General features: G+C 40.3%; 1 protein-coding gene across 6 annotated transcripts; it reads left to right on the top strand.

Annotated features, from left to right (window-relative positions):
* The first annotated feature begins 4,043 nt into the window (after window positions 1–4,043).
* Window positions 4,044–48,348, top strand: hmg20b (high mobility group 20B). Of its 6 annotated transcripts, none has more exons than XR_015751838.1 (11): window positions 4,273–4,293; window positions 8,060–8,111; window positions 15,479–15,623; window positions 17,896–18,105; window positions 26,215–26,335; window positions 28,800–28,837; window positions 30,015–30,093; window positions 31,651–31,866; window positions 39,334–39,466; window positions 41,931–42,052; window positions 47,739–48,348. XR_015751838.1 is itself a non-coding variant. In XM_087976058.1 (10 exons), exons 2-10 carry the CDS (start codon window positions 8,071–8,073, stop codon window positions 41,941–41,943), a joined length of 996 nt encoding a protein of 331 aa, XP_087832184.1. In that variant the 5' UTR covers window positions 4,044–4,181; window positions 8,060–8,070; the 3' UTR covers window positions 41,944–48,348. The 6 variants fall into 6 exon arrangements, 3 of the variants coding, with proteins under 3 accessions (XP_087832184.1, XP_087832182.1, XP_087832183.1); XR_015751836.1 differs by having other exon boundaries at window positions 46,972–48,348; XR_015751837.1 differs by having other exon boundaries at window positions 41,931–47,169.
* The last annotated feature ends 13,504 nt before the right edge of the window (window positions 48,349–61,852 follow it).

Below are 61,852 nucleotides of genomic sequence, written 5' to 3'. Positions count from 1 at the left end.
CATGATTTGGAAGTGCTGGTGTTGGACTGAGGTGGACAAAGTTTAAAAATCACACAACACCAGGTCATATTCCAACAAGTTTATTTGGAAGCACTGGTTTTTGAATTGTTGCTTCTTCATCGGGTGGTTGGACTATAACCTGGTGTTGTGATTTTTAGCTCCATATAAAGGAGGTGACACCTCCAGTCAGATAATGTACTTCAGGCGTGAGGAGTCTGTCTGTGTCTTTTATTTCCAAAGTAGGAGTTTATAAGATGCCACATTGACTGATTGTGCTTTTTGAAGAAAATATAATGTATCTGCAAATGCAAAGTCACCCCACAGATTTGTGTGTGTGTATATGTGGCAGAAAGTTAATACAGGATTTGAGGTAATAAACCTCACCAGATGGTATCTAAACTAAAAGGGGGTAGAACCATTAAGACATCAAGTTCACTTCTGCCATCCTGACAGCAGTCTGTATACCACTCCATGCAGGTATGAAGAATGCCCTAGATGTGATTTATACTGCCACAAATACTCTACTCTAGATGAAATTCCTTGAGGCCCTATTCATCATGGCCGGTGACCTCAACTAAGCCAAGCTCAAGAGGGTGCTGCCAAAGTATGACCAACACATCTCTTACCCAACATGAGGACCGAACATTCTGGTCCATTGCTACACATCCGTCAAGCCTACCGCTCCACCCCCAGTCCACACTTCGGAAAAGTAGGTCACAGCACTGTGTTCCTCCTCCCAGCTTACAAGCAGAAGCTGAAATGGGGGGAGTCTTCACAAAAGGAACTACAATACCACTCTGAGGCTGCGGAAGACTGTCTCCAGGACAGCTTGGAATTGGTGGACTGGACAGTGTACAAGTACCCAGCAGAAAACCTAGCTGAGTACGCAACCACCGTCACAGACATCATTAGCAAATGTGTGGAGGATTGTGTACCAAGGAAGTCAACTGAGTGTTCTCTAAGTGTAAACCTTGGATGATCCACTCCCTACTAAAGACCAGATGTGCAGCATTCAAATCGGATGACCCAGTCCAACAAAGGAAATCCAGATATGAACTCCGCAAAGCCATCAGCGATGTCAATAGGCAGTACCGGACCAAGTTAGAGGCCCAAACCTACCAAACAGATACCTGCTGCCTGTGGCAAGGCCTAAACAACATAACAGGATACAAAATGAAGTAGAGCAAGATAGTGGACAAAGACACCCCCCCCACCCTGATGTGCTCAATGCTTTCTCTACTCAGTTTGAGCAGAGTGCTAGTGGTGCGGTGACACTTGCTCCAGACACACCTGTGCCCACTGTCACCACTGCAGACATCAGATCGGTCTTCCTGGGAGTCAGCCCAAGGAAAGCAATGAGCCTGGATGGTGTCTCTGGTTAAGCCCTCAAGATTTAGTGCATCAAGAAGACCACCGTTATCCCAGTACCTGAGAAAACACATGCAATGTGCCTTAATAACTACTGCCCAGTGGCTCTGTCCTCAATATTCATGAAATGCTTTGAGAGACTGGTCATGGCCCACATCAAATCCTGTTTCCCAGCCTACCTCAATCCCTTACAATTTGCCAACTGACATAACGACAGGTCTGCAGTGGACGTCAACTCCCTCTGTCATCCCGCATCCCCCCCCCCCCCCCCCCCCAGTTAAAGCAAAACGCTCGGAGGACAGTATGGCTTTACCTTATGCATCTTTAGTCCGGGCCCTGGAGGGAGAGAGAATGATCAGGGACATGGGTTCCCAGTGTGCGCAGGGACATGGGTTCCCAGTCTTGTCTCTCAAACAGCAGTTTCTTAATGAATTATACAGCCATTTTACAGGGAGGAGCATCCAGATAAGGTAACACACATATTGATTGGGTGACCATTACGATCAGTGAGTGTTAATAGTAAAGATTAAGCCATCTGCTGTAACACAATGAATAACTGGCTTCACATAATGAAGGCTTTTCACCTTTTTAAACTGACCTTACATATTGAATGCTTCCAAAATTGTTAAATGGCTCTACATAATGAATGCTTTTCCACCTTGTTAACCCATTACCCTTGCCTCCAGCACCCCATTGTTAGCTGCACATTCTTATCTGATCTAAGTCATGCTCAGCTGAACCTCTTGTTTCACAAAACTCAATTTAATTCTTTCCCTACCTGCTTATATCCTATACACATTCTCACCTAGCCCTGCACACAACCCTGGAACATCTGGACAACAAAGACACCTATGTCAGACTCATCTTTATCCACTATAGTTCCATCTTCAATATCATTATCCCCTCCAGACTGATCTCAAAACTCCTGAAATGTTCGTCTCAGCTCCACTCTCTGCAACTGGATCCTCTGCTTTCTGACACACAGACTGCAATCAGTGAAGATAGACAATACTCAACACTGGAGTCCCCAAAGGATGTGTCCTTAGCCCCTACTGTTACTCCCTGTACACCCAAGACTGTGTTGTCAAATTTCAGAACAAATGCCACCTACACGTTTGTTGACACCGCCACCATAGTAGGACGGATATCTAACAATGACGAGTCAAAATACAGAAGGTAGAGAGGGGGCTTGGTGATGTGGTTCAATGAGAACAGCTTCTCTCTCAATGTTAGCAAAACTAAAGAACTGATAATTGCCCCAAGAAAGGAGGAGAATGCACCATCAACGGAGTGTAGATTGAGATGGTTGACAGCATCAAGTTCCTAAGAGTGACAACCTGTCTTAGACTTCCCATGTAGATGCGACGGTCAAGAAGGCACAACAAACGCCTCTTCTTCAGGTGGCTCAGGAAATTTGGCATGTCCCTTAAGACTCTGACCAACTTGAAAGCATACTATACAGGTGCATTACTGCCTGTATGGCAACTGCTCTGCCCAGGACCATAAAACTACAGAAGGTTGTGTGCATAGCCCAGACCATCACAGAAACCAACCTTCCATCCATGGAGTCCATTTATACAACTTATTGCTGCCAACATCATCAAAGACCCATCGCACCCCTGTAATAATTTCCTACAACCTCTTATCTCAGGCAGAAGATGCAGACATTTGAACATGCATCAGCATGTTCAGAAACAGCTTTACTGGACTGGGCATTACTAGACTGCTGAATGGACTCTCCAGCCTCAGGTTATGCTGATCTCGCTAATGTTGATCTCTCCTCGTGCCTGCTCTGTGCGATGAAACCTGTATGTCGCTGCCAGAGTTGTTTTTATAACCCTTGATCTGTACAGCTTGCTTACGATGATCTGCCTGTACTGCTCTTAAGCAACACTTTTCACTGTACTTCGGTAAATGTGACAATAGATCAATTAATGAGCACTATTTAAATGATAACTTGAAGTGCCATCGCATGGGCTATAGCATACAAAAGCAATGTGCCAAGTTTTGGAAATAGGACTGGAGCATATACATGCTTTATGAACAAGCACCTACACAGTGTGTCAAAAGATCCCTTATTGTGCTTTGAAAAACTCTATACTCAATTGTTATTAACCAGCTGTTTGCATTGTAAGCTTTTTTTGTATTGATTTGCAAAAAAGATAGTATCTCTTGAGAATTTTTTGCAGAAACTCAGCAGATCTGGCAGCAGGGAGAAAACAAGGTTTACATTTCGAGTTCACTGACCCTTCTTCATAACTGTTTCTTTGAATGTTTTGTGACAAGAGAACTCTGGCTTAAGCCCTACTGTGCCAGGGTCTCCTAGATCAGAGATAGGGACGTTATCACTGCACCGCAATAACCCCTTTTGTTTTAATTGTCAGACTCTACAGGGTACAGTTAGTATGATGCAAGTTGCATTTAGCGGCCCACGCCTGTATAGTTACAGCCAGATATGGGCGGGACGGTAGGGCAGGTTAATTTGCATGAAGCTTCTCTACTGGTCAAGAATACAACGTAACCGTCAGCGGGTGTTTGTGACGTTTATAATTGAGACACCAGGTAACCACTCGCAGCGAGCGATATTTGGTATTATCATACATATTTGCATCGGCGGCGGAATCGTATCCAATAAGCGCAGAGATGGGCGTCTACTTCCGGTAGCAGTGTTGTTTGAGAAGTACCTCCTTCCAGCGGGGGAGAAGTCGCCGAGGGTTGAAATTGAAGGGGGTTCTTTACTGGATTATTTAAAAAGAAAAGAAAAATTCATAATTCTCGTCGGACGATGGCAAATTAATAAACTTAAAGAAAAGGTATTTTAACTAAGATCTATTTGCATGGAATCCTTAATTTCTTTTTTACTGACGAGGTGCGGTAATTATAATCCGCCTGGTGAGATCTAAAGTGGAGGGATGAAATCTTCAGGTTGGGAAATCTCCGATTCATTTTGTGTATATATATTTCTGATTTTTTTTTAAAGTTGCGATGCAGAAGGCGAAAAAACTAATTAACGGCCAGGGCAGTGTGAGCCGGGGTCTCTGCGCATGCGCCCATCAGGAACACAGAGTTCAATGGCACAGCATTACAACAACAACTTGCATTTTATGTTTGAGTATAGACTGCATAGAGTCATACAGCACGGAAACAGGCTCTTCTATCCAACTCATCCCTGCTGACCAAATTTCCCAAACTGAACTAGTCCCACTTGCCTATGTATGGCCCATATCCTTCTAAACCTTTCCTCTTTGTGTACCTGTCCAAATGTCTTTTAATTGTTGTAACTGCACCTGCATCTGTCACTTCCTTTGGCAATTCATTCCACTTACCAACCAACTTCTGTGTGACCACATTACCCCTCCGGTCCCTTTTCAAATCTTTCTCCTCTCTCACCTTAAAAAAAAAAATGCCACCTAGTTTTGAATTCTCCCAATCTTAGGAGAAAGACCTTTGCTCTTCAACTTGCCTATGTCCCTCATGATTTTATAAACCTCTATAAGGTCACCCCTCTATTCTTCAATAAAAAAGTTGCAGCCTATCATTGTGCATATATATTTGCATCCTGAGGAAGGGTCAGTGGTCCTGAAACATTAAGAATGATTTCTCTCCATAGATGTTCCCAGAACCGCTGAGCATCTCCAGCAATATCTGTTTTTGTTTGCATTTATGTAGTGTTTTTAATATCTTTTTAAAAAAAAACTCTCAGGGACTTCACAGGAATGATGACCAAATAACATTTGACAGAGAGCTTTGGATGGAGATTTCAGGATAGGGGTCTATAAGCATGTTCAGACAGTGTTTTATAGGGAAAAGACAAAATAGAAATGAAGATCCTTAGAGCAAATTCCAGAGCTTAAGTCCTCAGTGGTATTAAAGTCAGGGTACTGAAGTGTCTATAACTTGAGCAATTCAGAGTATTCTAAGGCTGAGAAGGTAATAAAAACAAATGGTTGAAGCTGTAGAAGAATTTGTAAAATGAAGATGAGAATGGAAAGCAAAAATAAAAATTTCTGGAGAAATGCAGCAGGTCTGGCAACATCTATGAACAGAAAACAGAATTAATGCTTCAGGTCCAATGGCCTTTTTTCAGAACACCACAGATGCTGTCCAATCTATTGAGTTTCTCCACCAATTTTAGTAGTTTTTATCTGGATTTCCAGCATCTGCTTTTTTTTTTTTGGCTCTTTTTGTTGAGAATTTAAAGTTGTGGCCCTGCTGGGCTGGAAGCCATTCAGGGGTTGAATGTGACAGTGATGGTTGATCAGATATTGACATGTTATATGGACAATAGTGATTTAGATGATCTGAAGTGTATGGAGGTTGGAAGATGGTCAGAGAGTGCTGGAATAGTCAGTTATAGAGTTAACAAAGACATAGGTGATCAGGCAGATCCTTTGTCATCAGTTAACTGCCCATGTTTGCCAGAGGCAGTTGTGGAGAATGGAACTGGTTTGGAAGATAGTTATTGCACAAAACCATCAATTTGTGATGTTTCCTGCAGCCTTAAGATCTTTTTCATAATTAAAATTATTTAGGTTTGTTGGTAACTATCGAGTGGGAATTTGATAAATATTTGAAATTAGGAAAATTTTAGTGAATGGGAAAAATGGCGGGATTAACTGGAGAGGTCTTTCAAAAATTGCAGATCTTTTCTGTGCTGTGTTGTTGGTTCAGATTTTTTTATTTTATTTGAAATTGATATTGGGAATTATTTTAAAGCAGTTTTATGTTCGATTTATTTATAGCAAATGATTCTTTTTAAGGCATTCAATGGATTTAGGATTTTTTGTTGAAATTTGATGCATTTGCCTCAGATGGATTTGGTGGGGAGGCTGGCATTTAATCAAGTGGGCGGAAGGCAGGTGGAAACACCACTCCATCTTAAACATGAGAAAGTCTTCTCTTGCTGCTGATGCTCATTTAAGAGCCTCATTCTGCTGTTTCTGTGTTTTAATCCAGCCCGGTGGCTCAGTGGTTAGCACTGTTGCCTCACATCACCAGGGACCCAGGTTTTATTCTAGCCTCGGGTGACTGTCTGTCTGTGTGGAGTTTGCACATTCTTCCTGTGTCTGCATGGGTTTCCGCCAGGTGCTCTGATGTCCTCCCATAATCCAAAGTTGTGAAGGTTGGAGACAACACAGTGGCTCAAGTGGTTCGCGGCACCAGAGACCTGGGTTCAATTCCTGCCTTGGGCGACTGTCTGTGTGGAGTTTTTACATTCTCCCTTTGCCTACATGGGTTTCCTCTGGGTGCTCTGGTTTCCTCCCACATTCCACAGAAGTGCAGGTCTGGTGAGTTGGCCATGCTAAATTGCCCATAGTGTTAGGTGCATTAGTCAGGGTAAATATCGGGTAGGGAATGGGTCTGTGTGGGTTAACTGTTTTGGAGGGTCAGTCTGGACTTGTGGGGCTGAAGGGCCTGTTTCCATTCTGTAGGGAATCTAAACAAATCTTAAAAAAATTAGTCGAGGAAAAGTATAGATGATAGAGTAAGGGAATGTGTCTGGGTGGGTTACTCTTTGGAGGGTTGGTGTGGACTTGTTAGACCGAAGGGCCTATTTCTGCACTGTAGGGATTCTAATTCTAATGGACTGGTTGTACTGAAGGGTCTGTTTCTGTGCTGTATGACTCGAGATGGGCCACCTGATGATCAAACCACTAAAGCACTGCATCTGGGGTCCTTTGTTCAATGGTTCCTTGATGCTGCACCACCTTACCTGTAACCTCCACCCCCACCCTGCAGTACTTCTCCCATGTCTAGCCTGGGATCCAGTGATAATCCACAACCTTATGGCGATATTGTGCTGACAACAGCCACCATTTCTGATTGACAAGCCGATACCTATAAACAACTTGTCCCCATGCATCCTTGATTTAAGGGCAGCCTTATAAGTCCATTTATGTGCCTGAGTGATACTTAATATGGCAAACCTTCCCTAAAGGAGATAAATAAAGTGGGGCTTTTTCTGGCTCAGCTGACAGACAAGACCCCATTTCCTACATTAAGTGCTGTTCTTAGTGTGCAAGGCTGACTAAGTTGGTGGAAACTATTGTTTAGTGTCTGTTTAGTTGTTATGTTTGCAGTTTTAATACCTATTATTATAGACTGTTACTTTTCAGAGTGTAATTTACCTGAGTAAAATGTCAGGTGGTGCTGTATATGTTCTTCAGTCTGCTTGTGATTTTTGATCAACTACTCTAGCCACAAAATATTGATCAAGGCTTTTTAATTTTGGTTAAGGGAGTGTTTTCCTTTCTGCTTGATTACACACTTTTTGTTTGACAGAGTTATTTTTCCTGACTTTCAGGAGTCTGATTTCATTTAGAATGGTGCAAGTTGCCCTTTCAAATCTACTCAGCTAGTACTAGTTCTTTCTTCTCGTTGATATTTGCAGCAAGGTTGCCCTATGATATGGCATTGGTTTAGGTTTTTTATATAGCTGTTAATATCTGCTCTATGCTCCTGGTCACTGAATCTTCAGAGGCAGTATATGTGGTAAGTCCAGTTTTTATATGCAATTAGAAATTAGTTCAATCACTATACTCATACAGTTAAGGAATAAGATGCCATATTGATGACTATCCTTACAGTAATAAAATGAAATTGAATGGAAAAATTATTTGTTTACTTATTTCTAATTGTTTGACGATTGATATGGACGCTTTTTTAATATTTATCTCTTAAATTGTCATAGATTATCCTATAATGACCTCACAAAGTAATAAAGAATCCGTCGTCATGGCTGGGTGAGTAGATTATTTACATTAACCACCCAACTTTCATAGCTTCTATTACCAGCTGATGTCGTATCCTTTCACACCTGCCATCATCACCCTTCTTCAACAAAAGAACTCCGTTTTTATGTCCTTGCAAATTACTGCTCCAGCTTTTGCCTTCTGTATTGTGTTGTTGCTTTCTGAATTTGTGCTGAATTTTTCCAAACTCTTAATCTTTCCTATAAAGTTTCCATCCTGCCACAGCACAAAAATGTTCTCACCAAAGTCAGATATGTTATCTAGTTGAGTATGAAAACGGTAAGTTTTCATTCCCGGCTATCATGACTCTACTGAAGTCTTTGACTTGGTTGATAAATGAAACACATATCCACTATTTTCAGGCCAGGTGGAAACTCAAATGCCTAACCGCATTTTACCTATCTAGTTACATCAAAGAATAACCAAAATGGCTCCTCTTCTTGCTTTTGCCCTTTGGGTTCAGTATCCTCCAAGGAAAAATCTTTAGTCGCCTTCTATTTTTCATCTATGCGCTATCACTTAGTGACCCAATCTGAAAACAATTTAAGTTTCCATGATCATCTCTGCCTCACCCTCAGTTACTTAGACGCCACCTCAGCCTTTAAATTATCAGACCATTTGTCCCATGTCTGGACAAGCAGAAATGTTCTTCAGCTAAATATTAGGAAGACATAGGTACCGATTACCATGGCTTATCACAAACCCTATCACAATATCACTAAGTCCACCTCTCTCCATGACGAATGTTTGATTCTCCTAAACTAAGTAGGCTTTATTTTAAATGGCACATCAGTTATAAAATTTTCATCCTTACAAATCTTTCCATGGCCTCTATATGATGTTCTCCAGCTCTATCACTCACAAATGTCCCTCTACTCGACTTACTCTGATTTCTCTAACATTTGAATTTTAATATCTCCAACACTGGGCCTTCAGCAGTCAAGCCCTATGTTCTAGAATTCCCCACTTTTAAGACACTTATTCAAAACCTATCTCTTTTGGTCATCGGCCCTGATGTCATCTTATGTGCAGTAGTGTTACATTTTGTTTGTCATAGCATACGCAATTTGATTATGTTAAAAGTAGTAGATAAATACAAGTTTTATCTTGAATTTTTTATGAAAAATTATATGAAATAGTTTGCAAATACATTTGTAATAGACAACTTTTCAAAAGCACACACAGTTCTTTTCAATTAAATGAGTTGCATTTCTTCTGTCTTTCTGGACATAAATCCCAAAAGCTTCAAAGGTGCATACTCATAAAATTGTTGCTGAGTCAAAGAAGATGATGGGAGAGGTGACCGAAAGCTTTATCGAAAAGAAGGTTTTAATGAGAGTAATGGGAGGACGTAGAGCACGAGAGGGATTTAGTGAAGCAGTTCCACTTAGTTGGCTGAAGATACCACTACTAAATGCCATAAATGGAATTAAGTTTGTATGAAAAGCTTGAGTGTGAGGAATGGCAAGTTGTAGGGCTGAAGCAGATTGAAGGTTAAAGAAATGCAATACCATAAAGGGATTTGAGCACAAGGATGAGCATTTTGATTTTGAAGTCTTGAGATTGGGGTGCCAGGAGTAGGGGTGTAAGAGAAGCAGAACTTGGTTGTGTATAGCAGAGCTTTGGCTGAATTAAAATTTTCAGAAGTGGGTCTGGGGCATGGCTGCTTGGAGACCACTGGAAAAGTCAAATCTGGAGATATTGGCAGAGTTTTTTTTTGTTGGCCATACATTTGAAATGTCAGTTTATATTAGAAATGCGCATATGGAACTTGCGGAATCCGTGTTGTAACATACTCTAAAGAAATTGTCCAAGGAGGTGTGAAACTTTATGCTTAAGTATCTTTATTCACAGGGTTTAAGGTGATGTTTTATAAGTGTAAAGTGGAATTCCCTGACTTCTATATTTTATTTGTGAGATGTTGAAGTCACTGACCACATCATTTCTAGTTACTGTGGTGAAGATGATTGTGATCTGCCATTTGGAATCACTACATTTGCTGTAGGTGAACCCTTAATTGTCTTGGGGTGGAAGCTCCAGGATTTCAATGCAGTGATATTGAAGGAACAGTAATATATTTACATGTCAGGGTAGTGAGTGTTGGCAGAGGAAGATTCAGGTGGTGGTTTTCTCCAGTGTATGCTGCTCTTGTGCTTACAGAAAGATGATCATGGGTTTGGAAAGTGATGTTAAAGGAGCCATGGTTCATCTTCTAGATGGCACACACTGCAGCTACTGAATATCAGTGGTGGAGGGAGGGAATACTTATGCATGTAGTGATCATCAAATGGCCTGCTTTGTCCTGCATAGTGTCAAGCTTCTTGGAGCTGCACACGTCCAGGCAAATGTGGAGTATACTGTTGCACCGCTGGTTTGTGCTGTTGGAAACTAATTTCCAAAATCACAGGGTGAGTTACTCTAGACGATCTTAAGATATAGGAACAGAACTGGGCTATTCGGCGCATGGAGTCTGCCTCACAATTTGATCATGGCTGATATATTTCACAACTCCATTCCCATGCTTTCTCGCCATAACCATTGGTCACCTAAAAAATCAAGAACTTATCTATTACTGTCTCAAGTGCACTTGGCACTCTCAGCCTTCTGCAACAATGAATTCCACAGATTAACCACTCTGTCTGCTACGAGTAGAAACATTATCTCCACAACCACTCTGCCCAGGTTTCTCAGTGTTCTGTAAGTTTCATCATCTTGTAAACCTCCTCTGGACTCCTCCAAGGCCAGGACATCCTTCCTTAGATACGGAAACCAAAACTGCTCAAAATATTCTACATGTGGTCTGAACAGAGCCTTATTCAGCAGTTATATCTCAGCTGTTGCATTGTAGCCCTCTTGAAATGAATGTCAACATTCTATTTGCCCTTCCTGACTGCTATCCAAACCTGCATGTTAACCTGAAGAGAATCCTGAACCAGGACTCTCCAGTTACTTTGTACTTTAGAGTTCCAAAGCCTTTACCCCTTCATAAAATCATCTCTGCCTTATTCCAACCCAAATGCATAATCTCACTCTTCACACATTGTATTCTATCTGCCATTTCTTTGTCACTCTTGTAACATGTCCATGTCCTTTGTAGTCTTGCTGCTTCAGCATTGCCTACTTATCTTTATATCATCTGCAAGCTGAGCAACAATACCTTAAGTTCTTCCATCCAGATTGTTAACATGGATAGCGTGGTCCCAACATGAAGCCCCATGCTAGTAACTGACTGCTATTCTTAAAATAGACCCTTTTATCCCCACTCTGTTCTGCTACAGCCAATCCTCTGTTGATGCCAGTACCCTGCCCCTAAGAGCTCATGCTGTTCAAAATCTGATGTTATAAGAGGTTCATAAAAACATGAGGGGCATGGGTAGGATAAATAGACAATGTCTTTTGCCTGGGGGGTGTGGGGGAGTCCAGAAATAGAGGGCATAGGTTTAGGGTGAGAGGGGAAAGATACATATAACATTGAATGTTACAGCGCAGTACAGGGCCTTTGGCCCTCTGTTGCGTTGACCTGTGAAATGAATCTGATGCCCATCTAACCTATACTGTTCCGTTATTAACCATATGTATGCCTGTTTAAATGCCTTTAATATGGGCAAGTCTACTACTGTTGCAGGTAAGCCGTTCCACGCCTCTACTACTGAGTAAAGAAACTACCCCTGGTATATGTCCTGAGTGTCTCACTCCTCAATTTAAAGCTATATCACCTTTTGTTAGGCTATATAAAAGGGATCTAAGGGCAACTTTTACACGCAGAATGTGGTACATGTATGCAATGAACTGCCAGAGGAAGTGGTGGAGGCTGGTACGATTTATAGTATCTGGATGGGTATATGAATAGGAAAGGATTAGATGGATATAAGCCAAGTGCTGGCAAATGGGACTAGATTAGGTTAGGATAACTGGTCGGCATGGGCGAGTTGGACTGAAGGGTCTGTTTCTATGCTGTACATCTCTGACTCCATAAATGCTGGGCCATTTCTCTGTGCTGGGACCATCTGAAAACCTTCATTTAAAGCTGAGTCTGTGAGGGTTCCAATGAAATTATGAGAAATGGTTACTTAGAAAATGATATTCTATTAAATACATAATCTAACTCCTGAGTAACTACTCAACAGACCCCATGTTTACCTTGCACATCTCTAATTACCCTAATATTATACATTTACATTATGTACTTACGGTTTGACAGCAACTGTCAAGACCTTTGAACATAGAACATAGAAAAGTACAGCACAGAACAGGCCCTTTGGCCCACGATGTGCCGAGGTTTAATCCTAATATAAATATAGTAACTTAACCTACGCACCCCTCAACTCACTGCTATCCATGTACAAATCTAGCAGTCGCTTAAATGTCCCCAATGACTCTGCTTCCACCACCACAGCTGGCAATGCATTCCATGCATTCACAACTCTCTGCGTAAAGAACCTACCTCTGATATCTCCTTTATACCTTCCTCCTAATATCTTCAAACTATGACTCCTCGTACCAGTCAATCCTGCGCTGGGGAAAAGTCTCTGGCTATCGACTATCTATTCCACTCATTATTTTGTACACCTCAATCAGGTCTCCTCTCTTCCTCCTTCTCTCCAGAGAGAAAAGTCCGAGCTTATTCAACCTTTCTTCATAAGGCAAGCCCTCCAGTCCAGGCAGCATCCTGGTAAACCTTCTTTGCACCCTCTCCAAAGCCTCTGTATCTTTCCTATAATAGGGACACCAGAACTGGACACAATATTCCAAGTGTGGTCTCACCAGGGACTTGTAGAGCTGCAGCAAATTTCGTGGCTCTTAAACTCGATCCCCGTTAATGAAAGCCAAAACACCTTTCTTAACAACCTTACCCACTTGGGTGGCAACTTTGAGGGATCTATGTACTTGCACACCCAGATCCCTCTGTTCCTCCGTACTGCCAAGAATCCTGTCTTTAATCCTACAATCAACATTTGAGTTCGACCTTCCAAAATGCATCACTTCGCATTTATCCAGGTTGAACTCCATCTGCCATTTCTCAGCCCAGCTCTGCATCCTGTCTGTCAGGCTGCAGCCTGCAGTAGCCCTCTATACTATCGACGACACCTCCAACCTTTGTGTCATCTGCAATTTTACTAACCCACCCCTCAACCTCCTCATCCAAGTCATTTATAAAAACTACAAAGAGCAGAGGCCCAAGAACAGAGCCCTGCGGGACCCCACTCAACACTCTAGGCAGAATACTTTCCATCCACAAGCACTCTCTGCCTTCTGTCAGCCAACCAATTCTGAATCCAGATGGCCAAATCTCCCTCTATCCCATACTTCCTGACTTTATGAATGTCAGAATATGGCTGCTGACCACTTTTGAAAGGAAGGTGTGATCTCCCTTCATCTGACAGTTTTGTGTATGAGAAAGCTGTCAGAAAGGAAGAATGACTCCATGTTTCTAGGGGGAGCCCTGATTGGAGTCTCTTCTCAGAAGCGTGGAGGTTCCACATTATCAAAATTAAATGCTGGATTGGAATTTAACATCCATATTTAAAAGTTTAGAAATTGTTTAGGCATACAGTAATCCTGCTACTCCTCTAAGTGTTTGACTGCAAAAAAGAACTTTGAGAGTCTGACTTTAACTGGTTCTTACTCCAATTTGTACATTTCAGGCTAGTTACATTACAGCCTGTTCTGGTTTCCAGTGACAGCCATGGAATTGTCTTTTATGTGGATAGTGCTGTATTGGAAAGTGGCGATCCCTCTAGTAAGCGCAAATAAGATCATAAGGAATAGGAAGAGAAGTAGGCTGTTCAGCCACTCGAGCCAATGGATTATAACGGATCCAACGTTCCTTTATCCACTTTCCTGCCTTTTTGATTCCACTACTGCTCTTTTACTGTCAGTATACCTTGGCAAAGATAGAATACAGTAATGTGTTTTGGATTACTCAGAGTTGGACAACACGAAAATAGCCTTTGGATCAACTAGTCCATGCCAAACATAATCCCAAACTAAACTAGTTCCACTTGCCTGCATCTGGCCCATATCCATCTAAATCTTTCTTATTCATGTACTTATCCAAGTGACTTTTAAACATTGTACTTGTGCCTGCTTCCACCACTTTCTCTGGAAGTTCATTCCACGTGTAACCATCCTCTGTAAATAATTTGTCCCTTGTCATTTTTAGATCTCTCTCTCCTCTCACTTTAAAAATATGCTCCTTAGTCTTGAAATCCCCCATCGTAGGGAAGCTGTACTTCCCTTAAACCTATTCATACCCCTCATGATTTTATAAACTTCTGTAAGATCACCTCTCAACCTCGTAGACTCCAGTGAAAAAACTGACCACTTTCATATTTGATTTGCAGCCTTTTTATTTGCTTGTTCAAATGATCACTTCATCGTCTTTACTTAAGGCCCTGTAAGTTTCTAGCAGATTCGTAGGTTTCTGGTCATGATAATATATTGTTTTCCATATGTTTACTTTATCTCTAAAAGAAGCTATAAGCTAGCTGTTTTTATTTCCTGGGATCCCAACTGGCAGTTTTCATGAACTTGTATTTATTTGCATGCAGATTTCTGTTAAACCCTTCAAAGATTCATACTTAAAAGCTAAGCTTTGAGTTAAAAATGGCGGTATAGTATGAGTCAGGGTACTGAGTTTGGTAGAACAGAGTTCTTTCTGATAGTTGGTAACTAGTGATTTGGAGCAAGGGCCGGGTGGATCTCATTAAATGAGATCCTTGATTGGGGTTGTTAACCAGGGCGAATCAGTGAGCCCTGGCTGATGGCTATAAATAGAAAATCCCCCTCTAACTCTATTTTGATTTAATTCCTGCCCTCCTCTTCACTGTTTTGATCACAGTCTCCCGATTCTAGCGGCAAGCTCTGAACTGGCTGGTCAGAGTGCGTGTACTGTGCCCATGTAAATAAATAAATGGTGACTTTGTGACAAGATATCAGCCTCTCTGCAGTTGTTTCATTAACCAAATAGGAAAGATGAAAATTTGCATGCAGAACTTTAAGACTTTGAGTGGCTTTTATTTGCATAGAGAATAAACTTGTACTGATCAGAATACTTAATTTATATAGTCCTTAATCAAATTCCAGTTTTTAAAGTTATACTTCTACTAACTAATAAATACCAAATTTTATACAGAACAAGCATAGTTAGATATTTGAAAAGTTGCATTCAGATTGCTTGATGTGATAACTTCAGTCCTATATGCATACATCGATTGAACTGTAGTTTAAGATAAAATGTACACCACTTCACTAGTTTAGGATTAGGAATCTAAATTGGATAATTTTTTGAAAATTACATACAAGTGATCTAATTGGAAAGATTAATGCAAAAGAGTATTTTACACATTTTTGTGCAGGAGCCTTGTTTCTAAAGCTTTCAATCACAATGGAGTGTTGCAGACTGTTATTAAACAAGAAGCTATTGAGAATTCCAAAAGTCCAGCATCTCAGAAGCAGTCTGACAAAAATGTATCTGGGGGTACAAATAATGGTGAAGAAGAGGTAAGAAAATTATCTATATTGTGTTTTGAATTTTATAATCTAGTAACTGGGTCTCTCAAAATCTTGTCTGTCTTCAATGCATATGATTTATTGAAATTATGATAGTGTTGTTGCATTTGATCTTTAACCTCGTGCACACAAGACTCCAAGATAATTATACCAATAATCTGCAAATTTAATTGCTGAAGTCCATAATTATATCTAGTGTAACTTCAGTTTAGTGTCTGAGGAAATTCAAATTTATACACAATATAACAACTTAAGACTGGTGTCTGTTTGGCAGCTCATGTGCCACATGTCTGTTCAAAAAATAATTACCTAAGAATTCATCTCGTAGTCACGCTTTTTCTCCCTGTGTCTGCATTTTTCTTCCTTGTGCAAATGCACCCTACACACAATTGCAGAATTTCACCTAACACTGTACCCAGTGATGGCAACAAATGATCTTGAGAAGAAAGAAAAATCTGGAAAGAAGCCATGCTGAATGGGAAGTGACAATGGTCCCATTTATCATATGACTCTTCCTCTGGGTCATAGAGTCATAGAGATGTACAGCATGGAAACAGACCCTTCGGTCCAACCTGTCCATGCCGACCAGATATCCCAACCCAATCTAGTCCCACCTGCCAGCACCTGGCCCATATCCCTCCAAATTCTTCCTATTCATATACCCATCCAAATGTCTCTTAAATGTTGCAATTGTACCAGCCTCCACCACATCCTCTGGCAGCTCATTCCATACACGTACCACCCTCTGTGTGGAAAAAGTTGCCCCTTAGGTCTCCCTTATATCTTTCCCCTCTCACCTTAAACCTATGCCCTCTAGTTCTGGACTCCCCGACCCCAGGGAAAATACTTTGTCTATTTATCCTATCCATGCCCCTCATAATTATTTAAACCTCAAAGGTCACCCCTCAGCCTCCGGCGCTCCAGGGAAAACCGTCCCAGCCTGTTCAGCCTCTCCCTATAGCTCAAATCCCCAACCCTGGCAACATCCTTGTAAATCTTTTCTGAACCCTTTCAAGTTTCACAACGTCTTTCCGTTAGGAAGGAGATCAGCATTGCACGCAATATTCCAGCAGTGTCCTAATGAATGTCCTGTATGGCCGCAACATGACCTCCCAACTCCTGTACTCAATACTCTGACCAATAAAGGAAAGTATACCAAACGCCGCCTTCACTATCCTATCTACCTGCGACTCCACTTTCAAGGAGCTATGAACCTGCACTCCAAGGTCTCTTTGTTCAGCAACACTCCCTAGGACCTTACCATTAAGTGTATAAGTCCTGCTAAGATTTGCTTTCCCAAAATGCAGCACCTTCCATCTATCTGAATTAAACTCCATCTGCCACTTCTCAGCCCATTGGCCTATCTGGTCCAGATCCTGTTGTAATCTGAGGTAACCCTCTTTGCTGTCCACTACACCTCCAATTTTCTACATGCACTTTTTTTTCATTGGGTACATCATTTTTAGAAGCTTTTATTTATAAGGAGTCAATCGGAAATCTGCTTGTTATTAAGAGTGATAATAGTCTTGGCAGCATGATAAAATACATTATACAGTTAGATTAAATGATAATTGCCCTTTTATTATGCATTGTTACTAGGGAAAGTAAAAGATTAACACAGCCTTAAAAGATAAAATTCTGTTTGATGAACTCTTATCTGCTTGGACTTGGAGGATAGTTGAAACAATTATTGGTATCATGATACATTGTTCCATCATTTTTGGAGGTTGTCTATTATGTCGAGGAAATCTCTGTTTTGGTGACAATTCCTATTAGTTTTAAAGTTACAAAAGGCCAGAAAAACAAAGTAGATGTTGACTGTCATCAAAATAGAATTTGGGCAATTGAAGTTGACTTAGTGTTGTCTGTGCAAATGGTCTGCCTTACCCTCAAATTTCTGAATTTAGTCTAAGTGATCTTCGTTGTTCAACATCATCAACAAAATTTCTGTCTAATCTTGATTTAAACTTAAATCCATCAATGTGCCTAATCAATCAGTGCATGCACCTAATCTTGTCATTGGTGTTAATGAATACAGATTTGGACTGTTAAATTTTGAAATTGGATTCACATTTTTTTAAGCTAGGGTAGGTCAATGCAAGTATCTTAATGCCAATATTGTTATACAAACTGGTGAGTATGTACTAGTCTAATCTCTTGCATGCAAACTGAGTGTATAGTGTAGTGTTTCTGATTTGTTCTTTTATTCACTGTTGTCGTCAGTTTGTTGTTTACTGTATACTGGCTTCTGTTTGTTACACAGCAACGTGTAGTGAAAAAACGGGGCTGGCCAAAAGGAAAGAAAAGGAAGAAAGTTTTACCCAATGGTCCGAAAGCACCTGTAACTGGGTACGTCCGATTTCTCAATGAGCGTCGAGAGCAAATTCGTATGCAGCATCCAGACTTGCCATTCCCAGAAATCACACGCATGCTTGGAAATGAATGGAGCAAACTTCCTGCTTTAGAAAAGCAGGTATGTTTTTATTTATATACTTTTCATCGTCCTTTTAGAGATTGAAAATTACTCGCTTATTACTCTGCTCTACAACTGTTGAAAGAGCAAGACAAGAAAGAAATGGCTAAAGTCCCTGAATGACTTTGATTTACATGTGGAGAGGGAGGGACTGATTAAGTATAGTCAGCATGGCTTTGTTTAAGGGAAATTAACTCTCAAACTTGATTGAGTTTTTTGAAGATGTAATCAAAAAGATTGATAAGGGCAGAGTGGTAGACATGGACTTTAGTAAAGCCTTTGACAAGGTTCTACGTGGTAGGCTGATTTGTAATGTTAAATCACATGGGATTTTGGGAGAGCTTGCCAATTGGATACAAAATTGGCTTGACAGTAAGACACAGAGGGTGATGATGGAGGGATTTTTTGGACTTGAGGCCTGTGACCAGCGGTGTTCCACAGGGATCCGTACTAGGTCTACTTTTGTTTGTCATTTATATAAACGATTTGGATGAGAATGTAGGAGAAGTGATTAGTAAATTTGTGAATAACACCAAAATTGGTGGACAATGCAGGTTATTTGAGATTACAAAGGGATCTTGATCAATTGGTCAATGGGCTGAGGTATGGCAGATGGAGTTTAATTTGGATAAATGTGAAGTATTGCATTTTTGGTAAAACAAACCAGGACAACTTTTATGCAATTAAAAGTACAGCTCTGGGTAATGTTGTAGAACAGAGAGACTTAGGGGTTCTGGCACATAATTCTTTGAAATTTGTGTCATGTGTAGACCGGGTGGTTAAGAAGGCATTTAGAACAATTGCCTTCATTGCTCAGATGTTGGGAGTATAGCAGATGAAATGTCATGGTCATAGAGATGTACAGCACGGAAACAGACCCTTCGACCAGATATCCCAACCCAATCTAGTCCCACCTGCCATTACATGGCCCATATCCCTCCAAACCCTTCCTATTCCTATACCTATCCAGGTGCCTTTTAAATGTTGCAATTGTACCAGCCTCCACCACTTCCTCTGGCAGCTCATTCCAAACACGTACCACCCTCTGCGTGAAAAAGTTGCCCTGTAGGTCTCTTTTATGTCTTTCCCCTCTCACCCTAAACCTATGCCCTCTAGTTCTGGACTCCCCACCCAAGGGAAAAGACTTTGTCTATTTATCCTATACATGCCCCTCATGGTTTTATAAACCTCTATAAGGTTTATAAACCTCAGCCTCTGATGCTCCAGGGAAAACAGCCCTCGGCTATTCAACCTATCCCAATAGCTCAAACCCTCTAACCCTGGCAACATCCTTGTAAACCTTTTCTGAGCCCTTTCAAGTTTCGCAGCATCTTTCCGATAGGAAGGAGACCAAAATTGCATGCAGTATTCCAATAGTGGCCTAACCAATGTCCTGTACAGCTGCAACATGACCTTCCAGCTCCTGGTGAGGTTGCACAGACGTGAGGCCTCTTCTGGTGTACTGTGTCCAGTCCTGGTCATTCTGCTATAAGACTGATAATATTAAATTTGAGAGGGTTCTGAAAAGATTTACCAGAATGTTGCTGGGAATCGAAGGTTTGAGTTATAAAGATAGGCTGGATTGTAGGAGATTGAGAAGTTTATAAAATCATGAGGGCATAGGTAAGGTGAGGTGGTGAGGGAGTTCAAAACTCGGGGACACATTTTTGAGGTGAGGAGAAAGATGGAAAAAGGACATGGGGTGGGGGAGGGGGGGGCAACTCTTTTTAAATACAGTGCAGTTCATACATGGGATGAACTGCCAGAAAAAGTAGTAGATTTAAGACATTTTGATAAGTACATGAAAGGTTTGGAGGGATGTGGGTCAAACGCAGGCAAGTGGGATTGGTTTGGTTTGGTTTAGGAACATGGCATGCACTAGTTGGACTGAAAGCTCTGTTTCCATGCTGTAAGACTCTGTGACTTGGTAAAGGATTGAGCAAAAGGCCCTGATAGTATCTTTTGATAATTCAGAAATAGACATTCCCTGATGATTTCCATTTGCAGCTCCTCTGATATTGACTTCGTATGTGCCAAAAGCAGCAAGACTCTTATAAAATTCTTGTTGCACAGCAGTAGTGTTCGTACTTCTGAACCAGAAGGCTTGAGTGAAAGTCTCCACTGCTCCCAGAAATGTGTCATAGCATGTCTGAATTAGTTAATTTTAAAAATATTTCTGACAACATTCAGGCACTGCTAAGTGGCAAGTAATGGTTGTGCCAATTAAGTGCTAGGTAATGACCACCTGTAGTAAAGTCTAATCACTACTGCTTCTCAAGAACATATCACAGAATTTCTCCCAGCCCAAATGACACTTCTCATCCTTGGGGCTCATCATTTGGTCAAAAACGTAAACTAGACCAGCCAGTCAAATACTGTGGCTACAAAAGTGGGTTAGGGGCTGGAAATTCTCTCATCCATATTCCCCATACCTTGTTCATCATCTACAAGCAAGTGTGTGTTGGATTACTCCTCACTTGATGGGATGAGTGCAACTTCAACAACACTTAGAATGCTTGATGCCAGCTAGGACAAAGCAATCATTTAATTGGCCCTTCTTATATCACTTAAGTACTGTGGTTTGTTTATTTACATTCTACCTATGTATGACATGCGGCAGTAATTTTCCCAAGTTTCTTTAATACCAGCTCTGAAACCTGTGAACTGTGCCATCTAGAAAGGCTAGTTAGCAGGTACATAGGAACACTACTATGTACAGGCTCCTGCCTGACTTGGAAATATGTCATCATTTTAGGACTGTGACCCAGCAACAATGAAGGAACTTCCTTTCTCATAGTACTCCACTGACTATAGTTGTTGAAGCGGGTGACTCACCTCCATGTACCCAAGGGAATCATGATAGCCAATAAGTACTACTATTGACAGCAATGCCAGGAACAAATTTGAAATAATTGTGATTGGAAATGACTAAAAATCACAAGAAATTATGCAAAATTTTGTGAAAATCACATTTTTTTAAATTATGTTTTATTTTTGATTGTGGGCTAAAATAGAAAAGGATTATGTTAAAAGGAAGGACTGTGGAAAGAGTTACTGCACTTTGGAGAACAAGTACTGGAACTCATTGAGCTATGTTTGCCAGTTGCTTTGAATACAGTAGGGGAGAGAGATAAAATAATATGAGGGGGGGGGGGTGTGCTTTGTGAGATTTGGTCAGCTATAGATTGCTAATTGTCTAGTTGTGGCTGCTTGTAGATGCCAAAGGTATCAACCTCTCAACCCTGGTTCCTGGGCAACGGAGTGGCTAGCAATTGTCAATGATATAGGAGAGGACATTCTCCAGACTGGGAGAAGTGAAGTCTGCCTCTACACCAAAATAACTCAAACTTGGACGCAGTCTCTTGTTTCTTACCCTTTGCTGTAAACAATTGCCTCTAACCAGTAACGGTGAAACTGAACAATTGATGTATAAGTCCCATGTCTTTGGCAAAGAACTGAAAGAACCTGGGAGAAAGGTGATTGGAGATAGAAGGTCTTGGGAGGAAAAACAAACTCCTCAGCAAAGCCAATAGACTGGTGCGATTAAATTGTGATTCCCAATGTTTTGTCCTTCACACACAATGCTTTTTTTGGGGTGTGAGTGTGTATGTATTTAAAGGTAGTTAGAATTTTGGACTTACTTTGGATGTTGTTAGTTCATAATTTTGTTCCCCTGCAGCTAGATTTGGATGTGAGCATAAGAGGTACAGTTAGTAAGTTTGCAGATGACACCAAACTTGGAGGTGTAGTGGACATCGAAGAGGGTTACCTCAGAATACAACAGGATCTGGACCAGATGGGCCAATGGGCTGAGAAGTGGCAGATGGAGTTTAATTCGGATAGATGCGAGGTGCTGCATTTTGGGAAAGCAAATCTTAGCAGGACTTATACACTTAATGGTAAGGTCCTAGGGAGTGTTGCTGAACAAAGAGACCTTGGAGTGCAGGTTCATAGCTCCTTGAAAGTAGAGTCACAGGTAGAAAGGATAGTGAAGGAGGCGTTTCGTATGCTTTCCTTTATTGGTCAGAGTAATGAGTACAGGAGTTGGGAGGTCATGTTGTGGCTGTACAGGACATTGGTTAGGCCACTGTTGGAATATTGTGTGCAGTGCTGGTCTCCTTCCTATCGAAAAGTTCTTGTGAAACTTGAAAGGGTTCAGAAAAGATTTACAAGGATGTTGCCAGGGTTGGAGGATTTGAGCTACAGGGAGAGGCTGAACAGGGTGGGACTGTTTTGCCTGGAGCATTGGAGGCTGAGAGGTGACCTTATAGAGGTTTACAAAATTGAGGGGCATGGATAGGAAAAATAGACAAAGTCTTTTGCCTGGGGTCGGGGAGTCCAGAACTAGAGGGCGGCACGGTGGCACAGTGGTTAGCACTGCTGCCTCACAGCGCCAGAGACCCGGGTTCAATTCCCGCCTCAGGCGACTGACTGTGTGGAGTTTGCACATTCTCCCCGTGTCTGCGTGGGTTTCCTCCGGGTGCTCCGGTTTCCTCCCACAATCCAAAGATGTGCAGGTTAGGTGAATTGGCCATGCTAAATTGCCCGTAGTGTTAGGTAAGGGGTAAACGTAGGGGTATGGGTGGGTTGCGCTTCGGCGGGTCGGTGTGGACTTGTTGGGCTGAAGGGCCTGTTTCCACACTGTAATCTAATCTAATCTAGAGGGCATAGGTTTAGGGTGAAAGGAGAAAGATATAAGGGAGACCTAAGGGGCAACTTTTGCATGCAGAGGGTGGTCCGTGTATGGAATGAGCTGCCAGAGGTTGTGGTGGAGGCTGGTACAATTGCAACATTTAATAAGCGTTTGGATGGGTATATGAGTAGGAAGATTTGGAGGGATGTGGGCCGGGTGCTGGCAGGTGGGACTAGATTGGTCGGCGTGGACCGAAGGGTCTGTTTCCATGCTGTACATCTCTATGACTCTATTTGGACTAAACAGGAGTTCTTGTTAGATACAGAAACCTGGCCTGTGTTTTCAGTTGATCTGAGTCCATCAAGTAAATCTGGGACTTGGAGTATTTTGATTAAACCTTTACCTTTTGTGATAATTTCTGGAATAGAGGGGCTTTAGAATCAGTGCACTTTTCCATTGGGTTGTGACAACTTCAAAATTTCTATTTAATTTTAAGCACTTTAGAATTACAAGAGTTGAATCTAAAGCCATTTTTAAAATAAAATTTTGGTTTAATACATTTTCAGCAGACCAGCCAGCCCATTACTAATTGCTTTACCCACAATTTATATATTCACAGATATCTTTCTTCAAATTGTATAACATAGAAAGGTACAGCACCGAACAAGCCCTTTGGCCCATGGTGTTGTGCTGAGGATTATTCCTAATCGAAAATAAAATAACCTAACCTACGCACCCCTCCATTCACTGCTGTCCATGTGCATGTAAAACAGTCGCTTAAATGTCCCTAATGACTCTGCTTCCACCACCACCACTGGCAACACATTACATGCATTCACAACTGTGTCAAGAATCTACCTCTGACATCTCCTCTATACCTTCCTCCTAACACCTTAAAACGATGATCCCCGTGTCAGTCAATCCTGCCTGGGAAATAGTCTCTGGCTATTGACTCTATCCATGCCTCTCGTTACCTTGTGCACCTCGATCAGGTCACCTCTCTTCCTCCTTCTCTCCAGAGAGAAAATTCAGAGCCTAGTCAGAAAATTCTTCGTTAGACAAGCCTTCCAGTCCAGGCAGTATCCTGGTAAACCTTCTTTGTATCCTCTCCAAAGCCTCTGTCTCTTTCCTATAATAGGGAGACCAGAACTGGACACAGTATTCCAAGTGTGGTCTCACCAGGATTTTGTGGAGCTGCAGCAAAACCTTGTGGCTCTTAAACTCAATTCCCCTGTTAATGAAAGCCAGAACATCATATGCTTTCTTAACAGCCCTGTCCACTTGGGTGGCAACTTTGAGGGATCTATATACTTGAACACAAAGATCCCTCTGTTCCTCCACATTGCCAAGAATCCTGTCTTTAATCCTATATTCAGCATTCAAGTTCAACCTTCCAAAATACATCACTTCGCATTTATTCAGGTTTAAGTCCATCTGTAATTTCTCATCCTGTCTATGTCACACTGCAGCCTGCAATAGCCCTCTATACTATCAACGGTACCTACAACCTTTTGTGTCATTGGCAAATTTACAAACCCACCCCATAACCACCTCATCCGTCATTTATGAAAACTACAAAGAGCAGAGACCCAGAAACAGAACCCTTCAGGACATCGCTCACCACTGACCTCCAGGCAGAACACTTTCCATCTTCAACCACTTTCTGCCTTCTGTCAGCCAACCAGTTCTGAATCCAGGCAGCCAAATCCTCTGTATCTCATACCTCCTGACCTTATGAATGAGCCTACCGTGGGCAACCTTATCAAATGCCTTGCTGAAGTCCATATTCGCCACATCCACTCCTTGACCTTTGTTGACCTGTCTCGTCGTCTCCTCAAAGAACTCAATAAGATTTGAGGCATGACCTGCCCCTCTCAAAACCATGCTGACTGCCTTTAATCACGCTGTGCTTTTCCAAATAGTCATAAATCCTATCCCTCAGAATTCTTTCCAAAACCTGCCTGACTGACTGACTGATTTTCCTATTACCCTTCTTGAAAAGAGGAACAGCATTCGCCTCATTCCAATCCTTTGGTACCACTCCTGTGGAGATTAAGGAAGCAAAGATCTTCGCCAACAGCTTAGCAACCTCCTTTCTAGCTTCCTGGAGCAACCTGCGATAAATATCGTCCGGCCCTGGGGACTTGTCAATCTTAATGTTTGCCAAAATTTCCAGCACATCAGCTCCATCAATCTTGATCTGTTCAAGCCTATTTCCCAGCCTCTTAAAGTTCTCATTCACAACAAGGTCCCTTTCCTTCGTGAAAACTGAAGCAAAAAATTCATTTAGGGTTTCCCCTATCTGCTCGGACTCCATGCACAAGTTCCCTATGCTATCCCTGACCAGCCCTACCTTTTTTTTTAGATTAGATTAGATTACTTACAGTGTGGAAACAGGCCCTTCGGCCCAACAAGTCCACACCGCCCCGCCGAAGCGCAACCCACCCATACCCCTACGTTTACCCCTTACCTAACATTATGGGCAATTTAGCATGGCTAATTCACCTGACCTGCACATCTTTGGACTGTGGGAGGAAACCGGAGCACCCGGAGGAAACCCACGCAGATACGGGGAGAATGTGCAAACGCCACACAGTCAGTCGCCTGAGGCGGGAATTGAACCCGGGTCTCTGGCGCTGTGAGGCAGCAGTGCTAACCACTGTGCCGCCCATCCACTGTGCCACCGTGCCGCCCATAACCTCCTTCCTGCTCATTCTCTTATTCCTCACGTATATCTAAAATGCTTTTGGGTTCTCCCTAATCCTTCCCACCAGGCCTTTCTCATGTCCCCTCCTGGTTCTCCTCAGTCCACTTCTGACCTCCTTTCTAGTAAGCCTGTAATCCTAAAGCTGTGCCAGATCCTTGCTTCCTCCACCTTGTATAAGCTGCCTTCTTGCTTTTGGCGAGAAGCTCTCATGTTCTCATCATCCAAGGTTCCTTAATCTTACCCCTCCTTGCCTGTCTCAGAGGAACAAACTCTTTGCTTTTTGCAAAGATCTGTACTTTATTTATATGTTTCTCACTCCTGATCCTCACAGAAGATAGTGCCTAATCCTACTGTGCTGTTCTTTTATGCTTTCCTCAAAAATTTGATTTGTCATAAGTAAGACTTTCACTTGTAACACTGTTCCCAGAATGACTACACTGAAGACCAGGGTTATAATTTTATAATGTTTGCTATATTTATGATCTTGGATAGAGAGTTTAAAAGAATATGATTTTTGTCCATATAGACGTGGCAGGAAATGTTTCCGTTTTTACATGTTGTTCTAGAAACAATATTTATTGTCCTGAATACCAGATGGGCGTCACAAATGGAAATTTCAAGCTTGAGAGCGAACCTTGTGAAACTTGGTACAACATATTATGCTGATTAAGGTCACAATGAATGATTACAGGTATAAACTTAATGCACATGATGCCACTGACTCTTATTCACCCAGCAGTTGAAGACTTTTATTTAATCCAATATTTAGCATTATTTGGACGAAGCAGAAAAGGACAAACAACAGTACCTGAAAGAACTTAAAGAATTTCAGCAAACTGAGGCCTATAAACTGAGCACAGAAAAAATCCAGGAGAAGAAACTAAAGAAGGGTAAGAACTGGTTTGGAGTACACACCACCGTAAACTAACACTGCTGAAACATACTGAAGATCTTTGTTTAAACAATAATTTTCATACTTGCTAATTTTCCCTTTTTGGTGATTTTGATATTCAGAAGTCAGTTTCTTTTAATACTTGAAATGATCATTTATGTGAGTCCATTGAATGGATGCCCACATTCCTCCTCCTCCTCTACCATAACAGCCACTACTAGGTTCTAATACTGAAATTTGGTGTTTTTGGTGGGCATAATATAGAGGTGGGAGGTGAAAATATGTTAAAGGAGGGGCCCATTTAAAAAAAAAATGAATGGAGGGAGAGTTTACTTTTGAGGGAGGATGGTAATGGTGACTTTGAGGGAATTGGATGGTGCTTGAAGGAGCTATTTACAGGTTAATAGTGCGAATAAACATTGGAGCATTGTGGGATTGGAGACCGGAATAAGGTGTTGGAAACAGGTTGTTTAATGGTCAGGAGTTAAACAAAAGCAGGAGGTGAAAGTAATGGGAAGAGACTTTGGACAAAATGAAGGGAAACTATTGCTGGGAACCGAAATAACTACATGGACTGTCTTTATCTTATGATTTAAAAAAAACTTGAGCTCTTCGTATTTAGTGTTAAAAGATAGTTGGAGTTTTGAGGAAACGGAATTGAAAAGGCACTCAGTTATGCCGAAGAGTATCTTTTACCAGTTGAATCTTCATGGAATAAAAGGTTTTGATTATGGGGAGTGAGGCACAATAAAATATTAGAGTAGCTTTTAGAATTACTTCTATTCGTCAATGAAAGAAAGTAAGTTCATGAGGTATGATGCTGACAGTGAAATTTTCTTTATATTGATTGGTATCATTGAGACTCTTTTACCCTTCATAAAGGTGTATTGAACTAAATCTCGACTGTCCCTATCCTAACTTGCAGCAAATCCTGTTTACCTTTTCATTACCTTTCTTTATCACAGAATATGATCACTATTGGTTGAGCCAGAATTCATTCCTAATGGCCCTTGAAACGGTGGTTACCTCCTTGAATTCTACAGTCCATTGTAGAATTTATCCACCTAGAGTACTGTTAGGAAATGAATATCAGGGTTTTGACCCTGCATCAATGAAGGAACAGCAATATTTTTCCAAATCATGATGGCGTGGTGCTTTGATGGAAATTGCAGGTAGTGGTGCTCCTGTACAGAGAGTCAGAGAGATGTACAGCACGGAAACAGACCTTCGGTTTAACTCATCCATGCCGACCGGATATCGAAACCTAATCACGTCTAATCTCGTCCAATTTGCCAGCACTTGGCCCATATTCCTCTTAAACCCTGCCTATTCATTTACCCATCCAGGTGCCTTTTTAAATGTTGCAATCGTACCAGTCTCCATCGCTTCCTCTGGCAGCTCAGTCTACACACGCACCACCCTCTGTGTGGAAAACGTTGCACCTTGGGTCCCTCTTACATCTTTCCCCTCTCACCCTAAGCCTATGCCCTCTTGTTGTGGGCTCCCCCAGGGAAAAGACTTTGTCTATTTATCCTATCCATGCCCCTCATGATTTTATAAACTTCTGAGGTCATCCCTCAGACTCTGATGCTCCAGGGAAAACAACCCCAGCTAATTAGCCTCTGCCTATAGCTCAAATCCTCCAACCCTGGCAACATCCTTGTAAATCTTTTCTGAACACTTTCAAGTTTCATAATATCCTTCCGATAGGAAGGAAACTAGAATTATGTGATATTCCAAAAGTGGCCTATCCTCTGATGTTGCCCTTCTAGATGGTATCAATTTTGTTCAATGAAATTTACTGCAGTGCATCTTGTAAGCTGCCACTGTGCATTCCTTCATGTTGACAATGGTGGATGAGGTGCCAGTCAAGTGAGCTGCTTTGTACTGGATGATGTCAAGCTGCTTGTGTTGTTGTAATACTCTCCAGGTAAACTGACAGTATTGTGTCACATTTGTGACTCTAGCCTTGGAAATAATGAGCAGGCATTGGAGAGACTGGAGATGAGTTCCTAGCGCAGAATTCTTTACCTTTTGTGCTGTTGTAGCCACCGTATTTACATTGTTGGATTACCACTGAGTGGAAACTATGTTGATACTGGGGGCTTCAGCAATGGTATTGTCATGGAATATCAAAGACGTGATTAGATTCATTCTTGTTTGGGATGGTTTTTCTGTTCCACAAATGTTACTTACCCCTTGTACTTGCTGACCTGCTTTAGGTCCTAATCTAGCGTATCTCAATTGTAAAATTCTCAGTGTTATTTTGCAGTTGTAACCCCTATCTACTATTTTTCCTTTTAATGCACTGTATTTTTGACCAAGCTTTTAGTCAGCTTCCCTAATAATCATCTGACTTTGTTTGATTTCTCTCCTGAGATGTTCTATTTTAAAGCTGTTATGTAATGCAAATGGAAGTTTTAAATTGAAAGATAACTAACAGTTTTGCTATTTCATTTTAGAAGAGCTGTGGCCAGGAGTTAATGGTCCCGTCCCCAAGGTGTGTGATCATGTGATTTTTTTTTTAAACAACTGCATTGTATATCGCCAAACTATTTGGACAATGCATTACTCTATTCATTCTAAGGAAAATCTTGTTCCATGATGTGAATAATTTGTCAATTTAGAACTACATATTTTCATATTTAATGAAGTATTAGCTTGGCAGGTCACTGTTAATACTCCACTTTATGTTGAATGAATGCACTGCTCTTAGCTTTGGTCTATCTATGAGTGGAAAACCTTTTCATCTCTGTCTCCTGTTTCAAAAACTTTCATAATTTCACATTGCTGTTAATTCATCCCCTTGGCCTCTCTTTTTAAGAGAATGGAGATGCTATCTCTGCATCCTTTCTTTATAGCTTCAACTCGCAATTCTGATATCATAGTAAATATTTTCTGTATTCTCTTCACTTCTACATCCATTTTGTGCTGTTCTGACCAGAAAACTGTATGGAGCCCTTCAAGTGTGGTCTAACCAAGAATAATATAAATTTAGCATAACTTGCCTACTTTTAAATTATTTCCCTCGAGCAATCAACCCTACCAGTGGTTTTGCTTCTGTTTTTGGCCTTGTTAATCTTTGAGTGATTAGTGTAATGTTTACTTCCAGATTTTTTTTCCCTTTTTAATCTTCTTTTAGATTTCTCATTTCTAAGTAATGTGTAACTTATTTTTCTTAATAAAATGTGATGCCTTCAAGTTTCCACTATTGTAATACATTTGTCGATTATATACTTATTTTATACATTTATTAATTTCATCTTGTGATTTGTTATGCTTTCTTTCAGCACTGACCATCTTTTCTCCAATTGATATTGTCTGCAAATTTTAGAGATTGTGTTGTTGATTCCATAATCTGAAATGCTTTCTTCAAGAAGTTGTGAATGAGTAACTTCATTAGTAATCCTGGTTGGGCCCCAGTTTTTTAGACTCCGCCACTTTGAAGCTATCTTTTCCTCCTGCTTTTGTTTTATATCTTTTATTCAGCCATGCTTTCTGCCTCTTTTTCCCTGACTATGCTCCTCTGACCTTTATTCATTAATTGACTATGAATTTATGACCATGAATGAATAAATGACCTTTTAATTAGAATCTAGATGAATTATTTGCTTCTGCACTATCCTTGTCTAAGTGAGGCTGGTTAGTGTTTCATTTGTCTATCTTTTGTAATTCAGGCAGCTGATGATTCACCAGACAGAATTTCCATGTTTGACACCCCCATTTTTACAGAGGAATTCCTTGACCAGACCAAAGGTATTCTGATTCTATTCGAGTTTTCCTGCTGATTGGCAGTTTTGTTCAGTGGATAGATGTGATGTGTAATACAGTGTCAAGACTTTCAGACCATGGTGATCTCTGGTCTGGTGTCTGATCTAGATGCCCTGTCTCTTTAGATAATGAGGTAACCATCATCAGTTTCTATTCTTACTTGCTAGAAAGGGCAACTGACAGAACTTGGCAACAATGATAAGTGTTTGGGCTAATATAGTAAATAAGGAAATTGAGACTCAATCTAACTATGATTTAAGCATTATTCAAAATAAAATAGTTGAAGTTATTATTACACATTAAATAGTTATAGAAACATTGATCATTCCCAAGATTGTAAAATCAGAATATAAATGGACGTTGTCTCAATTTGTATGTAATGGATGAGGAAAGGATTGTGTTCTCTGTCAATTGGGAATCATGATTATATCCACTTGCCATGCTAATTAATACAATGAAGACTAATTAATTGTGCTACCTAATGACTTAAACACAAGTCAGTTCCTTTCTTAAGTTGGGCACAAAAAAAGTTGCGGGGGTGAAGGAGCAGTCTTGTTGCATAATAGTAGTGCCCCTTCCTCTGGGCCAGAAAGCCAGAGTTAAAATTCCCCTTGCTCTGGACATGTCATAATATGTTCAAACAGTTTCGTTAAAACAAAACTAAACAAATCAAGGAAACCAAACAGTTTTTGAGAACCAAAATAAATGTAGCAATTAAAATATGTAATCTCAGATAATATACCTTGCAACTTGCATAATGCTGTTATTTGGCATTGACTTTGATTATTCATGCTTTAATGACTCCTATTTTAGGTTTAAAATTTTAATTACTTTGATACAAAGCATTAACGAGTGAAATTACATCTGAAGGAGCTGTACAATGTTGGCTTACTTTCATGGGGAAGAAAGTTTAATATCAAAGTATTTAAATTATTTCAGTAATTAATATCTCATTTCACCAATCCCCTCAGCTTGTCACTGGATCAGCTGCAGGAAGTAAGCTATAAATTCCCACGTGGTAAAATGTTCATGCAAGGTACTGAATGCAGTTGATATCTTTATGTTGGTGATTGAGAAGATGAGTTACCTATCTGTAGCATGTTTTTTTTTCCTAGTTATGTTTCTGTGCTTATAGATCCCTTTCAGAGCAGCATAGGTTATCTATTTTGTTGCCATTAGTGTGATTTTTGGACTGATCAGACATCCCCTGTGCATGATAGTTTCCAAACATTGATATCTTTATGATTGATCCATTTTTAGTTGAATGCATGTTCGATGCTTTTGACTTTTGTATGCTTCAGGATTTTTTGAACAGTAAAATCTCAACACAATCTCAAAGAAAGAATGTCCACCTCTGTCAAGGGACTGATCACACTAATTAATTTGAGTGTTTGTTTGTGTTGCCACAGTACTTTCTCCTTTTAGAAAGTAGAATAAACAGTTAATACACCTTTCAAATTGAGGAAATTCTGACTACTATGAACTTGTCATCTTTTTTTTTAAACAAATACTTAAATTGAGCTTTTCTTTTCTCTTTTCAAGCTCGTGAATCAGAATTACGAAAATTAAGGAAGTCAAATGTGGAATTTGAAGAGCAGAATGTTATCTTACAAAAACACATAGAGACTATGAATAATGCCAAAGAGAAACTCGAGCAGGAGTTGGCATTGGAAGAGAGGCAAACACTGACCTTGCAACATCAGCTCCAGGCAGTACGCCAGGCCCTTACCACCAGCTTTGCTTCAATTCCCATTCCAGGTGAGAATAGAAAATAGTTTAAAGAAAGTAGTAATTGAATCATCCACAAAATTGTGCAGATATAATTTCCAGGCCATTTTGAACAACTGGCATAGCTCATGGTGTACATATGTATTGTAATTTCCTTGTTGTAATTATTTTTCTGACATGACTCCCATAGCCATTCAACCATTGCATTGTACTCACCTGTGATGAGTTCTGGTCATTACATTCTTTTGCAGATATTACTTTCCCTGTTGAAACACTATTATACTCCCAGGAGAAGGGAGATGGATGATTCATTTTCGGATCTCAGTCAGTTGGGTTTTGACTGTTCCAAATGTGCTCCTTGAGGTAATTATCTTTAAGGAAAAAAGAGAATCTTGAGGGAGAGTGGTGACTAAATGGAGTCTGTACACCTTTGGAACAGTCAAAACTCAACTGACTGAGGTCTGAAAATGGATCACCCATCTCCCTTCACTTGGAAATCTAACATTGGTTAGATAGAGAAAGTAATGTATTGTTCAGCACGGATTGATTGGACCGAAGGGTCTGTTTCTATGCTGTATGAATCTATGATTCTACAAGAAGGGTGACCTTCCTACAGAAGACCTCACTAATGTCCTACATAATCACATCATGACATCCCAATTCCTATACTCAATATTCTGATCAATAGGCAAGCATACCAAACACCCTTTTTCACTATCTTATCTGCCTGCAACTCCACTTTCAAGGAACTCTGCACCTGTGTCCCTAGGTCGTGGTCCGGCAATTCTCCCAAGGGTCCTACCATTTAACTGTAAAAGACTTGCCCTGATTTGCCTTTCCAAAATGTAGCATCTCACATTTATCTAAATTAAACTTCTGCAACTCCTCCCCACAAAAAATTCAAGATCCTGTTGTACTCTTAGATAATCTTCTTCACTTTTCACTACACCACCAATTTTGATGTCATCTGCAAATTTACTAACAATTCCTCCAATGTGCACATCCTAATCATTTACACGAATGACACAATCAGGTGACTTAAAGATCCATTTACTATTTTGAAAGCTGTTCAGAGAAACTAAGTATTTAAGGTGAATTTGGAGTTTGGCTGTCGGGTTGGTGAGAGAAGGGTAAGGGTGCCAAGTTGTGGAAGATCGGGGGAGCTTCAGCGGTGAGCCTGCCCAGGGTGAAGTCACATCTGGTGGGGTGTTGGGTCAATTATGGGTGGTGAGTCAGGGTTCAGTTGAATAGTTACCGAGGTGTTGGTCCTCCGATTAATTTAAGACGGCTGATCGGCACAGATGAGTTGAACAAAATGGTCTGTTTCAGTGTTATACAACTCTGATCTGAGTACAGCACTTAAACTGAAAAAGGAGGAGTGGTTACTAATGGAGGCATGCTCCATGCTTCTGTTATTGTGACCACTTGAAATTGTTTGTGCTGATTTTAGGTGAGAATACTACTGACCAGAAAATTTTCAGGGAGAACTCATCTCAAGGAATGTGCCTTTTTGTCCAAACAGGATTGAAATAAGGTTTTCATATCTTGTCAGAAAATCTGGGCCATTGTTGATGACAATAAATCTGAATGGTGGGTGCAATGATTTCTAAAGTGAAATATGAAAAAAATACATTTAAGCAGAAAAGTAGAAACACCAAAATGCCAGTAAACACCAAGTCACAGAGACAAGTGGCTATTAAATAAGACAAAAGTCCTGTGCGATTGCAAATTAGGTCATGGGTTAGATAAATTACTGCAATGCATTTTCTTTTGCACCAGATAGAAGTAGACCTTTATTGATATCTTTGAAATAATAAAAGGAGACTTTGACGATCGACCGATAATTTGTAATAAATCGGGTAGGGAAGAATACAGAGCGTTGCAAAGAGGTTGATTGAAATGGAACTGGGTCAGATGCAAGATTTTTCTAAGTTGGCCATAGAATCTCGAACTGGATCATACACCACGAGTGCAAATTTGTTACAAACATTTAAAAGTGAGCAGGCCCTGGCTTTGGCGGACAGTGTACAAAAATGTGGCTCGCATATGAGCAGATATGCTTCATGCTCAATAGTCTCCCAGAATTCTTTTGATTGCGTGCTGGTCATTTGTGAGGAAAAGGTTTTGTAGATTTTTAGCTTTCTTAAATTGCCCCTGGACTGTTAATTTATTTTTAAAATTTAAATGCTTTCCTTTGCCTTTCCCAGAAAATTAAGTGGCTGCTATTGGAGGAGTTAGAGAATTCATGATGCTCATAAGAACCTAACAACTAGGAACAGGTGTAGGCAATTGAGCCCCTTGAGTCTGCTGTGTAATTCAATATGTTCATGGTTGATCTCATCTCGGCTCTTACTCTGGAGGGGGTATAGGTTGTGGGAGGCTTCAGCAATGCTGCAGGTCCCTTATACACAAGTGAGTATGCTCAGAAACAAACCCAGAAACCGAGAGAGAGCAAGTCAGGCAGAGTGAGTGAGGAAAAAGGAAACTTTAAAACTCTGAGCCCAGGGCAGAGGCATTGAATCAATTAACTGAATATTCAGTTATCTGAACGAAATAGTGCCAGCCCATCTCATTCGGATAATCGAGGTTCCTCTGTATATGTATATCAATAAGGGTCAACAATTATTGCCATGCCTTTCTTGCAAGTTCCCAATATTTCCTAGTTTATACTATGTCCCACTGAGAAACAATGGATTGCATATTTCCCTTGCTATTTTTTTCTTCTATCTGGATTGATTCTACTTTTTGATCTCTAGAGCCTATATCATTCCTTTTATTTTCTGGTAACAGTCAGCCTCATCGCTCACCTGTACTCCTACCTTCTCCTTGAACTTTGATTTACTGATATTCCATGCAACTGAACCACCACTTCTGTTATTTAAATTCAAGCCCCATCTGCAGCCTTTGTGATTTACCAGGACTATAGTCCCCACAAGATTAGGCAGCCTATCTTGTTCCCAGTACTGGTCCCAATACCCATGAATTCAAACCCATTTCTCCCACACCAATCTTTCAGCCCCACATTTAAATCTTTATTCTTATTGCCCCTGTGCCAATTATCTTGTGGCTGAGGTGGCAATCTGGCAGTTACCACTTTTTTTGGTTCTGCTTTTAGTTTAGCCCCTACCTCCTCATATTCACTCAATCAAACCTGTTTCCTTGTTCTACCTATACTGTTGGTACCTATGTGGACCACAATAACTGGATCTTCCCCTCCCATTCCATGTTCCTTTGCAGCCCAAATAAGACATCCTGAAACATGTCACCGGGTAGACAACAGAGCCTTTTAGGCCTTTCCACAGAGAACAGAGTCTGTGCCCCTAACCTTACTATCCAAGTTTACCACTGCATTTCTCTTTTTTTTTTTTGTCCCACTTGATGGTGCCCTGTACGACTGTGCTACAGTCAGTTTGCCCATCCTGCCTATAGACCCCGCTCTCATTCACACAATGGTAAGATTGTGAACCTGCTGGATAAGGACAAGAGCTGAGGCTCCTGCAACACTACCTGCTGGATCCATCCACCTGCCTCACTCATAGTCACACCCTCCTGTCTCTGACCACAGACTGAATTAAAGGTAGTTACTAATGTCTCAGTGTCCAAAGTTCAGACTTTAGTTCATCAATTCTGAGTCAGACTTCCTTGAGCAAGCAACAATGAATTTAAGGTTTTCCTATGATGTCACTGTTTATTTCACACTAAGCTGAGCTCCTCCCCAGCAGCTCTCTTCCCTTCACTTATAACACTGGGTCCACCTCTCTCAATGCTGTTTCTCTGTCTAAGGCCACTCTCCGTTCCACTGCAGCTTTGACTTGGCAGGTTCCCCACTCTCCATGCTGTTTCATGCTCTGAAGCATGACCAAATGCATCCGGGTTGACAGATGAAACGTATCTTCTCATGTGATTGTAAAGCTGTCTAATGTCAACTATTTCCCTAATTTTACCAGTACTGATCATACACACAATAGAAAGTAACACCAAAGTCCCAAAAAAAAGTGGCTTTATTTTCAAAAGTTATGCCTTAGCAGCTTTATAAATGTGGAAAGTAGGCAGTTACCTTGAAATATTGCTTTCCACTAAAGTATACTTTGTACACACAAGACCAGTCATTAAGGAAGTGATTAAGCTATTTAAATAACAGAGCTAAATATTGTGTGACACAACATGTTACATTGTCCATCTACAATGTAGAAGCAAAAGGCTTTCTTTGATTGTGCTCTAATATTGTTTACACAGCAGACATTTCACTTTAATTTAAGCAGTTTATCACAACGGAGTTCAATATCCAATTTAACCTGAGTATTAGAATATTAATGCCGGTGGTATTTTTGTTCAATGGTCAAAAAAAAGTAATAAAATGGACCCTTTAAAATGTACACTCTCTAATGTACCCTTTAAAAATTCAAGGTTTCTACTTAAATGACTAACTGAAAAACCACTTCCAGACTAAAGGAGCACCATTTAAGCAATACACTACAGTAGGATGTGGGTTCAGATGCCAGACTTCACTCATGACCACACCACAGTAACAAATACCTGCCTGCTGCTGGCCCATGACCCTCCGAACCCCTCCTATTCATGTATCTATCCAAATGTCTTTTAAATTGTACCTGCATCCACCACTTCCTCGGGAAGTTCATTTCCACACACAAAGCACCGCTGTGCAAAAACATTTGCCTCTTATGTCTTTTTTTAAAATCTCTCAGCTTAAAAATATGTCCCCTCGTCTTGAAATTCCCCATCTTAGAATTGATAGTAGTTGTCTTTTCCCTATCTATATCTCATTATTTTATGAACTTCTATGAGGTCATCTCTCAATGTCCTAAGCTCCAGTGAAAAACGTCCAATGAAAATAGATGTGTAGAAATTAATGTGTACAAATAAGAAAGGGAAACATCACTTTGATGGGATTGCACTACAGGCCCCCCAATAGTAAGAGATAAATGGAGAAACAAATGTAGGGAGATCTCCGATATATGTAAGCATAATAAGATTGTAATAATGGAGGATTTTAATTTTCCAAACATTGACTAGGGCTACCATAGTGTTCAAGGTTTGGATGGTGAAGAATTTGTCAAATGAGTTCAAGAAAACATTCTTTTTCAATGTGTGGATGCTCCTAATAGAGAAGGAGCAAAGCTAGACCTTCTTTTGGTCAACAAGGGAAGGCAGGTGACTGAAGTAAAAGTGGGGGAACGCTTTGGGTTTAGCGATTTATAATTCTATTCATTTCAAAAGGATTATGGAAGAGGATAAGCCTTCCATAAAAGTTAAAGTTCTTAATTGGACCAAATTTTAATGCCATGAGATAAAGACTTTCAAAAGTTGATTGGAGTAGACCGTTCGCAGGTAAAACGATGCCTGAGAAGTGGGAGGCGATCAAGAGTGTGATGAAGAGTTCAGAGGCATTGTGTTCCTGTTATTAAAGCATGAGATGTAGGAATAATGGCTGAATAAAAATATTGAGGTTCTTGTCAAAAATAAAAGAAAATCGTATTTTAGATATAGACAACTTGGTTCAATTGAGTCTCTTAATTGATATAAAGATTGTAGGGGAATTCTAAAGAGAGAAATCAGGAAGGCATAGAGGGGATGTGAGATAGCTGTGTTAGAAAAGGTTAAGGATAATCCCATGAGATTCTACAAATACATTTCAGATCAAGAGTAACTAGAGAGAGTGTAAGGACTCTTAAAGGTCAAGGAGATCATCTTTGTGTTGAACCCCAGGAGATGGGAGAGATACTAAATGAATATCTTTACTGTGGAGAAGGAAATGGAGTCTAGAGAAATGCAGAGAGAGAGAGAGGCTTCGATGTTTTAAAATCAGTTCACATTACAGAAGAGGAGGTTCAGGAGGTCTGAGATAATATAAAGGTAACAAAATCTCTGGGACCTGATCTAATGTTCCCAGAACGTTGTGGGAAATAGGGAGGAAATTGAGACCCAATGAAGAAATGTTTGCCATCTACAGTGAAGGGTGAGGTGCCTGGTGACTGGAAAGTGGCAAAGGTTATAGGGAGAGAAACCAGGAAACTATAGATCTGTAAGTCTGACTTCGGTTGTGGGTAAATTGTTGGAGGTGATTATAAAAGATTAGAATTTATGGACAGTTAGACAAAAAAATGATTAGGGATAGTCAGCATGAAAATTTGTGCAAGGACAATCATGTTTCTCAAACTTGATTGAGTTTTTTTTTGAGGAAATTACCAAAAAGGTGGTTGATGGCAGAGCAGTAGACACTGTGTTTATTTGGACTTTAGTAAAGCCTTTGACAAGATTCTGCATGGTAGACTGGTTAGTAAAGTTAGGTCATGTGGGATTCAAGGTGAGCTTGCCAATTGGATACATCATTGGCTTAACTGCAGGAGACCGGGAGAGAGAGAGAGTAATAGTGGAGGGTTCCTTTTCGGACTGGAGGCCTGTGACCAGCAGGGATCTATTCTGGGTTGTCTTTTGTCATTTGTATAAATGATTTGGATGAGAATATGGAAGGCATGTTTTGTAAGTTTGTGGATGACACCAAAGTTGGTGGCATAGTAGACACTGAAGAAGGTTTTCTAAGATTACAAAGGGATCTTGATCAAATGAGTCAATGGACTGAAAAATGGCAGATGGAGTTCAATCTGGATAAATGTAGGGTATTGCATTTTGGTATAAGAAACAAGGGTAGGGCTTATACAATTAATGGTAGGGCCTTGGGTAGTGTTGTAAAAACAGGGGGACCTATTGCTGCAGATACATAATTCTTTAAAATTTTGTGTTGCATATAGACAGTGTGTTTAAAAACATGTTTGGCATGCTTGCCTTCATTGCTCAATCCTTTGAGTATAGAATTTGGGATGTTATGTTGAAGCTGTCCAAAACATTGGTGAAGCCTCTTCTGGAATAGTATGTCCAGTTCTGGTTGTCCAGTTATAGGAAGAATGTTATCACACTTGGAGACAGGGTTCAGGATGAAGCTGGGTATGGAAGATTTGAGTTAAGAAAGGCTGAGACTTTTTTCCAAAAGAATGTTGAGGGTGCAGAAACCATATTCTTATGGTGAGGAGAAAGATTTAAAAGGGACCTAAGGGGTAACATTTTCAAGCAGAGGGTAGTGTGTGTATGAACAAGCTGCCAGAGAAGTGGGTGGAGGTGGGTAGAATGACAACAATGTGTCTTAACTGACGCATCAATAGCGAGGGTTTAGAGGAACTGGGCCAAATGGCGCCAGGTCGGATTGGGATATCTGGTCCATGTAGATGAATTGGACTAAAGGGTCTGTTTCCATGCTGCATGACTGACTCTGCTGCAATGGCTATTTTATTGGAAATTCTAGACTAATGTTGCAGATTTGATGTAATTTCATTTCTGATGTTTGCTACTACTAAACATGAAACTTTCAAAAAGATGTAACTGGCAATGTTCTCTTCTATGACATCGGTGCATCTTTGTGATATCTATCCAAATCTGTTTGTTACTATTTTCACCCAGTCTGGTCCTCCTTTTTGTTACTAGGTACTGGAGAAACACCAACAGAAGGAACACTTGATACATACATGGCTAAACTCCATAATATCATTGGGAGCAGTCCCATAGAATATGAAAAACTAGTTGGAAGGGTGCAGGAGATCATCAGCCAGCTGGATAGGTAAGGTTTGACAAATAACTTGAACACAACAAGGAAAATTACTTTTTTTTTAATGTAATTCTTAAGTCAAATAGAGGTTAACTAATAGCTACATTTCAGCTTTAGTATTTGCTAGATTAACTTATTGTCACAAGTATCTGGTAGGACATGGTGTTTGACCTCATGTCAGGATAGGCGAGGAATTACTGTCTCAGGTTTCCATCCTTTATTGCTATATAGCTAGAAATTTACATTTGTACATCGAAAAGAATAAAAATGCGCTTGATTGTGTTTGCTCATGTGGGTGATATGTCTAGTACCATTTAAGTTATCAGGCAAATTCAGTCCTGTACTTCTAACTTACTGTAAATACTTTGCTTCTGTTTAATTAAAATTATGTAAATAAATCCGAATACTAGCTGTGATCTAAGTTGTGGAGGTTAACAACATTGTATTTTTCAACCAAGATAGTTGATCTGTGGAGCACAGCATGTGTAACGTTCTGTGCAAAATAACTCTGCAAAAGAATACATTGTTATATCAGTATCACGCAGTTTCTCTTTATGCCAGATATAGGGGTATAAGTTTTGAGTTGTGAGTCAATTGGTCTACCAATCTGTATAAAATTAAAATCTGTTTGATAGAAATTAATGTACTATTCAAGTTGGTCAAAACTAAACAATCCCATGGTATTTTTCTTTTGTACTGTTTCAGTCTTCTGACAGGTGGTATCACCTGCAGTGAATCCAGTGTCCTTTTTTGACACATGTGCATGCATGGTCATGTTCTTTTACCACATTTTTTTAAAAACTGTGAGAATTTGTATTGCAGTAAAACTTAACATTTATTGACCATTGATGACTTTTCAGTTGCCATTTTTGACTTACAATTTAATACTTTAACCTTGATCTCGGAACTTTTTTTTTAACTACCCTATTAGGAAGACTGCTGCCACATTGAGCCCAATCATACAATTCTTGAGAAATGTTATCTGTGTATATACTAATAAATTAAAAATGTTGTCTTTGCATACTTTTAGTCAGCTTTTTCTTTCCATTTTTAATTTGTTTCCCCATGTTGGTGCAAACTATCTTATCTAAATTTGTTAGCCTGTAATTACATTCTCAGTGGAGGTGTTACCTTTCTGCCATTAATAGGAGGATGTCATTGCAACATGACAAGTTTACATAAGCAGTTTCTATTTTAACTGCGAACATAGGTACAGAAAAGAAAAATAACATTATGACTTTGTAATGGGTGCATGCCCTTACTTCCTCATTTTTAACTCTACTTGAGCACAAGACTTCATTTGGTTTAGCTCCTGATGTGCAATTCCACAGAGGTCCATTAATAATGTACATGAAATTTTTTGTGTATAGCTTGCACATTCCGCAGCACTTTGCTCATTACAAATTGATAAAACTAGTTAGAAAACAGGATGTACTTTGGTTCACCATGAGTAGCATTATGAAATATTGAAATCTTCGGACGTAAATTCTTCCTCTTTAGTAATACATTATTTCCTGTAGTCTGGTATTTTCATCATATTTAAAGTTTAAAAACGTCACCTTGAAACCACACAGCTCGCAATTTTCTTCTTCAGCTGTAAAGCACTGTGGGATGTCCTGAGAAGGTGAAAAGCACCAAATCTTTTCCTGATTTGGGTAATGTTCTGTTTATTACACTGTTGAGCAATAATAACGTTTTTGGAATGGCTTCTTGGTCCTTAGTTGAAATCCTGCATATTTTCAGCTGTCGGCTGGTTCTGCTGCCATTGCCATTAATTTATCATCTGCTTCACTGTTTCTTCCTCTTTCCATCTTTATTATCATAATTCCTTACAACCAAAGTAATTCCATCCTGACCTATACTATCTCCCTTTTATTCATCCAACTGTAGGTGCAATTCCATTATTTTTGAAGGCAATTTACTACTTGCACAATGTGCTCCACATTCTACTTTCTGATGAACTTTCATGCACTCACTACAATGAACAAAATCATCTGTCCAGCACAAAAACTGAGACTGGCAGGAGCACAGATATAATAGTTATAGAACCACATGTGAGAAAATACCATACAAATTCTAAATTATTTAAACACTCCTTAATTTACACATGGCGTTGTAGCATTAAATTAGCAATCTCTCACTCAAATGCTAGACAATGATGTTGTAGATGAAAGAAAATCACTGATGCATGTAGTTAGAGGTAATGGTCTGAAGTTGGCATAAGTAGAGGAACCCTGACTGTGCATCTAATCTTGAAGTGATTGCTGACACTTGCAATCTAATGTGGAAAATTGCAGCTGCTCAATATAGAAATTCCCAAAATAGAAATCTGAAACGTTTCTTGAATTTTAATTAAATTCAAATTGATGAGAATGATATTTGACTCAATTGCACCAGAATAATTTAGAAAATAGAAATTGTTTAGTGTTTTGACATTCAATTTGTGATTTTTATTTTCTTAAATTTTGCCTTTCAGTGATAAGTTATGAAGATGGAAAGAAATGTTTGTAAAAATGCAAAATAACCATATCCATGGTATTCTACCAGAGACTGCAACTTGTTGGATTTTTAAAATAGCTAGTTTCCACCATAGACTTGGTAAATTATGCAAAATATTAACATTTTAAGTCTCCTTATGACTATTGCACGTATGTAGTGTACTGGTTTTAATAATCCTAAGATCTGATGGGATATTTCTGATTTGAAAGGTATTGCTTTGTCTTGTATGCATGTTCATAATGTTTGAATACCTGTAATGTATGCTAAACTAGGATATGAATTGAATTATGTGCAAAGACAGAAACTTTAAACTATCACAAGTCAGGTGGTTCTATATATATAATTTATTTTCTGTCAGATTACTAAATAGTTGCTGGTATTTTGTACAACTGAAAGCTTGAGTGTTACGTTTTTACTTGATGCAGTAATGATCTTGCTGTCTGTTTATCTTTAATGTTTTCAAACACTATTTTTTAAAAAAAAAAGCATTATTTTCCAGTACAAAAATTGCTAGATAAAAAATGTCAGCAACCATTAATAGGATCTTACACCAATATGAATAATATATTAGAGTCAGAGAGTCACCGAGATGTACAGTGCAGAAACAAACCCTTCGGTCTAACTCGTCCATGCTGACCCAATATCCGAACCTAATCTAGTCCCATTTGCCAGCACTTGGCCCATATCCCTCTAAACCCTCCTTATTCACGTACTAATCCAGATGCCTTTTAAATGCTGCAGTTATACCAGCCTCTACCACTTCCTCTGGCAGCTAATTCCATAGATACACCACCTTCCGTGTGAAAAAGTTGCCCCTTAGGTCCCTTTCCTCTCACTCTAAACCTATTCTCTCTACTTCTAGACTCTCCCACCCTAGGGAAAAGACCTTGTCTATTTATCCTATCCTTGCCCTTCATGATTTTATAAACCTCTGTAAGATCATTGCTCAGCCTCCAATGCTCCAGGAAAAACTACCCTAGCCTATTCAACCTTTCCCTATAGCTCAATTCATCCAACTGTGGCAACATCCTTGTAAATCTTTTCTGAACCCTTTCAAGTTTCACAACATCTTTCCAGTAGGAAGGAGACCAGAATTGCACGCAGTATTCTAATAGTGTCCTAACCAATGACCTGTACAACCGCAACATGACTTCTCAACTCCGATACTCAATACTCTGACCAATAAAGGAAAGCATACTAAAGGCCTTCTTCACTATCCTATTTATCTGCAATTCTACTTTCAAGGAAATACAAGCCTGCACTCTAAGGTTACTTTATTCAACAACACTCCCTAGGAACTTACTATTAAGCATATATATCCTGCTCGGATTTGCTTTTCCAAAATGCAGCACCTTGCATTTATCTAAATTAAATTCCATCTGCCACTCCTCAGCCCATTGGCCCATCTGATCAAGATCCCGTTGTAATCTGAGGTAATCTTCTTCGCTTTCCACTTCATCTGCAAACTTACTAACTGTACCTCCTATGTTCACACCCAAATCATTTCTGTAAATGACAAAAAGTAGAGGACCAGCACCGATCCTTGTGGCACTCCACTGATCACAGGCCTCCAGTCTGAAAAGTAACCCTCCACCAACACCGTCTCTCTTTTACCTTTGAGCCAGTTCTGTATCCAAGTGGTTAGTTCTTCCTGTATTCCATGAGATCTAACCTTGCTAACCAGTCTCCTGTGGGAAACCTTATCGAATGCTTTATTGAAGTCCATATGGAGCACGTCCACCGCTCTGCCCTCATCAATCCTCTTTGTTACTTCTTCAAAAAACTCAATCAAGTTTGTGAGACATATGATTTCCCACACACAAAGCCATGTTGACTATCCCTAATCAGTGCTTGCCTTTCCAAATACATGTACATCCTGTTCCTCAGGATTCCCTCCAACAACTTGCCCACCACCGACATCAGGCTCACTGGTCTATAGTTCCCTGGCTTGTCCTTACCACACTTCTTAATCAGTGGCACTACGTTAGCCAACCTCCAGTGTTCTGGCAGCTCACCTGTGACTATCGATGATACAAATGTCTCAGCAAGGGGCCAGCAATCACTTCCCTAGGTTTGTGCAGAGTTCTAGGGTACACCTGATCAGGTCCTGGAGATTTATCCACTTTTATGCATTTCAAGACAACCAGCACTTCCTCCTCAGTAATATGGACATTTTTCAAGATGTCACCATCCATTTCCCAACATTCTATATTTTCCATGTCCTTCTTCACAGTAAACACTGATGCAAAATACTTGTTTAGTATCTCCCCCATCTCCTGCGACTCCACACAAAGGCTGCCTTGCTGATCTTTGAGGGGCCCTATTCCTCCTCGCTTTTCTTCTCTTCTCCCCCCCCCCCCCCCCCTCCCCAATTACCCTTTAGTCCTTAATGTATTTATAAAATCCTTTTGGATTCTCTTTAACCCTATTTGCCAAAGCTATCACGTCCCCTTTTTGCCCTCCTGATTTCCCTCTTAAGTATACACCTACTGCCTTTATACTCTTATAAGGATTTTCCTGATCTCTCCTGTCTATACCTGACATATGCTTGCTTTCTTTTCTTAACCAAACCCTCAATTTCTTTATTCATCCAGCATTTCCTACACCTACCAGCCTTTCCTTTCACCCTAACAGGAATTATAATGTCTCTAGACTCTCGTTACCTCATTTCTGAAGGCTTCCCATTTTCCGTCTGTCCCTTTACCGGAGAATATCTGCCTCAATCAGCTTTTGAAAGTTCTTGCCTAAAACTGTCAAAATTAACCTTGCTCTAATTTAGAACTTCAACTTCTAGATCTGGTCTATCCTTTTCTATCATTATTTTAAAACTAATAGAATTATGGTCATTGGCCCCAAAGTGCTTCCCCACTGACACCTCAGTCACCTGCCCTGTCTGATTTCCCAAGAGTAGGTCAAGTTTTGGACCTTCTCTAGTAGATGCATCACATACTGAATTAGAATGTTTTCTTGTAAGCACTTAACAAATTCCTCTCCATCTAAACCCTTAGCATTATGGCAGTTCCAGTCTATGTTTGGAACGTTAAAATCCCCTACCAAAACCACACTATTATTCTTACAGATAGCTGAGGTCTCCTTTACAAATTTGTTTCTCAATTTCCCTCTGACTATTAGGGGGTCTATAATACAATCCCAATAAAGTGATCATCCCTTTCTTATTTCTCCGTTCCACCCAAATAACTTGCCTCCCTGGATGTATTTCCAGTAATATCCTCCCTCAGTACAGCTGTAAAGTTATCCCTGATCAAAAATGCCATTCCCCACTCTCCTTCCTCTCTTGCTTCCCTTTCTATCCTTCCTATAGCATTTGTATCTTGGAATATTAAGCTGCCAGTCCTGTTCCATCCCTGAGCCATGTTTTTGTAATTATTATCATATCCCAGTCCCATGTTCCGAACCATGCCCTGAGTTCATCTGCCTTTCCTGTTAGGCCTCTTGCATTTAAGTAAATGTAGTTTAATTTCAGCCCTACCTTGTTCTCTGCTTTGTCCCTGCTTACCCTGACTGACTGCCCTGACTGACTGATTCACTCCTTTTCCCAGTTGTATCAGTCTCAGATTGATCTCTTTCCTCACTATCCACCTTACTAGTTTAAATCCTCCTGAACAGCTCTAGCAAATCACCCTCCCAGTATACTCGTCTCCTTCCGATTCCGGTGCAATCCATTCTTCTTGTACAGGTCACTTCTATCCCAGAAGAGATTCCAATGACCCAAAAGTCTGACCCCTTCTCCCTTACGCCAGCTCCTCAGCCACTCGTTCATTCATTTGCGCTGTCCTCCTATTCCTACTCTCACCAATTCATAGCACTGGGAGTAATCCAGGTATTAATACCGGATGTAGGTTTGCTCGCTGAGCTGGAAGGTGAAAACGAACCTTCCAGCTCAGCGAGCAAACCTACATCCAGAACCTCAACGTGAGCTACAATTCTTCTCAAAACTTGCTAGGTATTAATACCCTTAAGGACCTCTCCTTTTTTTTTTCAAATTCTTGTCTAACTTTCTATATTCTGCCTTCATCCTTTTCCGTTCCTATGTTGTTGGATGCATTGAAATCAATGATCTCCTATTCATCCCTCTCCCCTTTGCAAACATTCTGCATTCTCTCTGAGACATCCTGGATCCTGGCACTAGGGAGGCAGCACGCCATTCTGATTTTTCACTGGCTGCAGAAACATCTGTCTGTGCCCCTCACTATAGAGTCCTCTATCCCCTATTGATCACTTGGAACCCGACACACCGTACATTACCTTAGAGCAAGTCCCAATACCAGAAACTTGACTGTCCGTGCTACATTCCCCTGAGAGTCCAGTATCCCCTACGTTTTCCAAAACAGTGTACTTGTTTGAAATGGGGATAGCCGCAGAAGCCTCTTGCACTATCTGCCTAACTCTCCTTCCTTTCCTGGAGTTAACTCATCTATGTGACTGGCTCTGCGTCTTTTCTCCATTCTTGTAACTGCCATCCATCACACCTTCTGGCTGTTGTAAATTCCTCATTGCCTCTAACTGTCGCTCCAACAGATCCATTCAATCTATGCGACCAAAGTATTTCTGCAGACATAATCCTCAATATCATTTAAACTCTCTCTAAACTCCCACTTCCTACAAGAAGAGCACATCACTCTGCTAAAGGCCATCTTTGCTCCTTCACGATCTACAGACCCAGAAAATAGCACTGCCTTTTTGTTCTAAAAAACGTGCACTTGCAGCAAAGTTACACATTAAATGCTATGCACATATCTGTTCCTGTGCTGTGAGTTCTCCCATACAGGTTCCTCCAAGATCAGTTGTAAATTTCGCTCTTAAGTTTTCCTAAATGCACTCTGATGTCCAGAGATACATGAATTCAAACAGCAAAGGTAGTAAATGCACAGATCATTGCTGTGTCAGTTACTAGCGTAGGCTTCATTCTCTGTCTCCTTCACTGACCATTTACTGCCTTTTTTTCTGTCCTTCTCACTTTTAAAACTGCTGTTGTTTTGATTTTTCTTCCTCCAAAGTTCCAAAACAATGCAACAGCATATAAAATAGTAATTGCCGCTCCTGGAATTTGAGGAAATCACCTCCAACACCTAAAATACCTCAAAAAGAAGCAACTCTTCCAGCCACAGGTTTTTTCCCGTCCTCCATCTTGGATAGAAGATAATGTACAATTAAAGTATTGGATTGTGTGAATTTCTTTTGGAATCTAAAATATGGTGAGGAATTAGAAATTCTATTGCATTTTCTTTAGTTAAGATTACATTCCATAGAATGTAAGGGAACATGTATAGTACAAGACCTGGGGAACATATCTTCTCAAACAAATAATTTCACTATAGAATTTCTTGTTTGCATTTGGTATGAAAATACTGCAGTTTTTTTAAGTTAGCTACACACAGGTAGAAAATTGTAAATATTTTTGTGCTTGGTACTAATCAAAATTGATTCATTTAATATCTGCATGATACACATTTTAATTACATTAATTCAAAAAAATTACTTGAGGTGAGATTAAAGTATTGGTAATGAATTCACAATAGGTAAATAGAATTATTTTTTACGTATTCATGTTTTCATGACACTTAGCTATGATGGCAAAATCCCATTGAGTACTGCTGTTCATATAAACCCAATAAGAATTGTACAGTAAAATCAATACTCGAATTAATATATTCACATTACGTCTGCTCTCATTTATTTAAAGTGACAATTTTTCCTTATTCTTTCCAAACACACTCAACCTGAACAGCAATATTGTTAACGTCTTATTTGTCTTATTGTCCAGGTTGTCAGGTCCCCTCTGACGCTGGGGTAAATAGAAAAGAACAATAGAAACCGAAATAAGCATGTACGTTGCCTCGTGTGTCAATAAAAGCAGAGTAAACCTTGAAGTTGAAAACTACTACTCTAAATTGGGTGATATAGTGCTATTCATTCTTGTGATAGTATTTATTTTACATAAATATAAACATGTACTATAAGATCATTTGTGAGCACTTTTTCATTTGAAATGATATTCATAACTGACAAATATATACTGACATCCTGTGTTAGTGGTAAGAATGATGTTTGTGTTCTATATTGTAATACGAACGAAAGAAAAGGAAGATCACATACTGAGCAAGTGATCTTGCTGCTTTCTCTGCTTTTTAATCTGGGTTAAGTTCTGTCCACCAATTTCAAAGCATCGTTGAGAAACGAGAGAACCGCCTGTATTGACATTTGGGTGCATGCAGTAAATTCAGCAAGGGAGGTTGGTTAAATGTGTTTAAAAGCGCATGCTATCTGCCTTAGAAATGTGGTGTTTTAGGTTTAAATGTTAATTTAGTTCTGTAAGTTGCAACAGTTACAAGAGTGACTTTCTTTTGTCTCTGTAAATAAAAAAGATGAAAGTCCTCGAGACCTTTTTTTTTAAAAGCTACCTTTTCCACTCATGCTTCCGTGACTTCCACTCTTTTATCAGCCCCATTTTTCTTTTGAAAATGTTGTTTTCTCCGATATAGGCAGGTGTGCAACTGCAGGGCCTGATAACCTAACGTTCAGGAACTCTTAATTTTGCAGTTCCTACTCTGGTAACCTTCCAACCAATTGTTGCAGTCCCACCAGCACTCTCTGTCTGAGATCAGTTCAACACCTGAGGGGAGGTGCTCCTTGTTTTCAAAGACTAAAATCAAAGCGGGTGGAATGGGAGCACTGGAACAAGTAGAATTATGAACAGGTTGCAACTTCTTTTGTTATTTATTTTATTTTTAACATGGAAAATCTTAACTTTTATAACTAATGCTATATTAAGGGGAATCCAGTAAACAGATCAGAGCGATGGGGATGGAAGGAGATGCATGTGGCAGATTACTACTAATTTAGATCAGTTGGGCTGGATGGCCAACTGTGTGAATTCTGCAACAGAACTAGAATCAAATCTCAAGTCTTCTGCTTCAGTGCAGTACACCAGTATTTTCACGCCCACCCTTCAGAACCGAAACTAAATTTAAAATGTTGTGGTTAAAGGATGGGCGCAACAAATAATTGACAGAAAAATTGTTGAGATATATTAAGCCAGATTAATACAAAGTTAAAAATCATACAACACCAGGTTATAGTCCAACAGGTTTAATTGGAAGCACACTAGCTTTCGGAGCGACGCTCCTTCATCAGGTGATTGTGGAGGGCTCGATCGTAACACAGAATTTATAGCAAAAGTTTGCAGTGTGATGTAACTGAAATTATACATTGAAAAATTGATTGTCTGTTGAGCCTTTCATCTGTTAGAATACAGTGATAGTTTCACTTCTTTCATCTAACAGATGAAAGGCTCAACAGATAATCAATTTTTCAATGTATAATTTCAGTTACATCACACTGCAAACTTTTGCTATAAATTCTGTGTTACGATCGAGACCTCCACAATCACCTGATGAAGGAGCGTCGCTCCGAAAGCTAGTGTGCTTCCAATTAAACCTGTTGGACTATAACCTGGTGTTGTATGATTTTTAACTTTGTACACCCCAGTCCAACACCGGCATCTCCAAATCATATTAATACAATGGGAGTAGTTAAAGAAAGCTATTTTGTGGCATTTTAAAAAAAGTCTTTTGGGGATGGTGTTTTTTGAGCAAAATCACTCCCAAGAAGAATTGACTTGAAGATGCTCCTACGCTGAGTTGTGGTCCAGATGCAGAAATGAGACGGTAATAACATATTAATCATAGGAGAACTGACTGAACAGATCAAATTAGCGAAAATTTGAAGGATAAATTGATAGGATAAATTTATAAATTCATCTTGTTCTTCCAAACACTGATACACAAACAGCTGTTATGATAAAGTTAAAAATAGATCTTTAATAAGATCTTGCATTTCATAAAGATCATAAAGATTTCATATATAAGATTGAATGCTTATATATGTCCCACTCCATGACTTGAGGAATGGTGTTTATTTTTATTGAGCTGAGGCTTCTCAATTTAGTATCAGTGATTGTATGTATCACTTTTTACATTCGTACTAATACTGGAAAATAGTGAAAACTAAAAGAACTGCCAATAGTATAAATCAGAAACAAAAACAGAAATTGCTGGAAAACCATAGCAGGTCTGGAAGCATCTGCGAAGAGAAATCAGAGTTAACGTTTCGGGTCTGGTAAAGAGTCACCGGATCTGAAACATTAACTCTGATTTCTCTTCACAGATGCTTCCAGACCTACTGAGCTTTTCCAGCAATTTCAGTTTTATATTGGAATCTTGTGGTTCACTCTAAATACTTGTATGAGCTTGCAATGTAAAACTGGTGTATGGAATGTAGAAGTTGAACTATACAACATCAAAGATACCCAAAAGGACATCGGAATAACCATACAGAGCCAGCAATTCACTCTTGAATCCCTTTTTTCATCATTTTGGTTACATTGATGTATCAAGCTTTGTGGCATGCATACTACCATTGTGTCCACTATCACTGTAGTTACTTCCTTTTTAATATCTTAGGATACTTAAGTGGGAGATGGCTAGGGGCAGGGTGACGCTAGGCACACCAACACAAGATGGCCGCTAAGCCATAAGTTGGCCACTTGACACACAAGATGGCTGCCGGACCACAATATGGAGAGAGACAGCAGAGCAAACACAGACACTGCCTGGGGCCACCAGAATGCCAGCACAATGCACTCTCAAACTAGTTGATTAGTTTAAGTGGATGGGGGAGTGAATACACATGAGTAGCGTATACTGCCCGCCAAAGTGTCTGGAAAATGCTAACAGTTTGATACAGACTCGATACAGAGTGACAATAGCCAGGGCTGTAGGAATCATCCTTCTCCGAAAGAGCGATTAGCATCCATTGCTACAGCAATGGACTTCCACGCAGACATTGAAACGGACAATGACCCCTCTGAAATTAACAAAGGCTGCACTGGAACTGACTGTACTGAAACTATTAATGATTCTGCAATGTTTACCACAATCAAACCATGTTACAAATAATGTCATCATTGACCAATTATATTACAAAATGTATAAAAGTATTTTGACATGCTCTGTGTCGAGAGAAGAATTGCAGCTGACCACTGCTGTTGCTGTCTTTTCTCCCTGGATCTCTGGTATTCCTTGTGCAATAAACTCTCGTTGAACCCCAACTCTGACTCTGAGGCTGGTGATATTCCCCACCACACATCCCATTAGGTCTAGAGAAAATAACTGCCTTTCACCTGATTAGTTTCCCTGGTACTTTGTCTCTATTAATAGTTATTGTTTTTATTTCCTCCTCTCTTTTGACCTTTGATTACTTACTATTTTTGGAATGCATTAGTGTTTTTTTTACTGTGGAGACTGATGCAAAGAATTTATTCGACTCCTCTGCCATTTCCTGGTTCCTTGTTATTATTTCCACATGCTCCTTCTCAGAGATTATGTTCACTTTGACCTCTCCCTTTATATACAAGCACCTGCTGTCTAATTTGATATTATTTGCTAGTTTATGTTTTGTTATCTTTTGGTTTTACAAACTTGCCCACTCCTCTGGCAACATATTTAGTGATCTAACATTAAAATATTCATTTTGATAAAATGAATTAGTTTAGCTTTGACAGTAAACATTCTCCTTTAGAAGTTCCTTCTCTTTGAGCCAAGACAAGGCATTCCTTGATGATCATAGTCAGTTGTTATGTTCTCTGGTTTGTCTTTCCAAGAAATGATTTGTTAATGTTGTTCCCATAGTAAGAACATTCGGTAGGACGGGTAGCTTACTTTATATCGGTAATCATTCTTACTGTTGTGAAACCTATTGAAGGTGGCTCTTTATTTTCTGCTTTTCTACACCACAATATTCACAACTGATCTGCAAATAACATATTTTGGGACTGATTTCTAATTGGTCTATAAATGAAAGGTTCACTAAATAGAATGCATTTATACCTGCAGTATTTTGTCAATTTTCTGTCTTCTTCCTTTCACCCCTTTACCTTCTCTGGTTCTCTGTCCCCCATCATTTTTTGTTTAGCAGGTAATACTACATAGAAGCAAATGAATTAGGAGCAGGAGTAGTCCCATGGAGCCTACGCTGCCATTCAATAAGATCATGGCTAATCGGCTGGTATTCTCAAAATCGCATTCCCACATAATCCTGATTACCTTTCATCCCCTTGCATAGCAAAAATCTAGCATATTGTTTTAAAAATATTCAATGACTTGGTTTCCACAATGTTTTCAGGAAAATTGTTCCAAAAAAATTCACCATTCACTGAGAGCAAAAAAATGGCCTCATCTGTCTTAATTTAAATCCCTGGTTTTTGAACTGTGTGCCTCAGTTCTAGATTCTCCCAATAAAGAAAATATCCTCTCCGTTTCTACTCTTAAGAGTTCACAGAATCTTCTGTTTCAACCAAATCAACTTTTTACTCTTCCAAATTCCAACAAGTGAAAGTCTAGTTTGTCCAACCTTTCCTCCTAAGACAGCACCTTCATGTTATGTATTAGGCTAGTAAATCTTCTCTGAACTGCCTCCAATGCTTTCATATCCTTCCTTAAACAAGATAACCAATATTGTGTACAGTGCACCAGATGTGGTCTTCCCAGTGCCTTGTATAACTGAAGTATAACCTCCCTACAAAATGTATTTGTAATAATATATGGCATCTCAGAACATGATTTACATGTAGCAAATGGAATATAAAAGCAAGTTGAAGATTAACTTTAAATTTGATGCATTCTTTCTTGGAATGTATGGTTAACGTTGGTTAAAGTATCTGAATTATGGTTTCAGTGGGAACACAGTGTAGGCATGCTCTCCTAGGAAGCCAAAACCTTAGCGATAGGCAAGGTTTGATGTCCACTGTCCTACTTGCGTTTTGATCCAAGCTATCAACACGTCAATTTGAATGGGATCGGCTCCAAGACCTCTGAGATCAACAAACAATTATATATTTTGTATCTAGATTGTCAGTACCTATTCATAGGTTTCCTGAAGAAGGGCTAATGCCCGAAACGTCGATTCTCCTGTTCCCTAGATGCTGCCTGACCTGCTGCGCTTCTCCAGCAACATATTTCCATCTCTGATCTCCAGCATCTGCAGACCTCATTTTCTCTTCAGTACCTATTCATAGTCAATGTACTGATATATAAACTATTTGTGTATACTTGTTCAATATCTATCTTCTGCAAACCAAACCTTAACCTACAATATTTAATTAAAACCGTATTCAAGCAAAGGATATACTATTAAAAATAATAATTGCAGAAGTCTTAGGAATCCAATAAACGTCTTGAGATGACAGTTCCATTAGTATATTTGTGTTAGGAACAATAACATTTTTCCATTTATTCTAATCAATAAATGTTATTTTTTTATTGCATTCATTCTTAGTGTGTACATTGTTGGGTCAGAACAAAGGGTATATAGTTCAGTGCCACAACTGATATGATTAATTGTACAGAGCAGTTCAAGGACAGCCATGGTGTAGGCTCCTTTGAGGATTGATCTTTTGACCCATCAGACTGGCAGTTTGGCAGCACCAAAATGGCAGTAAACTGTATCAAGATGATTGGGAGGCAAAACAGGAAGCATTCAGCATATACTATTCAGTATATCTGGAAGCAGATGATGAGCCAAACCACAAGGGATGGAAAGTGTAGCGGAAGCAAAGGGAGATTGGTAGAAATCTCTGAGATGGCCAACAAATGAGGAAAGAAAGATTTCATAGGTAATGATGCATTGTTTTTGTACAAGCAGAACTTGTGAAATGCAAAGATAAGGGGAGGATTGCAAAGTTGACCCACATTAATACTTTAGAAAAGTTAGGAGAACAGAGGGATAATGTGCTGTGAATGCAGCTACAGATGTTAATTTAGCTAGCAAATGATGGTGTTGCAGGCAGCTTAGAACAGAGAAATATGCCATTTCCGTCACCTCCAGCAGGATTCCACTGCCAGACACATGCTGTATTCCCCTACCCTCCGTTTTTCGGCATTTTTGTAGAGACCTTTCCCACTTCCACTCCCAACATCTTCTCACACCCCAACATCACCTTCCCATACAACTACAGATGACACAACACTTGCTCATTTACTCCCACTCTCCTCATTATTCAAAGCCACAGAGGAGCAATTTACCTGCACTTCACTAAATCTTGTTCACTGTATTCACTGCTCACAATGTGGTCTCCTTTTACATTAGGGAGACAAAATGCAGACTTGGTAATTGCTTTGTGGAACATTCATGTTGTCCATAAAAATGACCCCCAACCCCGTTCCAATTGCCAGCTCCTTCAACTCGCCATCCTGACCAACATTTTTGTCTCAGGCCTGTGAAATGCTTCAGTGCAGTTCAGCATGTTCTGCTTGGGGACTCTGCAGCTTTCAGGACTCAATATCAAGTTCCATCGTTTTAGAGACTGAATATCTCCTTCCATGCCCTTTATCCATTCCCACATCTAGACCTTTTCATGACATTGGCAGCTTTCAGCACACCCAATCCATTTCACCTACTCATTGTCTCAATTATCAGCTTTTCTTTTAAATATATTTTTATTGAAAATTGGATTTTTAAAATGTACAATAAATATAAAGCAATACAATTCAAAGCAATACAAAGAAAGGACATCAAAAAAAGTTTAAAAACCCAAACCCGCTTTCATCTACAAATGTGTAAATATATATATATATATAAATGTTTAAAAAACCCAAATCAACTACTTAACTAAATAAATAATAATACAGCACAGCAAAACAAAACATCACTTGAATATAGAGAGCATTAATTTTCTCACACTTTCGCAGCTTCCCCCTCTCTGGATATTGGACTCATAAATCACAATCATTGCGGCTATGTAAAAGCCCTTATTAGTGTGGCAGACAAATCTGTGTCCAGGTATTCCAAAAAGGGCCGCCATGTCTTATAAAAATTTTCAGTTTTATGGTATACCATACTTGTAAGAAAATCCAAGGGATATGCTCCATAACAATCTTACACCAACCTGACAGGCCTGGGGTGTTTTCAGACACCTAGCCTAACAAGATATTCTTATTTGTGCAGAAAGTGAGGATGTTGAAAAGTTTTTCTAATGCGAATCTACAGGGAATAGGCTGGGTAGACCAAGAAGAGGAGAGATTGGGTCCTACTCTACCCTCCCAAAATCCCCTCTCTTGTATCTGTCACAGTGCTCCAGTATGTTTGAAGCCTACCACAGGACTAGAGACAATGGGTAGGAGTGCCCGTACTAACTTTACACTTGGGGCATATTGAAGATACCCCTGGTTTAAGTTTTGACAAACGATCCGGAGCCAAGTGGATCCTGTAGAGAATCTTCAATGGTAAAGCGTAGATCTTATTGCAAATTGATATCTTTCTTGCTTTTTCCCAAATATCTTCCCATGCCTCTGAGGATACCTCAAAGCCTATGTCTCTCTCCCACAACATGCAAAGTCAATCGAACTCATCTGATGAGATAAAGTGTTTTCTGAACACTGAGCATCCTCCTCACTTTATCAGATTTGTAGGGATCAATCAAAAATATAGTCTTTTTTTTGAATAAAATCCCTAACTTGAAAAAAATGAAAGAAGCCTCTCCTAGAAAACTCATTTCTGCACGAAGATCAAAAGATATCATTGTCTCTCCCTCAAATAAATCACCCAGGCAAGACACACCCCGAGCTGCCCAATGTTTGAATATTGAATCCATCATCCCTGGTTGAAAACCCAGCATACCCACTATAGGTGTAAAAAAAGGTTTCCCAATATTGCCTTCCCTCTGCCGTATTGCCCTCCATGCTTTAACAGTATTGATAACTATTGGGTTATGGCAATATCCCTTAACTGTCCTCATTTTGTCAAAAAACAGCAAGCTAGTAAGGGACACCTTGCCTGAGAAGTTTCGATATCTAACCATATTGAAAGAGGGTCCCCACAGCCCGATCACTCACGTAAGATAAAAGGGAGCTTAGTTGACAGTTTTTATTGTCCATGAGATCCACTCCCCCCGCCTGCCCTCCCGCCCATGAAGCAATTGCAGTTTAGCTACTATAATAAGAAACCACTTATGATGCCAAATAAAAGAGCTGAACCAGCCGTTCAGTCTCCTGAATGTTTGCTTATTGAAAATCAGGGGGAGCATCTGTAGAGAGTACATCAAACGGGGGAGAATATTCATCTTAATAAGCGCTATCCAACCTAACCATGAGACTGTCAGCACTTCCCATCTTTGAAGGTTTTGTTTGATTTTGTCGATTAATTGAACAAAATTAGCTTTAAACAACTGATCAAGAATTGGAGTAATGAATATGCCCAAATACATAAAACTTCCCTGTGACCAATTAAATGGGAATCGAGATTCGCCCTCAAGACCTAGTAACTTTGCAAGACCACCCATAGGCATAGCCTCTGATTTTGCAAGATTAACCTTGTACCCCAAAAATTTGCTAAAAAAGCTGATGCTTTGTATCAGGCAAGGTACCGAAACTACTGGATTTGACAAAAAAATGAGGACATCATATGCATACAATGGAATCTTGTGTATTTTTGACCCCACTTCTGGAGCCAATATGTTGGAGTCCCTATGAATGGCCTCTGCCAATGGTTCAATCATCAATGTAAAATGCAATAACGAAAGGAGACAGCCCTGTTGGCTGCCCCTAAAAATTAAAATTGGCATAATAGCTTGAGGGGCACGCCTTTTCCTGGCAAGATATGCTAGGTACTTACTCAGTTTGTCACCATGCTCATATAACCTTTGTTTTGCGAAAGTAAGCTCCTTCTTTGCTGTCTGCATGAGCACAGAATTCAATGCAGAACACAGTGCCGTAATCCTCTGTAGCTTGGCCAACGAGGGCCTCTGAAAGTAGGCCTTCTCAGCTGCCTTCAACCATGCTTCGAGGAGACATTGCTGCTCATCCTTCTGCCGCTTCCTGCTGGTGGAGTAGGAAATAACTAACCCCTTGGCATAGGCTTTGGCAGTTTCCCAAAGGACAGATGGGCTACTAACCAAGCCTGTCTAGGAAAGTCCTAAATTCCTTAGAGACGTACTCCACAAACTTCTTATCCTTAAGGACAAAAGGATCCATTCACTAATGCCTTGGGCCCAATTAATCTTAACCAACAGGTACATTGGATTGTGATCAGAGACGGTAATATTACCAGTCGTAGAAGATGACACCAAGTCTATCGTGACATCTGTGTGGATTGGAAAAAAAATGTAAAATCCCTGCCTGTAGGGTGGAGACGCCTCCAGATGTCCACCAAGCCTACATCCATACACAGATCCACAGATGGCATCGGGGAGGTCTTTGGGCAACCTGACTACTGTGGGATCCATAAGACAATTAAAATCTCCCCCTGTAATGATATGCCGGGACTTGAGACTGATCAATTTAAGAGAATGCATCTACCAAAAATTTGAGTGGATAAGTCGGAGGGCAATAGACATTTAAAACACCATATTCTTCCCCGTTTATCAGGGCTTTGAGGATTACAAACCTCTCTTGTGTTTCTTTAACACACTCTAGTAACATAAATGGGAGACTCCTTCTAATCAATATAGCCACTTCCCTACTTCTGGTATTAAAAGAAGAAAAGTAAACCTGATCAAAGCCATTCTGCTGTAGTTTCAAAGTGCGTCCAAGTGTGTCTCCTGCAATAATGCAATATCCACGTTTTCCTTTCTAATTCTTGAAAGTACTTTCTTCCTCTTAATTGGTGAGTGACTTCCCTTGATGTTCCAGGTACACCTTTTAATCATGTCATTAGCCATAGCCTTCTGCAGTAACGTTTAGATCCCAGAAAGAAGGAACTCAAATTCTAAATCGCCGAGCCTTAGTGTCACAAGATCCATCGAACATAAGAACTACATAAACTAAACCCACCACAGTTAACAAACCTACAAAGCTATCAAAGACTACATACAACAAAAACCCCAAAACAAACCAACATATAAAGCACCAATGGTGCTGAATTGGGAAACTCACCCTCTGCCAAATGGGGCATCTACACATCCCAAAATCCAACTTCCCATCTTGCTGCCAATACTGCACCCAGGGCATTTAATTCCTGAAGCGGGCATAAATTGCCCATAACTAGGCATCTAGCCATCCCAACCATTTTCCCTCCTCCTAGCTAGAGCTGCACCACAAACACAAGTGGAAAAGAAGGAAACTACACCATGGAATAGCAATGTGACAAAGAAATTTTGAAGTAAAAAGGGTAAATACCCCACCCATCCTTTGGTATAACAACATAGAACATAGAACATAGAAGAATACAGCGCAGTACAGGCCCTTTGGCCCTCGATGTTGCGCCGATCCAAGCCCACCTAACCTATACTAACCCACTATCCTCCATATACCTATCCAATGCCCGCTTAAATGCCCATAAAGAGGGAGAGTCCACCACTGCTACTGGCAGGGCATTCCATGAACTTACGACTCGCTGAGTGAAGAACCTACCCCTAACTTCAGTCCTATATCTACCCCCCCCTTAATTTAAAGCTATGCCCCCTTGTAATACCCGACTCCATACGCGGGAAAAGGTTCACACTGTCAACCCTATCTAAACCCCTAATCATCTTGTACACCTCAATCAAGTCACCCCTAAACCTTCTTTTCTCTAATGAAAACAGCCCCAAGTGTCTCAGTCTTTCCTCATACGATCTTCCTTCCATACCAGGCAACATCCTGGTAAACCTCCTCTGCACCCGTTCCAGTGCCTCCACATCCTTCCTATAGTATGGCGACCAAAACTGCACACAATATTCCAGATGCGGCCGCACCAGAGTCTTATACAACTGCATCATGACCTCAGGACTCCGGAACTCAATTCCTCTACCAATAAAAGCCAGTACGCCATATGCCTTCCTCACCGCACTATTTACCTGGGTGGCAACTTTCAGAGATCTGTGTACATGGACACCAAGATCCCTCTGCTCATCCACACTACCAAGTATCTGACCATTAGCCCAGTACCCCATCTTTTTGTTATTCTTCCCAAAGTGAATCACCTCACACTTAGCTACATTGAATTCCATTTGCCACCTTTCTGCCCAGCTCTGCAGCTTCTCTATATCCTGCTGTAACCTGCCACATCCTTCCTCACTGTCAACAACTCCTCCGACTTTCGTATCATCCGCAAACTTGCTCACCCAACCTTCTAACCCCTCTTCCAGGTCATTTATAAAAATGACAAACAGCAATGGTCCCAAAACAGATCCTTGCGGAACACCGCTAGTGACAGCACTCCATGAAGAAACTTTGCCATCAACTACTACCCTCTGTCTTCTTCCATCCAGCCAATTCCTAATCCAAACCTCCAACTCACCCTCAATGCCATATCTCCGTATTTTCTGCAGTAGCCTACCATGGGGAACCTTATCAAACGCCTTACTAAAATCCATATATACCACATCCACCGCTTTCCCCTCATCAACCTCCTTCGTCACCTTTTCAAAGAATTCAATAAGGTTTGTGAGGCACGACCTGCCCTTCACAAAACCATGCTGACTATCCTTGATCACATTATTCCTATCCAGATGTGCATAAATCCTATCCCTTACAATTCTCTCTAAGACTTTGCCCACAACAGAAGTGAGACTCACCGGCCTATAGTTACTAGGGTTATCCCTACTCCCCTTTTTGAACAAGGGAACCACATTTGCTATCCTCCAGTCTTCTGGCACTACTCCTGTAGACAAAGAGGACATAAAAATCAAGGCCAATGGCTCTGCAATCTCCTCCCTTGCTTCCCAGAGAATCCTAGGATAAATGCCATCAGGCCCAGGGGACTTATCTATTTTCACCTTTTCCAGGATTTCCAACACCTCTTCTCTACATACCTCAAAGCCATCCATTCTACTTATTTGTGACTCAGTATTCACATCGACGACAATGCCCTGTTCCTGAGTAAATACTGAAGAAAAGTATTCATTCAGTGTCTCCCCAATCTCTTCCGCCTCCACACGCAACTTCCCACTACTATCCTTGACTGGACCTATTCCTACCCTAGTCATTCTTTTATTCCTAACATACCTATAGAAAGCCTTAGGGTTTTCCCTAATCCTACCGACTAAGGACCTTTCATGTCCCCTCCTTGCTGCTCTTAGCTCTCTCTTCAGGTCCTTCCTGGCTACCCTATAACTCTCAATCGCCCCAATTGAATCTTCACGTCTCATCTTGAGATAGGCCGCCCTCTTCCATTTAACAAGGGATTCCAATTCCTTATTAAACCACGGCTCCCTCGCACGACCCTTTCCTCCCTGCCTGACAGGTACATAATTATCAAGGACACTCAATAGTTGCTCCTTGAACAAGCTCCACATATCATTTACACTCTTGCCTTGGAGTCTACTTTTCCAAACCACACATCCTAAGTCATGCCTCACCGCATCATAATTTCCCTGACCCCAGCTATAACTCTTGCCCTGTAGTACACACTTATCCCTCTCCATCACGAGAGTAAAAATCACCGAATTATGGTCACTATTCCCAAAGTGCTCACCTACCTCTAATTCTAACACCTGGCCTACCTACCTCTAATTCTAACAAATTAACTTAGAATTTGAAAGTACACATCCCAACAGCCCCCAAACATAGTTTAGATCAGATTATTACCAATGGAAAAAAAGGAAAAGAAAGCCCCGACTGACTTCCTTTTTAAAGTAAAGCAGAGGCATACCCAAAGAACACTACTATTTGTACATACTAAATTGTTCAGATTAACTTAATTTGTCCATGTCAAAGAGATGTACCGATCCATCTAAGGTGTTCCGAAGCACTGCCGGATACCTTAGAGTATTGGATCCCGAGCTCCCTCAGTCTTCTCTTGACACAGTCATAGGATTTTCTCACCGCTGCTGAGAAGTCCTGGAAGAACATGATCATAGAGCCCTCTTAAACTAGGGCCTTTGGATCCTTCCCCTAGATTCTGGAAACTTCCATGATTCTCTCCTTACCTCTATAGTGATGAAACCACACCAAGATAGGACGAGAACATTGGTCCAGACCTGACCACCTCGCCGTGACCTGGTGAGCTCTCTCAATCATCAAGCCTCTCATTCCAGCCTCCAAGTTAAGGAATTTGGCAACCAGTCCTCAATAAATTCCACCGGCTGCTCACCTTCATTACCCTCCGGTAGACCGATGATCCGAATATTATTTCTCCTGCCCCTGTTCTCAAGGTCATCAATCTGGTCAAGCAAATTACAGACCTGTGTCTCCAGGGCCTGGATCCTATCATTGGAGGAATTAGTATCAGCTTCCACCACTGTGACCCTCTGTCCTACTTCATCCACCCTTTTCTCCAGGTGTCCCAGTTGCTGTTTATGCTTCTGCAGCATGATAGAGATTGGGGCCAGCTTCTCCTCATGAGATTTCATGAGCTCCTTCACCAGGACCTGGTAAGAAATCGAGTCTGAGGATCCTGCAGGCTGGGCCTTGGGCCCGGCCTTAGATGTACCAGCTCCGTTCTTCAGCATCCTTGGATGACGTAAACAGAAGTAAGTTGCTCTCTGACAGTTTCCTGGGACTCCATGACTTTTCCAGAGTCCCAGGATATTGCCGTGGTCCGGGTAGGGCAAGCTAGGACTTTATCCCACTTGCGATGCAGTACACAGCTCTGCAACTTGATCTTCCTAGATTGCTGCCATCATGGATTCCCCAATTATCAGTTTTTGATTTATTTATTGTCACATGTACCTAAGTACAATGAAAAGCTGTGTTTGTGAGTAGTACAGGCAGATCACTGAAAGCAAGGACTATGGATTCGCTGGTGAATAAAAAACTTACAGTTTACACAGACATACAGTTGACACAGCACAGGATGTGCATGAGGCAAGATCAACTTTAATAAGGTCAACATTTTTTGAACTTAGAGAGTTCATTCATCAGTCTACTAACAGCAGGGAAGGAAGCTGTTCTTGAACCTGCTGGC

Source organism: Chiloscyllium plagiosum, unplaced genomic scaffold, assembly GCF_037043375.1.
Source record: "Chiloscyllium plagiosum isolate Xiang-an unplaced genomic scaffold, Cpla_swu_hap1 HiC_scaffold_28, whole genome shotgun sequence".
In the NCBI taxonomy this organism is placed as follows: domain Eukaryota; kingdom Metazoa; phylum Chordata; class Chondrichthyes; order Orectolobiformes; family Hemiscylliidae; genus Chiloscyllium; species Chiloscyllium plagiosum.
Note: the sequence above shows the minus strand (reverse complement) of the source record. Positions and strands in the feature narration are given on the sequence as shown.

Bases quoted from the DNA above. Each gene is read 5' to 3' on its own strand.
- hmg20b (XM_087976056.1), top strand. The intron at 18,106-26,214 runs GTATGTTTTTAT...TCCAATATTTAG, and splicing joins TTCCTGCTTTAGAAAAGCAG to CATTATTTGGACGAAGCAGA. The intron at 28,838-30,014 runs GTGTGTGATCAT...TTTGTAATTCAG, and splicing joins TTAATGGTCCCGTCCCCAAG to GCAGCTGATGATTCACCAGA.